This window comes from Culex pipiens, chromosome 2, assembly GCF_016801865.2.
Source record: "Culex pipiens pallens isolate TS chromosome 2, TS_CPP_V2, whole genome shotgun sequence".
In the NCBI taxonomy this organism is placed as follows: Eukaryota; Metazoa; Arthropoda; class Insecta; order Diptera; family Culicidae; genus Culex; species Culex pipiens.
The window spans coordinates 69635238-69686892 of NC_068938.1; the positions used below are offsets into that span (position 1 = coordinate 69635238).

General features: G+C 37.4%; 1 pseudogene; it reads left to right on the top strand.

The window, feature by feature from the left end:
• The first annotated feature begins 27346 nt into the window (after positions 1–27346).
• Positions 27347–48012, top strand: LOC120416103 (elongation factor 1-alpha-like; annotated as a pseudogene).
• Positions 48013–51655: the final 3643 nt, after the last annotated feature.

Consider the following 51655-nt stretch of genomic DNA (forward strand, 5'->3'; position numbering starts at 1 on the left):
GCCCGACTATTGTGAACATTTATTACAATTTATTTTAATTTATTACATTTATTTTAATTTATAACACTGGAATCCGGCAACCAAAATTCAAGACAATGCACATAACGGTCAGTCAAACAAAACGCGTTTGTTATTATTTACATTGCGTGCTCCTGTTTTTGTCAATTCAATTTTTGTCTTAATTATTAAAAATTGAAACGTAATTTTTTGGGAACATCACAAGGCGACGTTCGACAAGCTAGCACGAGCAGGTCTTATTGTGTGTACCATCATCGGGGGCAAATCGGGACTACAGTCATAATAGGGACAGTAGGTTTTGGAGCACCTAAAAGCTTGAAATTTGGAAATCGATGCACTATTTTTTTAAATCTGTGTCTGTTCTATCCGAAACCAATCAAAAATATCCAAATATTGTGCAGTAAGAAGGCTAAAATAGCTGTCCCAATTCGCCCCATGTGTCCCGTTTCGGCCCAGATGTCGGTAGAGCATTTCACAACCCAACACATTTTTCAAGCTCTACACAAAAAAAAATAATGGAACATTTTTCTCATGAGAGGAGGGGGGAGAATCTGGAATTTTCCAAAAAAAAGCTACGTTGATTTTCATAATTTTATTTTTCACTAAATTTGAGTTCAATAGGGGGATGGCGTCGCTATTTTTAGACCACGTTTTCCACTTTTGCTCATCGAAACCGACTACTTTATCGACTTAATTTTGCTGGGCGAGATAGGACGCCGTCTATTTTTAGACGATGACTCAGCACTTTTCCACTTTTGCACCTCAAAAAACCAGGTGGCAGCACGATGTAACGCCACGTCCCTATGCGCTCAGTTCTCTAATAATTGGCACTTGGCTTCATCTTTTCTTGCATTAATTACTTTGGTATGATTTCAGTTGTCTATGTTATTAAGAAATTGTGAAATGCGTATCATATTTCAGTTTTTAAAATAATTGAATGTATGATGAAATTTAATTTAAATGTTTTTCATGTATTTCATACATATCAAAAATAATGTTTCAGCGAATACAAAAAAAAACATAATAACAGGAATCAACAACACTATAATATGATATTCAGCCAAACTTAAATTTTAAGTGAACTATTAAAATCTTAAAAATTTAACAATTTTTCGCTTCATTTTCTCATGCGCAAAAACAGTTTCCTCCCCAATTTATCCAATCCCGTCGGCATTTTCCGTTTCAAACAGCAACGCCACCAAATCCACCAACTGGAACGAATGCGCTGCGATGCGATTTTTTTCTTACTTCTTTCAAACACAAGACGGAGCATGTCGGATAGAGCCCGTCGTCCTCGTCTTAGTCTTCGCCCGTCAACGCCACTCGGCTGCTGAGCAGCGAATCGAATCTCTCTCGCAATGCCAACTCGGCAGAACGTCGGAACTAGTAGGGAAAATTCGCTACTGCGCACAATCTCAACAGAACCCTCTCGCGAGTTTCCCCTTCGTGACTTTTTTGGAAAGGAAAAACCTGTAGCAGGACTTTTTGGACTCTCCTAGAGAAATTTGCACAAATACAGTGAGACTTTTTGAGAGAAAATTATGTTTTAGTGAGATTTTGCGTGTTCGATTAGGGCGCACACTCACAACGCACAAATCCTTGCAGACTTTGGCAAAGTGTTGGTGTACGACACTCTCCCAACGTCCCTCAATCGGTGTATGTACTTGAGTATGTGTGGAAAAAGGGGATTTTCGCCAGCAGGGTATTTGTGGAACGCGAATATTTTCACTCCATTCTGCATTACACGCTTCATTCCTCTGCACACAAAAGCCGGCGTTACTGTAGCCACACACCTTGCTTGCTTGCTTGCCAGCTTGGTGATAGTGTACAAGTCCTGATCTAAAAGGCTGCTGGTTGACTGGTTCAAGTCCTGCCATCGACGCCGCCGCTGCGACGCAGCACACAAAATGTCGTGTGCAAAACGGCACCAAGTGGGGGGAAGGTGGGAAGGTGGAAAATCGAAGCGACGACGCAAGGTGGAATATTTTCGGAGGGTGGAGGGAGTGGGTGGAAAATGGCGGAAAAGGTGAAAATTAAACTTCGCTCTCGGTGAAGGATGGCACGATGATGGGGAGGGCTGGTGGAACAGGACGAACCTTCGCTGATTGAATGTGGGCCCGCGCGTACACGTCCGTCGCCGGTTTTGCCTCCGCCAGGATTCTCCGGTGTGACCTTCCGCGTAGTGTTGAGTGCACAGCAATAAAATCTATTTAAAACATTAGATTAACATTTTCTCCTTCATATCGAATATTGAGTTGCAAATATTTTTCAAAGTTTTTTTCATTATCAATCAACCGTATGGGTGTATTATGCATATTCCAAAAAAAAAGATTCATTGAAGGGTTAAAATTGTGGCTTGCAATTTATGTTGATTTTTTTGCCACCCCTCGACCTCGCCCACAGTCAAGGGACAAAAACTGTTCTGAATTTTTGTATCGGCCTCGCATCTGGTCGAGATCGAAGGTCAAAATTTGATACAAAAAGTATCTTAAAAGCTTTACACATTATTGCAGTTGTGCTACTGTAGAACAAATTCAAAATATCAATAAATTCATGAAAATATTTTTTTCCCTATTGTGTAACCGCCTTTTTCGATCTGTTATCATTAAATCCAAAATTTGTGGAAAGATTAAAATAGCTCCTCAACAAAATATTTTTCGCGGAAAACAAAAAATTATAGAATAAAATTAGCATTTGCCTGCATTTACTTTTTTGCAATGTTATGAAAATACGCACTTTGCTATAGTGACGAAACGCCTTTTATTTTATCAACTGTGACTTTCAACTTTTCAACACTTGTGGTGAAAACTAAAACTTTTTAACACTGTTTTGGTTTATGAGTTGACCGTAAAAATGAAACTTTTGCGAAATCCTTTCAATAAGAATATTTCTTTTTGCAATTTCGCGGTGAAATTGTCAACTTTTCCTGTCTTCCTAGAGAAGCGAAACGGCCTACTTTTCCCTTCCAAATAAAACAGAATGAAAATAAATAGTTCTCAATACCAGTGCTGAAAAATAGAACTTTTCTGCTCTGAATGGGTGCTGAAAAGTTGAACTTTTCATCACATGTATCGAAAAACTACTGTAGAACAAATTCAAAATATCAATAAATTCATGAAATTTTTTTCCTATGGAGTAACAACCTTTTTCGATCTGTTATCACAAAATCCAAAATTTGTGGAAAGATTAAAATAGCCCCTCAAAAAAATATTTTTTGGGGAAATTTGAAAGTGATGAAAACAAAAATTTATAAAATAAAATTTGTATTTGCCTGCAATAACTTTTTTGCAATGTTATGAAAATAAGTACTTTGCTATGAGCAATTCTCTGAGATTTCGGTCATTCGATTTTTTCTGTATTTTTTAATCCGGCTGAAACTTTTTTGGTGCCTTCGGTATGCCCAAAGAAGCCATTTTGCATCATTAGTTTGTCCATATAATTTTCCATACAAATTTGGCAGCTGTCCATACAAAAATGATGTATGAAAATTCAAAAATCTGTATCTTTTGAAGGAATTTATTGATCGATTTGGTGTCTTGGGCAAAGTTGTAGGTATGAATATTGACTACACAGACAAAAAATGATACACGGTCAAAAATTTATGGTGATTTTTAATTTCACTTTTTGTCGCCAAAACATGATTTGCAAAAAACACTATTTTTAATTTTTTTTTATATTTTTTATATATTTTAGAGGACATAAAATGCCAACTTTTCAGAAATTTCAGGATGGGCAAAACATCTTTGACCAAGTTATAAATTTTCGAATCAATACATTTTTTTTCAAAAAATCGAAATATTGGTCGCAAAAATTTTTCAATTTCATTTTTCGATGTAAAATTGAATTTGCAATCAAAAAGCACTTTATTGAAATTTTGGTAAAGTCATTTTTATGTAACTTTTTTTCAAAATAGTCGCAGTTATTGATTTTTTAAAAATAGTGCCCATGTTTGCCCACTTTTGAAAAAATATTTTTGAAAAGCTGAGAAGATTCCCTACATTTTGCTTTTCGGACTTTTAAGATACGACCCTTAGTTGCTGAGATATTGCCATGCAAAGGTTTAAAAACAAGAAAATAGATATTTTCTAAGTCTCACCTAAACAATCCACAATTTTCTAATGTCGATATCTTAGCAACTAATGGTCCGATTCACAATGTTAAAATATGAAACATTCGTGAAATTTTCCGATCTTTTCAAAAAAAATATTTTCAAAAATTTGAAATCACGACAAACATATCAAAAGGGCGTAATATTAAATGTTTGGTCTTTGCAAAACTTGATTTTTTCAACATTCGTCGTCAGTAAACCTCGTTGGATAAATGTATGACTCGTGCTGAAAAATCGTCTTTTTGCAACTTGTTGCATAAACTACTAATTTTCATTGAAAAGATCAAAAAAATCGCAAAGGATTATTGTTAACTATTGAAAATCGGACCAATAGATTCTGATATCTATCCTTTTCTGTTATGAAATTAGGAAAATATATATTTGTAAACTTTTTCAAATGTAAAGCTTGATTTTAACATTTTGAATAATTTTGAAAATTTTGCAAAAAATAAATTCTTTAACATTGAAAACCGGAACAAGATATTCCGAATTATAATCAATTGAAAATTTCAGGCTAATATTAGGCGATGCTTCTAAAAATTCATTTTCATCGATTCGATTTTTTTGTGAGTGTAAATTTTCGAGTTCTTTTCGCACACCCAATAGTAGTTTATGCAACAAGTTTTTCAGCACGAGTCGTACATTTATCCTACGAGGTTCACCGAGTTGGATAAATACGAAGAGTGCTGAAAAAATCAAGTTTTGCAACGAGTTCCATACAACATTTTTTGCAATTCCAAAAAAACACACACTGAGTGAAATTTATGTCAAATTTTCATGTATTTTGTCAATAAATCGTTTAAATCAAAAAAATGTTGAAAAGTGTTACTTTTCGAAACAAGTGCTCAAAAGTTCAACTTTTCAGCACCCATTTGAGTGCTGAAAAGTAGAACTTTTCAGCATTTATTTTGAAAAGTGTTGCTATTCGATTCTGTTATTTTTGGTACAGAAAAGTAGGCTATTTCGTCGTTTAAGAATGACAGGAAAAGTAAATAGTTTCAAGACGGAATTGCAAAAAAAAATCTTTAAAGAACTAAAAATAAATTTCTGGATCTAGGAACACTTTGGGATTTTCGATCTCGAAAATGACAAGAATTCACGTGGGACAACTATGCACCTGCAGGTGCTGGTCTACTTTGATCTAGTGAAAATGCAAATCAATGCTAGAGGTTATGATGGTTCTTGAGACCTATTGCAAACTTGTTAGAGCTTTGCTTAGATTTTTTAAAGTTTTTGTTATAACAAGGAAGCTTGAATGTTATTTAAAAAAGAGTAATTTTAGCTTTAAATTCAATTCGAATAAAAATCCAATTTAACTTTTAAACTTTGGTCAAAACTTCTTTAAAAGACTTCGGTTGGAAAACAGTTGAAAGTAAAACCATACAAATTCATGTTGGTTTTTTGTAACAAATAACCATTTCAACATTTTTTACATGGTAATATTATTGCCACCCAACGGATGCTGTCACATCATCGCCGCCACGAATCCCATCCCCACAGCGGCGTGGGTGGTTGGCGTTGATGATTGAATGGAGACGGCAGGTGAGTGATTGGAAATGTCACGTCGGAAAATTGTGATTTTTTGTGGAGCACCAGCAAAATCGGTAGAGGAGGAGAGTGAAGTGGGAGGTAAAATGGCACATGACCTGGTGAGTCCAAGGTGTTTATGAACTTGATGGACTTGGCAGATGAACGAATTTCAGAAACAAGGACAGCAATTTCGTAACACGTGAATGGCATGTGAAATTTTGGGCGGTTGAAAGTGACGTGATGTTATTGGAGTGAAAATTGTGCGATATTTTGCATGTAACTTTGGAGAGTGGATCGACCTACATTCTGAAATAAACATAATCTGAAATCTGTCTCATTTGATCAGAATTCATCAAAATGCTTAAAATAGAGTATCATGTTGTTTAAATCGCTGATGAGAAATCGTCCAGCTGGCTTTCAGCCCACTCAAAAATACCCGCACAACACCCGGAACCCTCCCAGGAACTGTCAGCAATCCCGGCCACAATTATTTCAAGATTGCATGACAAACCGAATCCGCACCGCTTACACAGGCAATAATTTTGAACCGCTTTTTTATGTACATTACTCGTGTAAAAAAAAGCAAAGACATGATTTCCCTGCTTGCCCAGGACTGCTGGCGTTCTGTGTCTCCCTCATCAAATCATTAATAACCGTTCACGAGTGGGCCATTTGATGCGGTCCTCCAGGAGAAATCCTCCTCGATGTGGAACTTCCGCAGGCCACAACATCGTGTACAGCACACCCCTCTAGGAGAGTTGTTGCGAATGTTGGGTGGTTTGTTTGGCGTGAACAGTAAAAACTATAGTAGTTAAAACATAATTTTCATGCACATTGTTATTTTTATTTGACGTGCAATTTAATTGTTTTTCAAAATTGAAAAGAAAACATTGTTTGACAAATATTTTTAATAGTGCCAAAGAAAATGAGGAAACCTCTCAACTGCAGTTTTTCCTGTGTACAATGTTTCTATCTCGTAAATATAAATGATATGCCCCTCGAATTCGGAGTAAAAAATGATTTTCCAATGCCGAAGTAGAGAGCTAGGAAAAACACGCCTGGCCTCATTGAAAAATATAAAAGTGACATTGCACAAATTTTTTTGTAACTTGTAGTTTCTTTTGGAGATGGTGATCCTTTTCATAGATGTTATTTACATTATAAAAATAAAAAAATCCATGTCTAAGAACTGTTCACTCTGTTGTTTTCTGTTATGCAATACAATTACTTCGCTAAATTCTGGTATGAACAAAAAATAACAGAATGTTACTTAATTATTCGAAAATAATGTTTATTATCTATTTAAAAAAAACGTATAAAAATAAGCTCCCCATAAGTATGTTCGAATTGTTGTTTCTAACTTAATTTTTGAATGTTGGTAAAAATATAAGAAAATTAAAATTACTAAAACCGGGTACAGTGTACCCTCACCCCTCAACTCTAGTCCAAGCCCCCTTGAGGGCCTAATCAGAATCCAGAAAGAAAGCCAAAAATCAAGTGAAACCCTGGGTGCAGAATAGTGGTTCGCAAAGCGGCCTCAATTTTGAACTGTCAAAGTGGAACCAATTTACTGTTCGCAAAATGATACCATGAAGTGGGAAGTATTGTAATCGATCTATAATTTATTTTGATTTTATAATTAATTTATATTTGAGATATTCAAAGTCAACAAATCTTAAGAAGAGGGTTGAAATCAAGATTGGCATATTTCGTCGCTAACATTTCAATAATAATTTTAAAATATTAGCGACGAATTTTCAAAAATTATGAATGGCACCTGCCAAATAATATTGAATAATCTTACTCCGATATTATCACTGCGCATTATAGATACATAATCTCGGAACTTTCATTCGGTTTCTCTTCTGATTCACAAAATTTCACCCACTTCTGACGCAATTTTCGTCGCGTGGAAAACAAAAAAGATCTCTCGTGGCCGCCCATCGTTTATTCTACGAACAAAAAAGCGCGAAGCACTTAATGTTTCAGCAAAAACCCAAAAGATCCAAAATGTTTCAAAACAAGTCATTTCAGCAGCAAACAATATGTCACGCTTGAGCTTGAACATAGCTTTCTACTTTGTTTATGTTTACAGCTGTGGTGCAGTTGTAGTAGTGATTAGCAGTAGGGAGCATTCGAAAATTACGTTACGCATTCTGTCTTTTCAGCACCCAGGTGAAACCCTGTGCAGCGTGGCATAGTTTTAATGATTTTTTATTACGCAAATATTTTAGAGCAAGCGCCCCTCCCTTTCCCCTAACCCTACCTCACCGCATCGCACCGCACCCGTTTGTAGTTTAGTTGGAACGATTTGGTTAAGGGTGTCCCCTACGGGGGTTTTTTTTTTCAACTCAGTACCGCGATGTGCGTGTGTGTGATTATGTGCATGTGCCTCGATGACTAGGCCGTAACTATGATTGAGCGTAACGATGATTAAGCAGAGGAAACCGTGCAGCTGCAGAATATTTTGTCACGTGATGGTAATTTTCGGAGCCGTTTTTTATCCCGGTCCCGGCGATAATCAATTATGGATGCTGTGTGTGTGCTCTTCCAGATTTCACTAATGAATCTACCGGAATTGATTGCATCACACACAGTGTGTGGCGTCGGGTAATCAAAATTAGATCACGAGGGTCATTGGCACTGGGGTTGTTCAACGGCAGCTTTATTTAAACTTTGTTCAAGTCCTTGACACATATTATATTATGAAAAAAAATCCTGATAGTATATTGGTAATTTCAATATTATCCTGAAAGTCAATTCATTCAGGTTAATTTATTTTCATTGCAAAAATAACTGGAGCAGTTCTGAAAAATGTTATTTTTTTTAAGTCAATAATCAAATTGGTTAAAGTTTGTCACAATAGTTTTTTTTTAATTTTTTGTGATAAAAAGTTTATTAGGAGCGAGTCCACGAACAGGGCAAATCCTTTTGTTAAGGACGTCGTTTGGACCTCAACAAATTACCTGGCATTTTCAGGGGTTGTTTGAACATATGTAACTAGCATCTGGACTCAATATGAGCACTCTAGCTCAATGGGATGTGAGATAATCGGGACACAATGTTTAAATGTCCAAAATCCTTAAAGATCTTAACTAAGGCAAATTTGAACTAAATTTTAATTTTCAAATTTTTTCAAAAATTTTTTTTTGAAAAATTTATGATTTTAACCATTTTTGATTAGTTTTTCGAATTTTTTTATCCCAAAAACTCGATCGTGTGTTTTTGAAAGTATTTTTTTTCGGAAAGTTCAGCTAATTTTGCATAGGAATCACCTCTTGGACGCCATCAAATCGGCCGTCTAATTTGACACAAAAGTCCCTTTGACACCAAATTTCTATCTCTTCACGGTTGCGAGCTACAAATCACTGAACAACGTGTCTTAGTAAAAAACCAGAAAAATGAAAGGGGTCGTACCGCCCCACCGATACGAAATATCGAAAAATGGACCTCGGATCCGTGATCAGGAATCAAAATAACCCCTTAGAGCAAAGTTTTACGCAAATCGAAGAGGGGTCGGGCAACTGCTGTGTGAGTTGGAGGAGAATGACCCCTATGACAAACTAGCACTTTTTCGCGTTTTTTTTTCATTTTAGTTAAAAATAATTGTTGTATTAAAGATTATTCAATTGCATGATAAATTAAATTGACACGTTCAGTTGGTCGATTTCGAAATAATTCGTGCTGTGTATCTCCACTACGCTCAAGTTCTGCCAAAAAGTTGACCAAAGTTTTGCCTCTCCTCACTCCAATCTCCAACCAGTGACTGACTGACTCGTGCTGTGGCTCGATTTTTCCCATTTAATCCACCATTATTGAAATTCAGCAATCTTTCATCGCATCTCACAAGTTGTGACATCGCCGCGCTACTGTTCTTGATAGCATTCACCGGAGGGAGTCCTAACCAGCACCGGGAGCAGCATAGAAAACACCACCCAATAGGAGCAACAACAACAACCCTGCCTGGACATGCCGCGCGTTATGAAATATGTCAGAAATCTCTCCGTCCCGTCCTTCCCCTCCACGTGGTCGCCACCACGTCATTCCTGCGAAGGATTCCTCCGGTCCTTTCTGCAGCTCTGTGGGTAGGACAACAACGCTCCAAGACCCTCGTCTCACTTCTAGTTTGATTAGTTTTCTCCGGGCCGTGACATTCTTCAAGTTTTTTTTCTTCTCTTCTTCTTGTTCTGTATTTCTAGTTTGCTCTATGGCGAATCTGCGCGTAAATACGAAATCCTGCGGTGAGACAGAGTGGCGGATGAAACATAGCTTCTGCGAGAAGAAGCTTCAAAAATGGTTCAAAATCTAAACCAACCCTAACCAAACTCCTGCCCCAGCGATCAACCACTTTGAAAAGTGATTCCATCTATCAAACCAGCAGCGTTGAAGACGACGCGAGGTATAAACTGCAGAAGCTGATCTCCCGCTGGGTTTCAGATCAAAAACATCATCTAGAACGGTTTTTTCAGAGCAGCGGTTTTTTTTTTCGCCATAAGCCGGTATACAAGTTGAGTACGCAGCTAGACAACTAGAAGGTATCCCGCTAGCAGCGAGTGCAACTGAACCGGGGTACTTTCGATAAGTTGTAGAGGAAAGGGTGACCCTCACCTCGGGTGTGGTGCCCGCGAGCACTGTCTTTGGTGTTGAGCTAGAAAAGTCGTGCAGGAAGCCTGGTGTTACGGGATTGTTCTGTTTGAGGATTTGTGTGGATTTTGACGAACAAATTTATTTCACTTAAAAGTTTTATTTCACATTTCGTATGTAGGTAGATAATTCGAAATGATTTGCATGTAAATACACAGAACAAAAAAGTGTTATGTTCATAAAATATGGGTAATTCACTACCAACTCACACGAAATCGGGAAAAGTTGCCCCGACCCCTCTTCGATTTGCGTGAAACTTTGTCCTAAGGGGTAACTTTTGTCCCTGATCACGAATCCGAGGTCCGTTTTTTGATATCTCGTGACGGAGGGGCGGTACGACCCCTTATATTTTTGAACATGCGAAAAAAGAGGTGTTTTTCTATAATTTGCAGCCTGAAACAGTGATGAGATAGAAATTTGTTGTCAAAGGGACTTTTATGTAAAATCAGAAGCCCGATTTGATGGCATACTCAGAATTCCGAAAAAAACGTATTTTTCATCGAGAAAAACACTAAAAAGGTTTTAAAAACTCTGCCATTTTCCGTTACTCGACTGTAAATTTTTATGGAACATGTCATTTTAAGGGAAATTTAATGTTCTTTTTCGAATCTACATTGACCCAGAAGGGTCATTTTTGTGTTTAGAACAAAAATTTTCATTTTAAAATTTCGTGTTTTTTCTATCTTTGCAGTGTTATTTTTGAGAGTGTAATAATGTTCTACAAAATTCTAGAGCAGACAATAACAAAAAATTTAATATATAAACATAAGGGGTTGCTTGTAAACATCACGAGTTATCGTGATATTACGAAAAAAAAGTTTTGAAAAAGTTGGTCGTCGTCGATCATGGCCGTTCATCGTCACCCGCGACAGACACGGACGACAAAACAAAGAGAAACGCAAAAAGTAACTTTTTCAAAACTTTTTTTCCGTAAAATCGCGATAACTCGTGATATTTATAAGCAAGCCCCTTATGTATATAAATCAAAATTTTTGTAATTGTCTGTTCTAGAACTTTGTTGAACATTATTACACTCTAAAAAATAACCATGCAAAGTTAGAAAAAACACGAAATTTTAAAATGAAAAATTTTGTTCTAAATGAAAAAATGACCCTGCCGGGTCAATGTACACCCAAAGTTTAAGAACGAGGGGATAGTCCTCACGAAAAGAAACGTGAGGAAAGTGCTATTTTGCGAGAGTAGGGGAAAGTGGGGCAAGTGTAACAAGCTAAGGAAATACTCGTTATAACCCATTAAAAACGTTAAGAAATATGTCGGGTTTTTTATATAGTCATCTTATTCCAGATCTTGACTGAGACTTGGATAGAACAAGTTTTTAAAAAATCCTGTTTTTCAATTAAAAAATTTGAATTTAAAATTTTTAATTTTCCGTACGTTCTACTCAACTAGTGGGGCAAGACGAACAACCCGTTGGGGCAAGAGGAACAATGCATGAAACAACATGTTAATTTGCTAACAATTGAACTGTTATCACTTAGATACATCTGATTAGAATGTATTTGAAACGTTACTTTCATTATTAGATTAAAAAAATAATGTTTTACTTAAAATTTGATCGTTTTTACGAAAAAAAATATGACTTGGATGATAAATAGTAAATTTTCATGAAATCGCTATGTTTATGTATTTATTTCACAATAAAATATGTTGTTGCAGCAATTCGTATTTTTTCCATACTAAAAATCCATATGGTACACTTGCCCCAACTGGACAAGATTTTTAAAAAGCTGTCAACATAAATAACCAAAAGTTAAATCATACTTTATAATAGCTGCAAGTCATTGGTAGGAACACTACTAATTTAGGAAAAATAGCATTTTGATAAAATGAGCCTTAAAACGAACCCTAAACCTTATTTTGTACTTTCCAAATATTAAAAGAAAACAAAGGTTTTGAAAAAAACTTCATTCAATCTTATGCCCAGTGGCGTTTACGTCGTTTTGGCGGTTATGTGGTAGTAGAATCAGCTAATTGCTTTGCTAGCAACAATTCCTCATACTAAAAATAATCAAAATTGTAAAAATTACTGCCGTACGAGCGATTGTTCCTCTTGCCCCATATGGTCGTCTTGCCCCACCTTCCCCTATAGTCCTCTCGCGTGTTCATTCGTTCATTGGAACAGTTCATCCTATTGAGTGGCTTGTATGGACAAATGACCGCACCTTAGTCACCGAACCATGGTGGCCCATACGGCAAAGGCACGGTTCAATATGCCGAAAGTCTTGGGTTCGAGTCTCGGTACCGGTACTTTTTTATGATAGATGAACTTTTTTTGAAGATGAACCCATGAGTAAAGTACTCTCGGTAGTTTCGGGATGTATCCTCTCAGTCCGCACACAGTACCATTTTACTACCGAATCGTGCTCTTTATCCTCTCGTATGCCGATGTCCAGTTCTGGGTGAAGATTCGAAAAGTACATTAAATTTCCCTCAAAATAACATGTTGCAACAATTTTTACAGTCGAGTAACGGAAAATGGCAGAGTTTATAAAAAAAAATAGTGTCTTTTTCGATGAAAAATACGTTTTTTCGGAATTCAGAGTACGCCATCAAATCGGGCGTCTAATTTTACATAAAAGTCCCTTTGACACCAAATTTCTATCTCATCTGCAAATTATTGAAAAACACCAATTTTTTCGCATGCTAAAAAATGAAAGGGGTCGTACCGCCCCTACGTCACAAGATATCCAAAAAATGGACCTCAGATTCGTGATCAGGGACAAAAGTTACCCCTTAGGACAAAGTTTCACGCAAATCGAAGGGGGGTTGGGGCAACTGCTGTGTGAGTTGGCGGAGAATTACCCATATGTTTTTTTGCAGCGGAAATATTTAGGGTTCTGTCATTTTATAGCGACAAAATATCCGATATATCATCCTAGAAAACAGTGCTAAAAAGTTTAACACGTCAGCATTTGTTTTGATAAGTAATACTTTATGCAAATTGTTGTAGAAATCTTTCATGTCTGATTAATTCCATTTTGAAAAAATCTGGTTAAAAAAGACTACGATCTGCTGAAAATATTTATTTTGGTAAAAAGTAATAATAAAAATTACTTTTGTGAATAATGAAACTGATTAAGAAGTTAAATTTCGAAGCATTACTTTTTTCAGAAATACTGATTAACTGCTAACATTTCGACGCTTGTGTGCTGTCTTGTGACACGCTTTTTCATGGATTACACAAATCTCGCAAATTATTGCAGAATAGTGCAAATCACACTTTTAAATCGATTTTTCAAAAAGTAAAAAAATATTTTTTCCAAGGGTGAAAACCTCTTCGCTAAACCCTCGCACGATAGCAATCGTGCCCAAGGAGATTGATTTTTCTAACTGTTTCCACCCTCCTCTAGCTCTCTTGAATTTCCCGCCCAAAATCCACCCATCGAGTTCGGTTGGAAATATATGGGCGCACGTTTATGATTCCTCTTATAAATATCATTTACACTGATTATCCTCTGCTAAGGCTTCTAAAAAACAGTGCCCCAGAGCGAACACGAGTGGTACTTGTGTGGGCACATCCTCCCTCCTCGCATGTGTTTCAGGCCAGGTCCAGCCGGACGTGATGGAGAGCAACCGCGTTGATTTTTCCTCCCCGATAACAAGGATTTTCCACCCCCTCTAACCGGCGTCTCGTCACGAATCGTGATGATTGGGGGAAGAAATCCTGAAATCTCTTGCTCGTTTGAGGAATTTGCATGGATTTCGAGTGGGACGCAGAGCCCTTAGAGTCCTCAGAGCGTAGTCCTCCGGTGCCAGGGGTGCACCTGCCCGGCTTCGTCGCTGGTTGAGAGGGGCCCGCTCCGGAACTTCAACCATGGCCTCTTTCGTTGGCATGATGCGAACAAGTACACCTCTTGTGGCCAAGCGTGAACCACAATTGCGGTTCCGACTCAAGAGATCATCAACGCTCGAGTGATTCCAGGGTCTCGCTTTTTTTTACGTATTTAGTTCACTTCATAGCCCTGTAGGAGCAAACCGCACAAGTAGGACGTGATGTGTACACGAGACGAGGAGGAAGGTGAATTTGGTCGCTGGATTAGTTTTACCCCAGAATATACGCCTGGGCTTAATAAGAGACCGAATCCTGGCGGCTTAGCGACAATCTGTGCCGATCATCAAAGAGTCGGGATTCCCCGAGGGGACGGTTTTTTATTGATTACAAACGATACAATTTATTGCGGTGGCCCAGGGATTGACGTAATGAATCATTACGGATTATTGAAATTACTTTCAGAGATATTCTAGCTATAGGATGGGCATGTGCGCGTGTATCTTCAATTGATTGGATGCTATCAAAGAGATATTTATCATCCAACGGTGAACTCATTTGTGAAAGATATTTAATTTACGAAAATCAAATCCATCTGGCATCAATTGAGGAAACTGCTATATCCGAATAGTTTGCAAAATATCACTAAATTAATATTTAGCACAGCTGTTTCAACAATCCTCGAAATCACAATACAAGTTTATACCGATACCAGTCATAGGAACTGTAGTGCAAATGATATGTTGTTCAAAATGCTCCCACATATTCGGAACACCCACAAATTCGGAACACTTTTGGGATAATTTGTCAATAGCATGCCAAATGAATCTTTTCTGGCGATCCTTCTATTTGTTTGGACATTCTCTTGCTATTTCACTAGCAAAAGGAGTTCTTTTTGAATAAAAACTGCATTTTGAGACTATTTTGTTCAGAGCTGCAAAACACTGCCTCCAAATTGCCTGTTCCATAATTGTGGGATGTTATTGTGCCTTCCACAATTGTGGAACACCTGAATTTAACAGATATTTTCACACAAAAAAGTTATCAGACCTTTTATAAAACATTGTTAAGCTATAGTTTCATTGTTTCCAGTGTGTGAAGTCATTATTTTGTAGAAAATATGTACTGCTGGAGAGAATCAAAGTTTGTTTACATCCGTAAGAAAAAAGTGTTCCGAATGTGTGGATTTCAAGGGTCAAAGATTTTCTTCAAAAACTTGATATAAGAGTTAAAATTTGCCGTTGTTCGATACAGCATTCGAAAGATCGCAAGAAAAGCTTTCAAATGAAGGTAAAAGCGAATCATTAAGTTCAATTATCGATTTTTTATGATTTTTGGAACATTGGCCGATATGTAAACTGTTCCGAATATGAGGGATGGTTGTACGTTTGTTATAGAAAAATCGTAAAACTATAAGAAAAACTGCGATTGGCCAAAAAGTCAATTCCGTAGGCTTATAGTTAGTCCATGAAAATCCCTAACTTTTGACCTCTAGGAGTATGGGTGTTGGGGGCTATTGCAAAAAGATATTATAGGGGAAATATACCCATTTTAATCACACTAAGCCGTTCGACCAATTCTCATCACTTTTGCCGTTTCCGCTATTAAATGAACATTTTAAGATGTGTCAAAAATGAAAAGTTGCTTGCTCACTTTTATTTGAGCTATTGATTCCTTTGGAACAGTCAAAAACACTTTATTTAAGCTGTAATTCATGATCAAAGTGCTGATAGGCCGATAATAGAAATAGGCTGAGAAAGGGTAGAGTTCCCCTAGTTAAAAAAAACAAATTCGAACAGTAATTTGCAAAAGCTTTGAGAAAAAGTCAAACCAATCCAGAATTTCAATGGCACATTTTGAAGTACTACAAAAGACCTTTAGAATGCACTTAATAAATTACAAATGATCAAGTTTTGCGGAAATGCGACCAATTTTAAGATTTTTCATGATTTTTTTTTTACTTCAAACTTTAATGCCCGTTTTACCCCACTTCCCTTTGTCGGAGAGGAATCATATTTGGCATGAATTCATCTCATTTTTGGTTTTTGGTTTTTGGTTTCAGTATTTGGGCTTCCATACCACGGTCCATACCACCTATCACCTGGTCTTCCTTTATCTAGATTATACTTTGAAATTTCCAAAAAAAAAACATTGTTCAACGTGCTTTTTAATTAAAAAATGGAAGAGGTCATAGTCGTGTTCAATGATTGCCATTTAAAATTTAAAAACTTAATTTGCTTCCATACTCAATTCCATCACTACCATCATTAACTTCCCATTATCACTGCAGTTACACCACTCAACCTCCTCTGGTCCCACTTTCCTCTCTCTTTCTCTTCCACGTGGCCAAATCAATCGAACACCCGTCATCCGGAAAATCAACGCCGAAGCATGCGGTCGCCGGCCGTTCGCCGAACCCAATCCGCTCCGGGTGTACCTACAAAATTTAATTATAATAATCCGCATATAAGATTATCTGTTAATTGAATTTCCATTTACCGGATTCTGGCGCAGCCTGCTTCCACTACTGTGGCCGCAGCAGCAACACCGGAAGGCCAGGACAGGAACCGGGACCTCATCTCACCGGGACACACGACCAAAGCCGGGTGGCCAAGAACCGTGTCGTGTAATGTCAATCAAAATGTGTCACAACAGATTTAAAACGAGCCACCGTCATTGGCGCAAAAATGCTTTCTGCAGAAAAGTCCTCCTCCTCCTCACTCACTCGCACTTTTCCATCTTCTTCATTTGGTTAAATAAATTAAAGTCACGTGGCACACCGTGTGCCACCACCACCGACGTCCCTGGTCCTCGAAACGACGGCACACTTTTCTATCACTTAATGCCTCCCTCTGAAATCCGCTGAAGAGAGATGAAGTTGATTGACTGTCTGTGGGTCGATATTTTCGCTAGTTTTCCCGCCAGTAGGGAAAATAGTCCACCCCTCAGCCATCGTCATCGTCGTCGAAATTAACTCGCTGGGCGTCTGATTAACTGCGGATGATTATCGAATTCATTAGCTGGTGAAAATTGGGAAATCCTAAAATATGAAGCTCATTATTTGAGGGGGTGAGACGACGCCATCGAATGACCATCATTTTTTTCCTTTGATTTTCGCAAGTTTAAAAAAAATGTGGGAACTGTTTCTGCTGATAAAACACAAAATAAAGATAACGCAAAACGAGCTGAAGAGGACTAGAACAACAAACACACAGAAAAGTTTTTATTTCAGCAATATGGAATGGTGTAAGCTTTCACCCACTTTCGGAAAATCCCTTGGCTCTTGGCGAATTTCCTTCCGGAGGAAAACAAACTCCTGCCCCCTACTCCACTCACCACTTTAACTTTAAAGTATTGAATAACACACAGCCAGCGCTGGTTGCTTCGGCGAAAACCCGATGAAAATACAAAATTGATTTATTCTTTCCATTTACTCCTTCCCATATCTTTCTTCCATCGAGTTGGAATTTCCCAGCCGGTAGATCCATGTTGATAATGCGGGTGAGATGTTACTTTGGGTAGTGAAAATTTGAAATTATGCTTCGTATCTTTAGTGAGTTCTTTTTCTAAACAAATCATCAAAACATTACAAACGTTATTGATATTTTCGATTTCCAAATTTGAGTTTTGCTTTCAGAAAGTGACATTTTTCGAGATTTAGAAACTAGTAGGGAATCAAAATTGTTGATTTCATTATTTTCCACTGGAAAATCATAAATCATTGTAAAGGTATAATCTGTGGAAACTAGCGCGTCCAATTTCCCGTCCAAGGAGAAAATTTCCCGGGATTTCCAGGAAAAAAATATTTCCCGTTTCCCGGGAAATTTGTAAATTTACCGGGATTTCCCGAAATGCATGCTAGAGTATACATTTTTTAACTTTTTGGCACATTTATTTAAATAAAAAAAAAGTGAAAGAACTCAACACACTGATGAGGTCAACAAGAACAGTAAATTGAATTGAAATATTTACTGATTTTATTGAACTTATCAGTTCGTCCAAAAGTTTCAAGTCAAGTTTTATTTCAGATGATATTATTTCTAAAGCCTTCACAACTGGGAATAATCTTTTTATTTGTATGACGATATTTTGGAATTAAAATAAACTGCTTAAATGTTGGTATGTTTTTTAAAACGAAAATTGGTGTTATACCATTTGAAAATAAAGTACCCCTTCCGCCAAGATTAAAAACTTAGTTTTTATTCTATGTTTTGTTAACCATGACAAAATTAAATTGGTATAACAAATGTCTCAAAGAAGGTTGTACTAGAAAAATTAGATTAATTTGTTTAAAAGTGTTCGAGAAATTTCAGTTTAAAGTTGAAATTTTATAGAGCACTAGAGCTACCAATGCCTAAAACGGTTTGAATATGAAACTACTAAACTTTTTATTTGCTATGAAAATTCTTCTAACCGAAGTCATTTATTAGGCTGAATCATAGAAAAACTACTTCGTATTATATAAATTATTGATCAAAACACCGCTTCAAATTGATCCAAATTGAAAACTTTGAGTTGTAATTGCATAAATATGGTTTTTCAAGTGAAAAATACATTTTAAAGGCAAATTTTATATTTTTTTAACTTAACTATCTACATTATAAATAAATTTTCGATAAATTTCAAATTTCCTGGGAATTCTCGGCATTTCCCTGGAAATTAGTTGAAAATTTCCCGTTTCCCGGGAATAAGTTTTTTTCGTTGAATTCTTCTCATTTATAAGTTTATCAGCAATTGATGACATCATGATTTGATTGGTAAAATATTAAGAATTTATTCCGCACTTAATTTTTGATAAAAATTTGCCGAATTTTGTTGAGACAAGTAAGTCGTATTACTTGATTCAATTCTCCCTACATCATCGATGATCGGAAGGCATGCCGACGAAAAATTTCAAGAGAATCGTGATCGAACATATCGTAAACGTAAATCTTTAAATAGCATCATTGAAACCAAATCCCAAATATGAGCTTGACGTATAGGCTAGATTCTTGCGCAAGTATAATATATAATATTGAAGATGTGAGCAATCTGGAGCTTTGTACACAACAAAAAATCCGATGGTAAAATCGCATGCAAAAGCATGCGCATCACCTTTGTGATAAAAAGCATGTTATATTGTATGAGAAAACGTGTACACAAAAAACATGTACCGAAGAAAAAAATCAGGCCTGCTCACCCCAAAAATAACATCAATCTGGCGAGAGTCATATTCAGATTACCAAGTCCGCGCCCCAACCCACTCGGCTATTTCACCGCTTTGAAAATTGTTTGATCTTCACCCATGTACCTGTAGGTTCCCCATACATCGTATGCAGTTAACACAGTATACGACGTACGGAAAACCTACTGTTAGATTGGCATTGATCCGCCTATTTCCATAGTGGCGAAATAGCCGAGTGGGTTGGGGCGCGGACTTGGTAATCTGAATATGACTCTCGCCGGATTGATGTTATTTTTGTGGTGATCAGACTGATTTTTTTTTCTTCGGTACATGCTTTTGCATGCGATTTTACACAGATTTTTTTTGCTGTGTAGAAGCCTTGAAATGTTGATGTTTGATCGGAAATTCAAGCAACAAAAATTTCAACCTTTCCCTTCAAAATTATTTTTAAGTTCAGATAAAACAAGAAGCAAATAAATAAAATGTTAAAAAACTTGATACTGTCCAGTCTCGATTATTCGAAGCATCAATTATCCAAAGTACTGATCAAGGTTGAAAAAAAATCACTTCGAGCGAATAACGATTGCCTGAAGAAAGGCCCTCTGAGTATGCTTTGATCACTTCTTTTCCGACTAGCACTTGATTGCTGTAACGCCCGTGTGGATCAATCGGACCGCGCACTGGACTCACAATCCAGAGGTCGCCGGTTCGAATCCCGCGGCGGGCGCTCTAAAATTCTTTGTGTAAATATGGGTATTCGGCGCCGTCGCTCCGTGCCATACTCTCATACACTTAGGAGCCCAGGGCGGCGAAGTCCTTGAAGATAAAAGGAAGACACTAGTGGTTGGTACTAGCAATGGTGGCCGACAGCTATAAAGTCAACTTCGTTTTTACTTGATCGCTGGCTGTGGCAGAGACGAACGGTTTAGTCGTCAACTTGCTGTGATCTGATTATAATTTTCCCCATTTAACACCAGCAGTCATGGGTTGTTATAATCAGCGGTGCTACACTCGACGAATGACAGTTAGTCGTGGTAATTGGAGAATAAAGATTATTCTCAGCAGTCTTATTCGTGAGGTGTTACAGGCAGCGATTAATCGCAAAATTAATCATAGTCGTCAGATTTTCAACACTGGTACTGATTATCCGAAGTTTGATTATCCGCAGATTTGTGTGAGACTTCGGATAATCGAGTCATGAATAAAAAAAATTGCATTTTTTTATTTTCTTACTTTTAATTTCTAATTCAAGTTCTGCTACCACATTTTAGTCAAATTTGAATAGTTGATTGCCAATTAAATTGCGATTATTTTTTCAATATGTCTGGAGTTTTTTTGAAAAGGTCCTACACCCATTGGGTTTGAAACGACGGTCGCATGATTGTGATGCATGGCGGCATGAAAGTATATCAGAATCTGCATGAAAACTGTCCTCATGCATTTTTTGCCATATAGGGGTATGAGATTTTTGCCCGTTACCGACAATTATCGACATTACCGACGGCTTTTTTGTTTGTATTTCACAAAAAAAAACACTTATCAGAATGAGGATTGAACCACAATCTTCTTGATTATTGATGCGACACGCTACCACCACGCCATGGACGCTTGTTGAAAGGTGAGTGAAAGAGCACCAACGTATTCTACTCTTTGGAGTGTTGCTCGGGGACGGGCCAGCATTATATGTGTTGGTGAGAACTGCAGACATTTTCTGCAGCAAATCCACTGTTGCAGATTTTGAGATATATATTTCCTTTGGGTGTATAAACAAAATGTTATTTTTTTGCTTTTTGGGTGTTTTTGAATACCCCTGACTCAACGCGGTTCTAAAAACACCCAAAAAGCAGAAATTTAAAATTTTGTTTAAAGGACCTTTTAAAAAAAACTCTAGATGTAATCATCGCCATTTTGGCCGCCATCTTGGATTTAAAAATTCTGAAACACTTTAAAGTAGTTTAGGGGTCGTTCTTTAGATCGACAATCAAACATAAGACAACGGAAAAAAAATATTGTTTTGTGATTCGATTATCCGAAGTGAAATTTTTCCTAGGCCTCCGGATAATCGAGTCTGGACTGTAATTTCATCTGATCAAAACTGGAGCCTTCTGTCATATAAATTGTTTTTTAAACTTAAGCGATTGCGCAGAACCTTGATTTGCATGAGGGGATTAGGAATCTCGATATAGATCAAGAATCATTCTGGTACATGCTCTATGTTTATGAGGGGCCTAACAATGCTCATGTGACCTCGGAATTTGGCCGCCAGGTTCTCTGTCCATCCATTCTGCCAACGGATCATTTTAAGCAGCGCTCACGAACACCACCTTATGCACGGGAATGAGACAAGCTTTATCAGGCTTTATTTGTAACCTGATACAAATCATACTTTCCCATAACATCACTGCCGGTCAGCAGCACTCACATACATGAAAAAAATGGATCTGGTTGGTTAGTGTTGACAGATTCATTCTGAGAAAATAATCTGACAATTCCAAACCAACACCACTTCACAGTTTTAAACCCGTCTTCTTTTCTGAGTAAATTGTAACACACTGTAGCATCTCAGCTGCCAAGTAGCCGTTGGTTCCCCTATATCCTACCCCGAGAAGACGAAGGTTATGGCTTTAAAATATTTTCAGATTCGATTTCTGTGCAAATATTGATGCTGTGGACATAAATCCCGTCAATGCTGCTGCTATGCTACTCTGTTCCGCAAATTGCGATAAAGTGGTTTCCACTGATGGCTACACTGGTGCGGTTGTCCTCCGCCTAGGACAACTCACTTCCACTAATAGTATTTCTGTGTAGTTTGAGAAATTGTACAAAGTAAAGTGCACTTACTGATTGGCGAGTTATGAGTGTTTTCGTTTGAAAGTAACACTCAGCTTGAATCGTTTTTGAGTGGCTTACCTAAAATTTCTAAATTCTCTTATACTTATCAATTTACCTAACATTCAATACTTTAGTAAAAGCTAACTGTTGTATTTTTCATTTCAACTTCACGCATACGTAATCCCAAATCATTTACTCACCTTGTATATGCGTTTAGAGCGGGCAACCTCCAACCTCTCCCGTGATTGATTAGCCATAATCACCCCCGGTAAAGCGGTAACGACTCTCATAATTTCTCATAATTTATTCATGCATCCTTGCACATACGATAAGCCGACTTTGTAACGCAACAAAAATGTAAGTACCGCCGAAGAGGAAGGAAATTTTCCCTATCCCACACCCAGAAAATAATCCCTCTCACCCAACTCAACCGCGTCCGGGATTCGATTCCGACTTCCCGCTGATGTAGGCTGAACCACCACCGCCACCACCACCACCATGGATGATGATGATGTGCCAAAGCCAATCGATTCCCGGGAGGTGACAGAGCATTCCCGCCGTTCGAATTCCCTGGGCTTCGGAGCAACAGCTTCTTCCTTCTCCGGGATGTAGGCAACCGAAGGTTGAATCCCGGAGGGAATCGCGCCAGCAACTTTTTATTACCCCCGCCACCCCTGCGGAACGCTGCTAGAACCAATCTTTATTAGATTTTATTACATTATTATGTTGTTCTCAGCTATGTTCGCAGCATATGCTTGGTTGGCACCTCCGATGGGTTCGGGATTCGGGGTGTTGTCAGTTAGCAGAGTGTGGCCTTGGAGGTGTTCACGTGGGTAGGGTTACCATACTTAACGGTGCACATCAACAAGAGTCTAATATACGAGATCTTTGTAGCAAGCATTTTACTTTCTTGAAAAGTCCTTTAAAGTTTTTAACAGACCTTAAAAAAACTGTTCTTTATTTTATTTGGTTCCGTCAATGCAAAAACAATGGTAAAATAAAATAACAACTTCCCAGTTTCACAATCCAACACAGCAAAAAATCCTTAATTAATTCGCATGCCAAAGCATGCACATTACTTTCGTCAAAAAAAAACACTTAATATTTTACACACTGCATGTACAATTTCTTTAAACACAACAAAAATAGATGCAACCGACGGGATTCAAACCCAGCACCAACAGTAAGTACTGGCGCCACAGCCCGCTCGGCCATCAGACCTATGAAGAATGGAAAGGATAAACGCATATATTACTTTGACATTTCGGTCAAGTAGGTTTCCCATATTGATGGGCTACATACTTTTTATTTGCTATTCAGCGGACAGAATTCTCAATAAGTATTTCTATTCATTGAAATGTGATTTCACTGAAGATTGTGTTGCAATCTATTCAACAGTTTTTCTTCATTCAAAAGGTTCAGCTATGTACAGGAAACCATTTTGCTTACATTTGGCTCAAAATGTTCACAACATATTTTTTTAAATTTTTACATTGTTGCCAGATTGTCACAATAATGACTAATTCAAATATATAACTAACAGTTGTATAAAAGTGGTTTAGAAATTAATAACAAACAAAACAAACTAACCAATAAACCTGATTTATTTGTAATTGTGTTGAAAATTCCTAATTGCCTTATAATGCAGAATCGCAGAATCTTGAAATTAAAAAGCTATGGTCGAAATAAAGCAAACCAAACAGGGAAAACCAGAAAAATTAAATCTAATCTAATCTAATCCCAGAAAACCAGAAAAAATAAAAAAATAAATCTCTGAAATTTGGTGTTAAATTTAGAAATGAAAAAATATATTTAAAATAAACTATTTCAAAATTAAGAACTTTCAAGAAAAGTATATTATAAATATATGGGATTACAAATATACAGAACGAAATAAAATTAAAATACATAAAAATTGCAAATTCTAATCTTTAAAAATTAAAATAAAAAAAACTCAAAACTAAAAAATAATTAATAAATTTAAAAATAAAAAATAGCATTTCAAAGTTGAAAAACTTAAAAGTTCAGAACATCAAAAAAAATTACAATATCGTAATAAATAATGTTACAAATATAATTCACAATTAATAAAATTATGATTTTAAACAATGCGAAGAAATTAAGAATCTAATATTTAACCAACTCAAAAATTCAAAAATCGGATCAAATCAGTTTGTACTGTATTGTCCGGAGTCCTCGTCAAAATTTCTTTAATTCAAGAATTTATTTTTTAGGAATTCAAGGTTTTTCGTATTTATACAAATATTTAAGAATTTCAGAATTAAAGGACTTTAAAATTAAAAAATATAAGACTTTTTTTTATTTTGAAATCCAATATTCCAAAAATTTAAAGTATTAAATGTTTTGTTTTTCGGATTTTGTATTTTTGGGGAGGGGGGGAGGTTTCACGAAAAGAATGCCCAACTTTTTTGATAGCATTTCTGTCGATCTCCGTATCTAGCTTAAGAACTCAAAACTCAGAACACTGGAAATGTTTTTTTAAAATCTTTAATAAGGTTATTCAAAAATATTTAATTCAATTCGTTTTTATTAATTGTTAATTGTTAACCCTCTACAACCCAACCCCGCCTCTAGACGGGCTTCGATTTAAAAAATCGCCAAAAATCCATTCTTCAACCAATTTTTGATCTTCAAAAAGCATTGGAAAGAAGAACTTTTAAAGTTTTGGAATATTTTAGGGTTGGAAGTTTGACTTGTTTTATGTGACTTTGCCAATGTTTTTAAAAATGTTTTTTTTTTAGGGGTCAACTTTGGCTGTGTTTTTTACTAACATTTTCTATATTTTAAGTAAAAAGAAGTATGCAGTAATTTTTCTAGTGCCCCAGACTATGCCTCTACGCATTTATTTACAATTTAAATGATAATGGTTCCCTTTTATAGCAAAAAATGTGAAAAATATGCAAAAATTGAAAAAGTTACTGTAAAAACATGAAAAAAATAGATAGGCAAAATGTAATAATAGGAGGTGGTAGAGAAGGCCAAATACTACCAAAAACAAACATAAACTAAACAAGATAAATGCAAATTAAAATATTAAAAATGAAACAAGAAAAACATAAAACAAGAGAAGTTAAGTTTTTCGTAGAACAAAAGTTGCTCAAAATGACCTCCTGAACACGGGAAAAATAAAAATTTTCGAAACAAAAATTTGGGCAGTAGAGGGTTAATTGTTACAATTAGTTCATTCGCAGTACATAACATAGTTTTTAAGTTCCTTTCAGCTGTGTGTTAAATTTCAATCTATTTTGGAACGATTATTACGAAAACATTTAGAAAAATCTTACTGAAATTGCAAAATTCTTCAAAAATATAAATTGATATTTTTTCGGAAAGTTTAAACATTAAAATTAAAAAAAATAGAACCATTAAAAAAATATTTCGAAATTAATAATTTGGGAGATTTTAGTGAAAAAATAAATTACCGTTTTGGGTTTTATTCCTACACAGTAAAAAAAAATTTAAATTTGGAAGGTGTTATTTTTGAAGGTTGAATATTAGGGACCATCCATAAACCACGTGGACACTTTAGGGGGGGGGGGGGGGGTATGGCGATTGTCCACGCTCCATACAAAAAAGTTTTTTTTTGTATGGACAATTGTCCAAGAGGGGGGAGGGGGGGGGGGGTTGAGATTTCCTAAAAAGTGTCCACGTGGTTTGTGGATGGTGCCTTACCTCTTTTGTGATGTAATATTACCTCAATTGAGACTAAAAAGTGTCAATACACCGTAAAAGTGGTAAAATTACCCTTTCGAACCAGATTCGAACTCAACATGTAATACAAAACGTGTTAGCTTAAATAATGTCTTTCTACAAGTCCTTTTCATAGATTACTATTTAATATACCGTGGGTCTCGTGGCGCAGGGGTAGCGGCTTCGGCTGCCGATCCCGATGATGCTATGAGACGCGGGTTCGATTCCCGCCTTATCCACTGAGCTTCTATCGGATGGTGAAGTAAAACGTCGGTCCCGGTTTCTCCTGTCTCGTCAGAGGCGCTGGAGCAGAAATCCCACGTTAGAGGAAGGCCATGCCCCGGGGGGCGTAGTGCCAATAGTTTCGTTTCGTATTTAATATACACATTTAAACGAGAATACCAGCATTTTGGTAACACTAATCAAATCACCGATCCCCCCAAATATGGCACCGCCAGGATTATGGCCGGAACGGCTTAACCATATTAGGAAGCACACTCACACGCACACGCACATATTGCCTGACAGAAGGCAATACCGATGTAATACTCTGACAGGACACCGAGAGAGCGCTCGCGGAAAAGAAGATTAGACACAAGCTCATCATCACGCATTGCCGCATCCGCATGACGCGCGCGGAACATCGCCCAAGCCAACCCAGGTTGATATCTCCCGGGTGCAGAACATCTCCGTAAACGGATTGGCTCTGGCCCACGTGGTGGGATGGTGTCGTGAACGGCTTATGGGAATTATGATGCCGGGTTGGTTGCCACTGCCATATTGGTTGGGTTGGCTTATGATGATGATGAGTTTTGGATGAGAGAAGTGAACGTATCTATAGACGGGCAGGATTTTTGGGGAAACCATTTTGCTGGAAATGGTGGAGGAGTGTTGCGAGCAAATCGGTAGTAATTAGGAAGCAATAATCACTATAAGTTGGCTGTAAAAGTTTCCGGAGTAGCATAGTGAAGAAAGGAAGGCAGGATCTTCCAGGAATAACATTCTCGTTAGGGAAATGAGGCCATAATTATGTACTTTCGTTGTACATCTAAACGTTTTGAAATTGTAATTCTTTGCGAAGATAAATTTATTTCCAATTTTATAAGTGACCACGTGGTTTGTGGATGGTCCCTAAGCTACAATCGTTCAAAATGTCTAATATTGATAACTTGCTTCAAGTTTTGATGAAACTGATAACTTCAACCTAATCCATTAACAATCACTCATATCTCAAATAAAATACCTCTAATTAATTAGAAACCACATTTCCCGTTACTAAATGTACCGTAACGAATCGGTAAATGATCCCATCCACGTGTGCAATACGCGCCCAGACGTCATTCTTCAGCTCGTCAGCAGCGTCAGCTAATCACGGACAACCACTAGAGCGATTAAATACCTTGGTTTCGTTGCGCCCAGAATAAGAACAAACATGACCTGGGAAGGGAGTCTGTTACCAACTCTTCAAGAGTTCCGTCCCACCTTTCCCTCGACTCGCAATGCGGTGGCGTGTCGTGAAAATTTTTACACTCCCGCGCTTGGCCACAACATGGCCACGTGGCTAGCCGGCGGCCAGGAACGCCCCACCGGTTACATCGCCCGTGTGCACGACCGTGAGCATCAACCGCTATCGTAAAAACGGATCGAAATTCATTATCCGTAGATTCATCAGTCGGTGCCCTCGTCGTCAGCTGCTGAATGTCACGTCCGTATAGGGACGCACGCGTGGGAGATACACAATCCGGATGGAAGGGTGCCCGACGAATGGCCTTCGGCACGCCGGAAGACGGCGTCGTCGTCGTCAACGTCTATAATCGGAATCATCGCGTCATCATCGCCAATCAAAATCCGGCCGCCGGCAGGAGTTTAGCTTCGTAATTATCGACGTCACGCAACTTTTGACAGATAAGAAAACGGCAAGCGAACATGTGTTTGATGGGGCGATAATGGGTGTAACGCTCGATGTTGTACGTTCGTACCTATCCCCGACGATCTATGATGGATTGGCTAGACAGGATGAGAGGGCGGTTTGAAGGGTGAAAAAATAAAAATAGATTAAAATGTTATGCCATGGCGATATAACTTTAAAGCAAAAATGTTACACGAATCATGATAACAGTGTTGTTGTTTTTAGTTCACTACAATTTTATTTTCTTGCAAATTTAGTAGATTTTTTATGCTGCCTTTTTTAAGCATAAACTTTAAAAATATTCAACGCTTCAATTGCATGCTCTCTAAATTTATTGAGTCTTTATCTTTCTTAGATAGTTTTTTGACAAGTCACAAAAACATTATATTTTTAATATGTCATTTAAGCGATTCCGCTAATAGCAGAATGAGGGTTTTCATTTGCTAAAAAAAACTCATTTTTTATGTAAAGATTTTTGATTCCGTAGAAAATGTAATTCTTATAAGTATTTTTTTTTCTCATAAATGCAAAATTTTATTTCTTTATTACATTTAATGTAGTGTTATGGAAATGCTTTCATCCATTAGGGATTTATAAATGAATCAAATGTTTTCTTTTATTTTTATTTTTTGTTATTTGATTTCCGTTATTTTCATTTTCTTGCCATATTGCCGTATTGTCCTATATTGTTCCCGGGAAAATATACAGGGTCTTCAAAACTAGTCTAGGTTGCAGTAATCACGGTTAAGACTAGCTTTTGAAAGCTGTATCTTTTGCCAGGAGCGAATGTATGACAACAGGTCCAATGCGCAGGTGCCTAAAGGTGTACGAGCAGTAAAAGTAAAGTAAGTAAGCCTAAATGCATAAATATTGAAAATGAAAAGGTGTTTTGAATGGTTATCACTTCAATTTTTAATAACACTTCATTTTTAATAATTTTTTATTTATTTTTTCAAATAAATTTGCCTCTTTTTGGGTTTTTGGAGCCATAAACTTTAAAAAAAACATTTTTAAAGAATTATTACAACCATCAAGAATAGATAGAACTAAGGATAGAAAGTTTGCAAAAACATTTAAGAAGTCTAATTTTTTCCCTTTTTTCAAACTTATGTTTGAAAGAATTTATAAAAACTCACAATAAGATTTCGACAATCAAGCATAGATTATTTATAAAAATAGAAATGGGTAATTCTCCGCCAACTCAAACAGCAGTTGCCCCAACCCCTCTTCGATTTGCATGAAACATCGCCCTAAGGGGTAACTTTTGTCCGTTTTTTGATATCTCGTGACGGAGGGGCGGTACGACTCCTTACACTTTTTGACATGCGAAAAAAAGAGGTGTTTTCAATAATTTGTAGCCTGAAACGGTGATGACATAGAAATTTGGTGTCATTATTTCATCGAAAAAAAAACTATTTTTTTAAACTCGGCCTTTTTCCGTTACTCAACTGTATTTTTTTTTTTGGAACATGTCATTATAAGGGAAATTTAATGTACTTTTCGAATCTACATTAACCCAGAAGGGTCATTTTTTCATCCTGAACAAAAATTTTCATTTTAAAATTTCGTGTTTTTTTCCTAACTTTGCAGGGTTATTTTTTAGAGTGCAAGACTGTTCTACAAAGTTGTAAAGGAGACAATTACAAAAAAAAAAACATTATATACAGTCCAGACTTGATTATCCGAAGGCCTTGGAAAAATTTCACTTCGGATAATCGAATCACGAAAAAAAATGATCGTTGTCTTACCACAAACTACTCTTGTGTGATTTAGATTTTTTAAATCCAAAATGGCGGCCATCGCCATTTTGATGACGAAATATTCAAAAAATCCATTTTTTAATTTTACATGCAATCAAACAAATTTGACTAAAATGGGGTCGAAGAACTCGAATACGATACGATTTTTTTTATAGTGATTCGATTATCCGAAGCCCCATACAAACCTTCGGATAATCGAAACTTCGGACAAAGGAGTTTGCTTATAAACATGTCGAGTTATCGCGATTTTACGGAAAAAAATGAAAAAAAGTTTGTTTAGAGCGTCAAAAATCAATTCATTGCGTTTTTTTTTTCTTTTAAATTCATAAGATGAAATTATTTAGATGATTTTTTGCCTTCCTCACTGAGGTAAGGCTATAATCCTGCTCTAAACATGAACTTTTTATTAAAAGCTCGAAAACCCACCTTCATGTATACATATCGACTCAAAATCGAAAACTGAACAAATGTCTGTGTGTATGTGTGTGTGTATGTGTGTGTATGTGTGTGTATGTGTGTGTGTATGTCTTAGGGTGGGTACGTTTTTCAAAAAGTTCTCGGATCAAGTTTTAGTATGGTTCCCCTTGTAGGGCATGCCCATAGGGACTTTCATGCCAAATATCAGCTCATTTGGTTGCAAACTGGCTGCGCGCATCAGGGTTAAAGTTTACATGGGAATTACTATGGGAAATTTGAACTTTTTGTTCAAACGCTCCTACAGGTCTGGGAAAATCACGCGCCAACTTCTGGTATGGTCAGGCCTATGGGGAATGGTCTGGAGAACACTTTTCCCGAAGAGAGCATATGGATTCGTTGTCCCTAGACCTGGCGCATCGGCAAACAATCCGATGTCTCCGGAATCAACGGTTTTCCCTCAAAAAGCATCAAATTTTCCTTAGCATGCTATGAAAGCTTGATGAACACCGCGACGCCATACGTCAGGCAGCTACCACGTGGTTGAAATATTTGCAAAAAAAATACAAATTTGCTATGCAAAGATTCTGAATTCGACTAAATAATATCAGGATTACTCGAAATGATCATTTTCTAGTTAAAAGAAGGTTTGCAATTAAATATTCCAGCCGTTTCTCACCCACGTGGTAGCTGCCTGACGTATGGCGTCGCGATGTTCATCGAGCTTTCATAGCATGCTAAGGAAAATTTGATGCTTTTTGAGGGAAAACCGTTGATTCCGGAGACATCGGATTGTTTGCCGATGCGCCAGGTCTAGGGACAACGAATCCATATGCTCTCTTCGGGAAAAGTGTTCTCCAGACCATTCCCCATAGGCCTGACCATACCAGAAGTTGGCGCGTGATTTTCCCAGACCTGTAGGAGCGTTTGAACAAAAAGTTCAAATTTCCCATAGTAATTCCCATGTAAACTTTAACCCTGATGCGCGCAGCCAGTTTACAACCAAATGAGCTGATATTTGGCATGAAAGTCCCTATGGGCATGCCCTACAAGGGGAACCATACTAAAACTTGATCCGAGAACTTTTTGAAAAACGTACCCACCCTAGTATGTATGTATGTGACCAAAATTCTCACTGAGTTTTCTCAGCACTGGCTGAACCGATTTTGACCAAACCAGTTGCATTCGACTTGGTTTAGGGTCCCATACATCGCTATTGAATTGTTTGAAGTTTCGATAACTAGTTCAAAAGTTATGTATAAAAATGTGTTTTCACATATATCCGGATCTCATTTATATGCATGTAAACGATGTCCGGATCCATCATCCGACCCATCGTTGGTTAGGCAATTGAAAGACCTTTCCAACGAGTCCACAACATTGAAGATCTGGCAACCCTGTCTCGAGTTATGACCACTTAAGTGATATATTTGTACTTTTTTGATGCCGGATCTCACTTAAATGTATGTAAACGATGTCCGGATCCATCATCCCACCAATCGTTAGTTGGGTAATTGAAAGACCTTTCCATCGAGTCCACAACGTTGAAGATCTGGCAACCCTGTCTCGATCTCACTTAAATGTATGTAAACGATGTCCGGATCCATCATCTAACCAATCGTTAGTTAGGTAATTGAAAGACCTTTCCAACGAGTCCACAACGTTGAAGATCTGGCAACCCTGTCTCGAGTTATGACCACTTAAGTGATATATTTGTACTTTTTTGATGCCGGATCTCACTTAAATGTATGTAAACGATGTCCGGATCCATCATCCGACCCATCGTTGGTTATGTAATCAAAAGATCTTTCCAACGAGTCCAAAACATTGAAGAACTGGCAACCCTGTATCGAGTTATTACCACTTAAGTTATATCTATGTACTTATTTTTCTGGATCTAAAAAAATAGTTGAAGTATGTGTCCAAACCGCTCATATTACCCATTGTTGGTAAAAAGTGAGGAAGGCACCAACCACATAGGTGGATTAAGTTAGTTTTTAAAGATAAAACTGATGTCGAAGTCAAACGCAAGCACCATACCTTTCTGTAAAAATGCAACAAAATGATGTTTAGATGGTAAAAAATAATAAAATTTAATGAAAGTTATTGGCATTTAAGAGGAAAAATAGTGTAATTTCAATACTCAACCAAATATTGTTGTTTTGAACAACTTCAACACTTAAACTCAAATGATTACACCAAACACTTTCATACATCGACAGCCTAGTTTAAAGATGCGTTTGATCACCCTCCCTTGCAACTCCGGAGAGCAGATAAGAAAAGTTCTTGTCATTCCTAATGACGATAGGAATTATCCATCGTCATATCACTCAACATTTTCTCGTCATCGTCGTCAGCCTTCTCGTCCTGCAACAAATCAACCGTCTTCCACCCTCAAATAACCCCCTCGCTCTCTCGAGCCGACCTCATTTTTAGTCACCCAGAATTTCACCCAGCAAAATGTGAAAATGGGAAAGATTTGCCATATTATATTCATCATCCATCCAGCTCGGCCAGACAGTCGACTGATGAGTCCCCGGATTGCGGAGATATGACCGGTGCTCATCGTCGGTTCGGCTCGGCCCCCGCCGTAGCTGATGATGTGCAAAATGTGTAATGAGACGGAACAGGACGATAGTGACGAGACTGGCCACCTCCTCCCGCACAGGACGGTTGGAAGGCACTTCGAAGAAACCACTTCCGGGCGATGACGCACCTGGGTGGAAAATCCTCCGGCGTTCGTAACATTCCAAGCACACTTGAGCGGCCATTCCGAAGGGGGCCTGTATAATTACGTGAACAGTCCGCAGTTCCACGAGCTGGAACATCATTTCGTTAGAGTGGACCATGTTTCAACAAGGACCTGAGCCCTCGTCCTTTTGCCCAATTTTTTCGAGCAGAGATTCACCAAAAGAAGCGTCCACTCGATTCAGCTGCATTACACGGTTGTTGAGAGTGAAAAAGACGCTCGAACCTCGGCTCCCTTTTTTTCAACAACTCATTTATAACGCAAGGTAAAGTCCAAGTGGTCATTACATAATTGAGTTTAAATTTTCAAGTGGCCGTCCGGTTTCAACAGGGTTCATCATCAAAAAACGGAAAGGTTTCTGGCAGGTTGAGCTTCAGGTTGGGCAATTGAACTAAATTATGACGGTAAATTTCTTTAAAGATTTCTGCTTAAAGTTTTTTGAATCATTAAATTACAAATCATATCATTAACATTTTTGCAACACATTCAAAAAATCCTCGTGCAATTTCACTCAAATATGCGAATTGAAATTCCCTGAACATCTCACCCAGACCAAGTGGAAGCAACGACTCCCACATTTAACGTAATTTAATTCACAATTTTCAGTTCATGTAGAGAAAGCACATCCATTCGCAAAAAAAAATCCCAATCTAATTCTCCAGAGCAGCAATTTTCGGAGCACTTTGAGGCTATTTGGCTGTTTGTTTTGAAAATTATATCGCTACCCCTAATTTACCAGCAACAACAGCCAGCCAACCGTAACTCCCTTGCCTCCTTGAAAAGCTGGTTGGCTATAGGAAGGGACCGGATGGTTAATGCATTCTAAATGTGTGCCTTCAGGATCGTCTCGACGGTGGAAACCTTTCTCCAATCCCAGCACATAGTTGGCTCCGGGCATTTTCCGAGTTTTCTGACGGGGAAAGAAGGAAACCCCAACATTACTATTTCGAGGGTGTTTGTGAATATTTTTCAACACATGCTGGATTTGAAATTCAGCCATCGTGTCAGTTAGATTGAAATTGAAGCATCTAACATTATTTTTCAAACGAACACTTTAACAAAATACAGTTCCAATTTTCGCAATATATCTAACATGTGGGTAATTCTCCGCCAACTCACACAGCAGTTGCCCCGACCCCTCTTCGATTTGCGTGAAACTTTGTCCTAAGGGGTAACTTTTGTCCCTGATCACGAATCCGAGGTCCGTTTTTTGATATCTCGTGACGGAGGGGCGGTACGACCCCTTCCATTTTTGAACATGCGAAAAAAGAGGTGTTTTTCAATAATTTGCAGCCTGAAACGGTGATGCGATAGAAATTTGGTGTCAAAGGGACTTTTATGTAAAATTAGACGCCCGATTTGATGGCGTACTCAGAATTCCGAAAAAAACTATTTTTCATCGAAAAAAACACTAAAAAAGTTTTAAAAATTCTCCCATTTTCCGTTACTCGACTGTAAAAATTTTTGGAACATGTCATTTTACGGGAAATTTAATGTACTTTTCGAATCTACATTGACCCAGAAGGGTCATTTTTTCATTTAGAACAAAATTTTTCATTTTAAAATTTCGTGTTTTTTCTAACTTTGCAGGGTTATATTTTAGAGTGTAACAATGTTTTACAAAGTTGTAGAGCAGACAATTACAAAAATTTTGATATGTAAACATAAGAAGTTTGCATATAAACAATCACGAGTTATCGCGATTTTACGAAAAAAAAGATTTGAAAAAGTTACTTTTTGCGTTTCTCTTTGTTTCGTCGTCCGTGTCTGTCGCGGGTGACCATGAACGGCCATGATCGACGACGACCAACTTTTTTTTCATCAGCATGTTTTAATGAGCTTTTTGTTGAATTTTCTTTCTTTTAATGTGTTCTAACATTGACCAAAATATTAGATCGATCTGACGTCTACACAGCCAGAGTTATTCAGCTGTCTCATTGTAGACGCACTTGGCAGGAATAATGAGACAGCTGGGGAACAATGAGACTCTCTACACAAATCAATACTTTTCTAGTAAAACATCATGTTTTTATATTGTTCCATTGCAGGTAACTTGCTTTGAATATTTTCAAGCAATTTTGTCAACATGAAACTTCAATTAACAAAAGTTATACTGCCCACCATTGAAAAAACGGCTAATATCCACTTTTGGCAAAAACAAGATATTAGCACCAGGTGGTAGAGGATGTTCCAACGCATCTCCTGGAACTTGAATTTCACTGAAATAGTGTTTAGACTTGGCTGCCGATGTGAAAAACCAAACGGCTAATATGCCACTCTTATGGGAAATTGCCTTGACGGAGATTTTGTGACAAACACTAAAACGCGTTTTTCTCGGAATACTTGATTTGGCATAATAGCCAAATTTTCAATTATGGGCAATATACTAAAAATTATTAAAATTTTGTAAAATCCATATATTTTACCAAATAACTTTATTTTTTTGATTAAATGGAGTTCAAACTCAATAAATATGCCAAAAATCACTTCCAATTCATGTTTTGAAAGATTTCCATAGATATTGAAAAGTTTAATGAAGAAAAATCAAAGTGTCTCATTGTTACCGATGGGCCGAAAAAAGTGGGGAACAATGTGACAATCCTGGATTCTAGGTATATTCCAAATTTTGGTCAAACCTAATAAAAGGACATTGTAGTCCAACTTATACCCTGTAAAATGACGAAAGAAATTTGAAGACATATTAGTTTTAGTGTTAATTTTTGTCCATAATTTTCTTTTACAACCCAGAAACAAACATTTATGAATAACTTTGCAAGGGAGCGTCCTTCGAATATGGCAGAATGGTATCTTAGACATACCTTTTCCCCAAATATGAGCCTGATTGGTTTAAACTACGTCTTGTGAGAGCCATTTTTTCATTGTTCCCCGTGTCTCATTGATGACTACTCTACCCTACATTATAATTCAACTTTCACTACATTGTGGGCTTTTGAACTTCCGCTCCAAATGGTTATCCCAAAAAAGCAGCTAGTTCTATTGAGCCCTGCACCAATTATCGTACATCTCATTATTGCATAAAGGTGTGCAATTATTCTTGGAATTCATCCCAAAGCAAAATAATTTGTTTTGCACCCGGAGAATTCCTTTGATCGCACACGTCAAATAATAATTAGACGCGCTCATGGCCTCTTGATGATCTCCGCATGAATGTATGTATGTGCTCGATTGTATGTGTGCCCGGCTCACGAGTCAACACCATCAGAAAAAGCACGCCACGCCGCGGAAAACAAAAGATGAAAGGACCTCATTTCCCACTTAGTTCATTATGATGTGGTGCCAACCAAGACTCCTCTCACGCAGAATTCCACCACCCCTTATACCCCGCAGGTGGGACCTCCAACCACGTGGTGGTGCTCCAAGGCGTCACGCTGTGGTTGAGGCTTATAAAACAAAGACCCGTGGTGTTGAGGCTGAATACCTGTGGAAAACTGTTTAATTGAGTTCAATTTTCCTTCTTTTCTTCCCATTCTTGGACGGCATACAGCCGCTCGTCACAGTTTTTCCTCGAGATTTCTGTTTTAATTATACATAAGTGGAGCACCCTTTTCTAACATGGTGGCTGGTGGCGTTGACTTTCATCTTTGGCTGACTGCCGGTGAATGTCTTGCAAAGCAACTCTTTTTTTTTCCTTCCAAACAAACTTCCAGAGAGTTGGCGCACTAAGGAAAATTGCACATAATTAATGTTATACTTTACGGTTATTTAGTAGCATCGCGCGAATTTGCGACCACACCCAAGAGGACCCTCAACGCGAAGGTTTCCCAGCCCAGCCGGATGAACCTCCCCGGCCACAAGAACTCGAGTGCCCAATTAGTGGCGGCTTGGCTGGCACGTTATCCTTTTGCTCTGGGTTTAGAGGTGTGACACCAGAACTAATTAGAACCTCTTGAGCTGCTGTTCGGCGCTGTTTGGTTCGGTTGGTGACAGATCGTCAGCAGACTCGAACAACTTCAAAGTTGCTTTTGTAGAGCTGGAAAGGCTCTTTTCGGTCGGAGGTCGGTCTGCGACGAGTGGATGCGCTGTTTTGACCCGCGGCTTCAAATTTAAGAGGATGCGTTATTGACTGTGCGATACGATTTTCCGTCCTAATGAGATAATTAGGATGATGAATACTAATTACTGGCAACTTGATACAATGTTTCACAGTGTGGATGCTTGCCCCTCCCCCGCACTGCAAAGGGTTGATTGATTCGCATCAGTGACAAGATGAAAGGGTGTGTTTGCGTTATTTAACGGCGCAGTAACGAATTGAGAGCACACTCAACTCATGTGTGAGCTAATTAGGGACAGGAAATGGATTTGTGGTTGATTCGCTCATAAATTTTGATTATTCAAAATATAATATTCTAAATTTTTAAAATTACAAGTAACCGAATCAAAGTTTAACAACACTGATTTATTTCAATAACGAAGAATCAAAAGCCATCTGAATTAAAAATTTAGTAATGATATATAAAAAAGTAGAAGAGCAATTCTCTCAAAAGTAGGTAAATTTCATGCATTAGGGCTAGTGATTTTTCACGGCAGAAAAATCGAAATTACGCGGCATGTTAGTTTCTGAAAACATGGATTTCACGGTAATTTCACGGCACTCTAAAATCTGCTCAAAATAAACATAAAAATTTTCTGTTTCAGCATAATTATGAGCAGAAAAGTGTCTGAAAAAGTAAGCAGTAGTTCAAGATACAAATAAAAATATATTTACTTTGAAAAAAAAATATTGGTTTAATTTTTTGAAACTATGCTAAATTTTTGTCAGCTAAGTTATTATTCAGCTATTTAAATTTTACTGAGATTTTAGAAATTGATTTTGCTAAAATATCTCTAAAACGAAGCGAATCGTAAAAGTAAATTCCGCAAAATTAATTTTATACAAATTTTGTTTATTTTCCTAAATTTCAGCAAAAGATAATTCTTGAATTTAAACGAACTGTAGGCTAAATTCATTTGAAATATTTTTTTACATTTATTAAATAATTCTAGAAAATTATGATACCATACAAAATGCAAAGTAAATTTTATTTCAACATGTGAAACCAATTGACGAAAAAACTTTAATCATAATCATAATATAAAAATTCTTTTTCCCATTTATCGCACCATATAGATAAATATTGCTGGAAATTTGCAATGAATTATCTGTACATCGAAGAATATTGTAATGAACAATATATTTAAAAAAAATCTGTTTTCAATTTGCCTTGCATTTTTTAAATATTTGGTAACTTGAAAAGTGTACGATGAAAAAATCAATGTTCTGGAAAGTAATTTTTCTAATAATTATTTAAAATTTCGCAGCAATTCACGGTATTTACTAAATATAACGGCCAGGGGCAAATTTCACTGATTACGCGGCTTCTGAGAAATCGCGAAAAATCACGAGCCTTATCATGATATTTAAATTAATTCTCAATTCAGAAATAAAAACAAAAAGCTGAGATTCTCTTGTTTCTCTTCAATAAAAATATTTTCATTATTTCAAAATTAATCTAGAAATGGCTAGATAAACAAAATCTATCTACACTGAAATAAAAAAAAAAAGAACAAGATTCCTATGTTCTAGGAATATTGCCTTCTTTCTTTATTTTGTAATAAGAAAACACCAATTTCAGTGTAGCAAATGATCTGATAACAACAAGGGCAATATCGTGACTTTTACACAGAAAAAATCAATTCTCGTAATCGTGAATTAAGTTCACGAATGTGAGAACCACGAAGGAATTTATTCATGAGTATGGTGCATTTGCACTATAAACGTATGTTCCTTCGTTGTTTTCGCATTCGTGAATTTAATTCACGATTTCGAGAATTGATTTTTTTCCGGGTATGTATAGTTTTCGGTAAATCGATTCCAGAGCCAGATTTTCTAAAAAAAATATTTTAATTTTTTTTTACCAAGTCAACTTTCCTTTAAAAACTCTTTACCGTAAGACAGTCTGGACCTCATCCTAATACTTCCATTTTAAACACCCACCATTTGGCGAAAAAGTCTAAACAGCAACATTTCACCACCAGAATGCCTCCAGAACACTGCGGATGCCAAACTGACTCCGTCGTTTCTAAGTGGTGTTTGTTTTTGAAATGTCGCTTGTTTTCTCTCTAAATACACAAACATAAATAAATAAATAAATTTGTTATATTATTTTCTTCCTGCCGTTCCTAATGGCAGTTAGCATCAACAGCAGCAACCCACCACAAATAGAGTGCTTATAAGCATTATATCGTATAGAACCTCTTCACCCGTTTTATTTTGGGGTGGAGGGCAGTTTTCGGCACTGTCCACGCAAAGTTTGTGCCTGAAAAGGGGTTAAATTTGTCACAAAACGGCCGAATGGCGGCGGCGTCGACTTCTGTTTCTGATGTTTATACGCGACGCGCCAACCGCCGACGCTGCTGGCCTCCATGATAATGACTCCGCCTGCGGGACGCCTTATGAGGCCACCCCTTAAAGTGGCAATTTCCATAATTAAAACCAGCCTGTCTGGTGCACACTGGCGAAACAGTTAATTGATTCTGGATTGCTGCTGGGGAGTTTTTGGGAGCAGACTTTTGAATTTAAATCATAGAAAATTTAAAAATTAAAGTTTTCTCTGAACAAAACACAAAAAGTGAAAGTTTCCAGTCAATTGTCATACAAAATGCTCAACGAGGAACTTCCTTTGGTCATTATCTTGCCTATATATACTCCTACTAGTCTTACCTGGTACATTTACTAAAGGTAGCTTAGTAGCCCCAGTCGGTAAATCACCTCCTCCCCCCCGGAACCCACCTCCAATGATGTCGTATCATCATTATCATCAACACCCGTTCACTTCAAGTTCGCGCGCCAGTCATCATTATCTGTTATTTCCTTTTTTCCGCCGACGTCCCCCCACAGACGACACACAAACACACCGACACCGGTAACAATTGTCGACACTTTGAATTTCCCCATTATCTAGGATTTCTTTAAGTCTGATTTTCCTTTTCCTTCACGGCTGTAGGACGGCGGCCAGGAAAAAAACCCTTTATCACCCAACCAAATCGATCTCCCTCAAGACACTAAGCGGCGGTGAGGGATTAGTTGGGTTCAATATTAAAAATGTTACTTAATCTACCTCTTTTCAAGTTTGTGTGTCTTTTCAATTTTCAATTTATTTTTGAAATATTTTCCAACTGGTAAGGTTTTTCTCAAAACTATTATTTTTAAAACATGTAGTGGGGTGGGCCACACAAGGTCCATGCACTATTTTGCCTTCCTCACCTCACTGAGGCAAGGCTATAAAATCACTCAAAAATTGAACTTTTTAAATAAGCCTCCCAGATATACCTTTACGTATACATATCGACTCAGAATCAAATTCTGAGCAAATGTCTGTGCGTGTGGATGGACGTAGAATTTTTTTTCTCACTCACTTTTCTCGGAACTGGCTCGACCGATTTTGTCCGGATCTATGTTTTTGAATTTGCCTTCAGGTTCTTTAAGTCTTTTTTAAATTTCATCCGGCTTGGTGCAGTACTTTAAAAGATATGTTCGAAAAACTGTTTTGGTTGATACTAAAAAGGGTCATTATTTACATGATTTGAAAGCTCCGGCGGATAGCTGTCGGAACTTTACGCTCAGTGCACGCACACAAACACTGCAGTGCTTTCAAATGGTTCATTAAATTTATCATACCTAGATGGCAGCACTCAGATGTATAGTGTCTTTACTAAGTAAGCGTTAGCCAAAGCTTTCGTAGTGTGTGGTTGCAAGGCTTTTAGGAGGAAGGCAGCAACCACCTTCCGGTGGATTAAGTAACGTTTTTTTTAAGTGTTTTCAATAGTGTTTAAAACAATAGTTGCATTGATAATTCTTATTTTAAATTCCGGGGTGACTTTGATAGTCATAGATTCTCTTGTTGAAACCAGATTGAAGGTGTTCACATTTTATGTTTAAGTCAAATGTACCATCAATAAAGTTGCTGATATAGTTGTTGAGAAAAAAAAATCTATCTATATTTAGTGTACTAATTTTATAAGCTTTATAACAAAATACATATAAATTTTAGGTAAAATTGTGAACAAGTCAGAATTTTGCCTGAGATGTGTTTAAACTATTGATGTATATAAATTTATCGATTCATATTGCATTTTAAAATAATTTCGAAGCACGTATCAAAAGTTTTCACATTTTTTATGAAATTTGTGCTACAGTCATCCCACAAATTCGGAACACTTTTGTGATAATTTATCAATAGCATGCCAAATGGATCTTTTCTGTCGACCCTACTATTTTTAGGACCTTTATTTGGACATTCTCATGCTATTTCACTGGTAAAAGTAGTACTTTTTGAACAAAAACTCAATTTCAAGACTATTTTACCCTGAGCAGCAAAACACTGCATCCAAATTGCCTGTTCTATAATTGTGGGATGTTATTGTGCCCCCCACAATTGTGGAACACCTGAATTTAACTGATATTTTCACGAAAAAATTTATCAGACCATTCATAAAACACAACTAAGCTTGAATTGCATCGGTTTCAGTGCGTGAAGCAAGGCGTGAAGTCATTATTTTGTAAAAAGTATGTACTCATGGAGAGAACCCAAGTTTGTATACATCCGAAGAAAAAAGTGTTCCGAATTTGTGGATTTCAAGGGTCAAAGTTTTTCTTCAAAAACTTGATATAAAAGTTAAAATTTTCAGTTGTTTGATACAGCATTCGAAAGATCGCAAGAAAAGCTTTCAAATGAAGGTAAAGGTAATAATCATTAAGTTCAATTATCGATTTGCTATGATTTTTTGAACATTGGCCGATCTGTAAACTGTTCCGAATATGAGGGATGACTGTACAGAAAATGCCTTTAAAATTGGATTTTTTTTAAATTATGATTCAAAATATTTTATATTTACAAACATATTTTACCTTCTCTTTGTGGAAAATTGTACAAAGAATCCGGAAATGCATTCAGTTTTTAGATTTGAAATCATGTTCATTGAGAAGTGTAAAGGAGTGTAAACTTCGAACACTTCTATACCACGGTCAGTATGATTCCATACCATTCCGTACGTATTTAATTTGTACTCTTAATTTTGCGTAAAAATATCAAACCTATCAAAGTCACCCCAGCTATCAAAGTCACCCCGTTTTACGGTATTTAGATTTAAATAGAAGCGCAATCAACTATTTTTTTTACATGTTTGGACTTATCATTGAATTTTTTATTTACAGTACATACCGCATTAATTTTTGTTGTATTACAACTTTATTTGTGTGAAATGCGAAACGAAGTTGACTTTATAGCTGTCGGCCACCATTGCTAGTACCAACCACTAGTGTCTTCCTTTTTATCTACAAGGACTTCGCCGCCCTGGGCTCCTAAGTGTATGAAAGTATGGCACGGAGCGACGGCGCCGAATACCCATATTTACACAAAGAATTTTAGAGCGCCCGCCGCGGGATTCGAACCGGCGACCTCTGGATTGTGAGTCCAGTGCGCGGTCCAATTGATCCACACGGGCGGGACATGTGAAATGCATTTTGTTGTATAATGCCTTTTAGAAACATTTTTTGTAATGATTTGTTGAAACCGTGACTTGTAGCTTAATTTTTTATGTTTATTTACTGAAATTAGAGTTGAGGGACATAAACATTTGAAAATTTTTGTCAACAGACATATTTAGTTTAATTTAGAAAAAAAAATCATTTTACCATGTTTGTTCGACCGTCTATTAAAAAACGTTACTTAATCCACCTTTCGGTGGTTGGTGCCTTCCTCGCATTCATAAAGTGATTACACCACACAGCCTCAAAAAAGTATATACATAACACTTATTTTTATCAAAATATCTGAGATTCATGATAGATCTGGACAACTTTTTCATCAAAATATTTGAGATCCGGCCTCAAAAAAGTGTATAAATAACACTTAAGTGCTCATAACTTTTGATGGGGTTGTCAGATCTTCAATCTTTTGGAAAGCTCTTTCAAATATCTTTCAAACAATATATAGCATGACGGGGTTTCTTACAAAAATCACCCTTTTTACAATCTTCCGAAGTTTAGCTTATCGTTTTTTGAGCATAACTTTTGAAGTACTTATCTAAACTTCATAATATTAACTAGGGTCTTGTGGAAACCCAAGACGGATCGAATGAGACCAAAACGGTCCAAATCGATTCAGCCAGTCCGGAGATAATCGTGTGCATATTTTTCGGTGCACGGACTTACATACATACACACGCACAGACATTTGTTCAAAATTTGATTCTGAGTCGATAGGTATACGTGAAGGTGGGTCTACGAGGTCGAATAAAGAAGTTCATTTTTCGAGTGATTTTATAGCCTTGCTTCAGTAAGTTGAGGAAGGCAAAAATATCTTGTCCTAGTGATTGTAATTTGCATCAATTAGGGGAAATATACCCATTTTAATCACACTAAGCCGTTTGACCAATTCTCATCACTTTTGCCGTTTTCCGCTATTAAATCAACATTTTCAGATGTATCAACAATGGAGAGTTGCTTGCTCACTTTTATTTGAGCTATTTATTACTTTGGAACAGTCAAAAACACTTTATGAAAGCTTTAATTCATGATCAAAGTGCTGATAGGCCGATAATAGAAATAGGCTGAGAAAGGGTATAGTTCCCCTACGTGTTATTATTGAATAAAGGGAATTAAACACGATTTTTGTTGAGGCAAAATTAAATAAAGCTGACTCAGGCAGGTTGCCTGCTTTGTTTGTTTGCCCGCATTTGTTTGCAGAAACGTAAGCCTGCATACATTTGGCTTTGTTTGCGAGTTTGGCAAACTGTCAAACACAAAAAAGTGCCTATTCGTTTGTTTGTTTGTTTGCCATAGTCTAATCGCTTCTTGGCCCCTTAACTACCCTAAAGTGATATAGATTTTTTTTAAATCAAAGATAGGGGCCAAGATGGTGGTGATGATAAATAATATACCTAAAATTTGATCTAAAAATTAAGAAAATTAAAACTTGTTTTACTTTTTGTTACTAATGTTTACATGTTTGACACTGAGATTGGGTCGTACAAAAATGCTGAAATTTCGATGACCCAATCTCAACCGAAGAAGCAATATCACCCCTGATGACGAGGGCTAGTGATTTTTCACGGCGAAAAAAATTAAATTACGCGGCCTGCCAATTTCAAAACATTGGTATTTCACGGCAATTTCGCGGAACTCAACAATCTGCCTAAAATTAACGCAAAATTGTGTTATTTAAGAGTAGTTGTGTACAGGAAAGTTGCTGAAAAAGTAAGCAGTTGTTTAAGATACAAATATTATCCCCTGACACAAAGTATTTAAGACAGTAAAAAAGTTGTGAGCTCACTTTCGTGAAATTTTGCAAACTTTTTACAACAGGAATTTTCGATTCAACCATCCCAATTTTACTGATATTTTTCAAATTTGATTTGCTAAAATATCTTTAAAACGAATTACATCCTTCAATATAAATAAAAAATAATCACAACTATTTGATAAATCCACCAATAATAGAATAAGTAGGATAAGAGATATTACATTTTATTTGCAAATGGTTTTGAGGAATAATGAAATTTGAGTATTTAGCCAAAATTTCATTTAGAACAGTTTTGTTTACCATTTCGTCGCTTGTGTGCTATATTGTGCGCGTCTGCTGTAAAAAGATAGGACATGCCACAAGATAGCACACAAGTGACGATTTGTTATTGATAAGTCCAGAAAATTTGAAAATGTTTCAAAGTGCCTAAAACAATTTTTAAAAACATAAACAACTTTATTTTTGTACAAAATTTCCTTTTTACAGAGATTAAAAAATAAATAGCAAAACTGCTCTGCAGTTTCTTTCTTTGTAGTTTTAAAAATCGTCCTTTCACACTTTTCAGACTTTTTGTCAAGATTATACAGACACGGCCTTTGAGGAAAATGGCATCCCTCTACACGGCTTTTTCGTGGCGATCAGGCCCGACCAGTTGAGGTTATGTGAATTCAGACCATTTTTTAAACTGCTTGTAATTTAAGATATGTAAATCAGATCTTGAAAATTCTTACTCCACCTAAAAAGTCTTCTTATATGCTTTCTAAAAATATATAACATGTGAGGGTTTCATGAAAAATCACCCCTCTAATTAAAAAGTTCATTTTCCGAGTGATTTTATAGCCTTTCCTAAGTAAGGTGAGGAAGGCAAAACATGCTTTGACCGTCAAATTGTATTATCCAAGGCATGTTACAACCAGAGCTAATTTCGCTGGAACTTTTCGTAAAACATTGTAATCAAATTGTAATAAATAATATTTTCGAAAATGAGTTTCAAAATGCCCGTTAAAATGCTTGAATAAAAAAAACTCGATGTTCAAATACACTTAGGGACAATTGGTTAATTTATTAATAAGAATTTCGTGGCATTTCACGGTATTTACGAAATCTCACGGTCAGGGTCAGGGTAAGGGAGCGTTCTTTTATAACGTAACGCAAAAATTTTGAACCTTTGAAAAGGGATTCTGAATATATAATTGAATAAATAAATTAAACAAATCTAATGAAATCCAAAATAAATAAATTTAAATATAAACATCCTCCAATTTCCACACCGCACTCGCGACCGAAGAAAAGAAGAGCTTCACCGGAAAAGCAACACCTTTGTCAGGCCACATGTACTGCCATTTTGTTGTGTAATGCTATTTCGGAAAAGCCTCGACAAAGGCGTCGTTTACGAGGCCAACCTGACTGTGCAGCAGCGACTTGCGGGTGTGAATTACAATACATCACAACTACAGCAATCCATAGAAAGGAAAAGTGTTTTGTGGTAAAAGAAGAACTCGGTAATAGACACCACGTGTGGCATCATAAATCATATCTTTGACACATATGGTGGATTTCGCGGCTCCGGCGGAAAACACACATTTGGGAGCTTCCTTTTGAAGGTATTATTTGGGGTAAATATTTGCATAGATGTAGCAATTATTTCGGTAATGCGATCAGAGCTTTTCTAGAAATCTGTCCAAGCCTATTTTTTTCTATTTGATGTTAAACTTTAAAAACATAACTTGTTAATAACAAAAATCGCTTGTAAGCTATTATACGCTGAAGAAGGCACTAACCGTTGCCGATATGACGGGTAAAAGCAATCTCGCTACGTGGACATTTTGCTTTATTACTAATTAAATAAGATCAGTTTAAAAAACGCGTAAAAAACACCATATTGTAAAAGCAATCAACACCAAATGGCGCATTTCTAAAGAGACATTCCATGAATCTCTTAAAGACCCCCTTTCTAAAGAAATAAATCGCAGAAATAAAACAAGTTTTCATCACAACACAAGCAGCAAACAAAAACAAAACCCAGGTACATTTTTATGCAATGTGGCACTCATAAATATTTCACTCTAATTAAACCTAACCAACCAACCAACCTTCCAGCCAGTATATGGGAAGAAGCACACAGAACACAGCCTTCGTGATGAGCGCAAAATGCTCGACGCAAATTAAAAATTACTCCCGCCAAAGAATGTCCCCTCGGAGTCCCCATCTGGGGGAAAAGGAGACCTCAAGCCAAGGACCTGGCCTGGAAAATGTGAATCCTCTACGGTCGTCGGGTCCTTCAGCGAAAAAAAAAATAGTCCTGCCTGAAAAACTCGCCGCACAACTCCCAGATGGTAATAAAGGCAAGTGTTTTATTATTTCACATTTTCCACTTTTCTGGCTGAGATACTTTGCAACATTTGTGCACGCTCTCGCGGCATAGAAATCTCACCTGCCAACCCCAGGAAGGCCTATGTGGGTGGAATTGGGGGTGTCTTATGTGGCGAAGAGGTGGTGCATGAAAAAAATACCATGCGCTCCACCTGATGGTTATGTTATTGAAGAGGCTTCTCTCATCACTTGTTATTATGACGTCGTATATGGTTCGTCTTGAGCGGAGAGGTGCAGCAGACCTTATGTGAGGTGCCATCCTTCACACACACACAGCATCGCGAATGTGAGGGTGGTTGGACGAAGTGGCTGAGTAGGGTGTTCTTGTCAAAATTTCAGAATTTTAAACAATTCAACATTCACCAATTTTGAATTCGATACCTCAAAAAAACAGCTCCGACTAAACAACAATTTATCATGTTTATAATGTGGTTTATTTTTGATAACAAAACAAGTTTTGCAGCTCAGTAAGTAACTGATTGTAGTTGTAGTTGAAATTTTCTTAGTCAAAAAAGCCATTTTACTTCATTAGTTTTTTCATACAATGATCGACATAATTTTTCGGACTTGTCATACAAAATGGGTATATTTGAATAATTGTAACTTTTTTGTTGTCGTCAGGGATGCCACTTGTTTTGTAAATGTCTGTAAAAAAGTCTGTGTACAAGGGGTAGGACACAGAGTAACTGAGTGACTCAATTTTACAAAATTACTCAATGTGGCTCAAAGTTACTCAATCTTCCTCATGATTTTTTTTTCACCGAGTTGCGGAATCTGTGAAATAACCAGCTTTTGACAGAAGAGCGTGTTTACAAATAAATTAGAAATATTTTCACCATTTTCACGCCACGATGCTGCTAAAGTTCAGTCAGTCAACGAATCCCGGAACAAACTATTCTGCCTGTTACGGATTGTGCCGTGTTGATCGTCGCCACCGGTACCGGTGAATTTGAGACTCTCGAGAGAATGCCTTGTCGCCTTCACGCTCGGTGTTAAACATCTGATCGTCGATGTCAACAAGATGGACTCGACCGAGCCCCCGTACAACGAGGCCCGTTTCGGGGAATCAAGAAGGAAGTCCTACATCAAGAAGATCGTCTACAACCCAGCCGCCGTCGCTATCGTGCCCATCTCCGGATGGCACGGAGATAACATGCTGGAACCGACCACTTGTTTCAAGCATGGGCCATCAAGCGCAAGAGGGCAAGGCTGACGGCAAGTGCCCACCGACAAGCCCCTGCATCTGCCCCCGGGAACGGGAACCGGTGTGAACAAGCCCGGTATCGCCATCGTCTTCGTCCCGGCCAACCTGACCGCTGAAGTCAAGTCCGTCGAAATGCACGAAGAAGCCCTGCCGGAGGCCGTGCCCAGAGACAACGTCAAGAACGTGTCCGTCAAGTAACTACGTCGTGGAACTGCGAACTCACCGCCCAGGTCATCGTGCTGAACCACCCCGGTCAGATCTCCAACGGATACACCCCAGTGCTGGATTGCCACACCGCTCACAATACTTGCGAGTTCAGCGAGATCAAGGAGAAGGAGGGGGACATCTGAAGCAGTCGCTCCGATCTTTTATTATTTTTACCAGAGACTAAGCGAATGATGCGTTTTTTTATTGTGTGCTCGATTGTGTGTTTGTTTGTTTACTTATTTATTTTGCTCCAAAATCATACCTAGACCCTCGGCAGAGTGACGACACGAATCTTAGCGGTACCCTTCTGCACCTTGACCTCGATGGCCTTCTTCTCACCCACGGTGGCGGCGACCTTCTTTGCGGCAGCCTAAGTTGCTCCGGCAGTTCCCTTCTTCTTGTGGACAGCAGCTCCAGTGTCACCGGCGGCTTCTTTTTCAGCACCTTGCTGACCTTGCGCGCTTTCACTTCACGCCGATTCTGCGGGCCTGCTTTTCGTTGGTCAGCTTCTCCTAGAAATCTCTGACCGACGACGTCGAAACTTGGCGAAGTTGGCAGCATTCACCAGCTCTCTGGTTGAAACGGCATCCGGTCCGGGAAAGCCCGTTCGCGGAGTTTGGATCGTTTTTCACGTGGGCAATGTTCCTCATCCGGGCGATTTCGTTCATGGCTTACCCGCATTCTGGGGCACATCTACCACCCAATCCTTCTCCTTTTCGGCCTTAAACCGCTGGTAGCCGTAAGTGGGAACCGATTTGTCCAACACCTCGTCGTACCTTTTTGACACGGGCGCGCTACTTGATACCCTTTGCTTTACCGATTTTTTTTCCATTTTTTTGTGAGCGGCCAATTTTATCCAATTCAGTTCTTTGAAGGTTGCCCTTCTCCCAAAACACCCTACCTCATGGCACGGAATCGACGCCGAGGACCAGGAGTTTATTCCGTCGAATTTGTGTGTCGTGGAAAAAATTACGCTCCCGCCAAGGCTCCCGCTGTTTTTGTGTTTTTCAAGTTGTCAGCAAGGTTGTCAGTGTCAGCGTTGAAATGTCAATGTCAAAGTTGTTACGTCGTTTGTGAAAATCAAGGTGAAGATTGAGACATTCTGAAAAACGTGCGTGGCTCAATGTTACTCAATTCTATTCAAATTTTCTCAAAATCACTCACTGTCCTACCCCTTGTCTGTGTATATCTGTGTATTTGTCTAAAATTCAGATATATCAAATTACAGTTATGGAAATCCATCAGAAATTGGATTTTTAAGCATTTGAGGACTAACGAAATAAGTTTCGGTTAATATTTATACAAAATATTAATTTATTGAAGTTTTTTAAAAGTCTGTGAACCTCAAAAAATGTCTGGCACAAGCTCAAATGTCTGTGAAACCCAGACAAATCTGTGCAGACATCCTTGGTTATCGTGCTAACTTGTCTCACGTGCATTTTGGGCCAAATTGAGTTAAGAACGCTATTTTGTGCAACTCACAATGCCTCCCCAAGTAACCGCGAGGCACTAAATAGCGGCATTAAATCAGCATTATATTGGCATTTAATACCAGCAAATAATGCTTCAAAACATTAAATCAGCACTTTTCCCTTGAGAAATATTTCAAGTGGCGCACAGTGATGCCGATTTAATGCCTCACCGAAAGCTCGAACAAAAAAAACTGCTTTATCGACGTCAAGGCTGGGGAAAAAAAAGGACAGCTAGCTGCTCCACACACTAGGTGGTGGGCCTCCTTTGTTTTTTTTCTCCTGTTGCGTTTCATGTGTGAGTGTGACACTTTGATGTTATTCTTGCATTTTTCTCGTCGATCTCCAGGATGCGCGCCAGCCAACTGATGTATTCCGAAATGAGTGTTTGTTTTGAAAGTTTCAATTGATGTGGTTGATGCATCGAACATTAAGGAAGACTTTCTTTCTGCTGTTTCGAGTTTCTGGTTCATGAGAAAAACCCGTTGTCATTTTGTTGGACGAAAATTATTGACGAGTCACTCAGCAAATTGCGGCCATCCAGTCAAGTACAGTACAATCAATAACGGAAGGCTTGGGGTTAATAGGGACAAGTAATGGCTAACGGCTAACCTAAACTGTTTTTCCGAGGAGTGCTTGGTCCACGGTTGGCAAAATTTCACAAAGTGTATCAGACTTCCGGAAAGCAGCTTTTTGCTTGCGAGAAAAGTCATTCAATTTACCAGAGAACTTTTGATAATGTCCTTTGTGCTATGGGCATGTGTTTTGAAAAATTTGGCTTAATTACAGGCTGCAGTTTTCCACAAAAAAAAAAAACAAAAAAAAACGCTTCAGTCAGCGGGAATTGAACCCAGTTCACGCAAAAATAAAACTGTTCTACACTGGGGGAAATGCGCCTTAGCCCGCACGCTTATTGGAACAGTATAACGGGAGAAGGATAAAAGTCAATAAGAGCGTGAATGGCTGAAATGTTTCCCGTATGGATAGGTTACTTTGTTGATAAACATCAAATGCTTTGAAGCACATTTTCAAGGTCGTTAATGGTGATTTAATGCCAGTTGTAATGCTGCAAAGTTTTGGTACTTTGAGGCATTCGCAAAGCTTATTTACTACTTCAAAGCATTCGAGTGCTGATTTAGTTCTGAATAAATACTTCAATTTAGTGCTTGTGGTTACTTGGGTCATCCTCACCTTCAAAGCTCCCCAAAATTTGATTTCAATTCAAACCGAAAAAAACTACTTGAATTGTTGTCACTCTTTATATGAAGGAAGTTTCAATCGACACAATCAGTGTCGATTTGAGAAACAATTTTCTGATCGGTTTGGTATCCTCGGTAAATTTGTAGATTATAATTAGGACTTTTTGCAAAAAAAAGGTACACTGAAAAAAATATCGTTTTTTATTTGACTTTTTAACACTGTGGTGCATAAAAGCTTGTCTTAATCCCCTGAAACATGCAAAAAAAATCGAAAAATATTTCATAGTTCATAGTATTTCAGTAAACCAACTTTTAATTTTTTAAATAGTTGAATATGAATCTAAAATACCGTCATCAGGGGTGACATTGGGTCTGGGGGGTGAAATTGGGTCATACAAAAATGCTGAAATTTGTATGACCCAATCTCACCTCCCAGACCCAATGTCACCCCTGATGACGGTACCTTTTTTTCAAAATTACGTCATTTTTATAGATTGGAAACTTAAGCTATTTGACCAAACCAAAAAAAAAATCAAATATAATTTTCATATTTTGTTTACGGTTTAAATTTTGAGGTCAAAGTCAGAGTGTTTCCATAGAGTTACTACTAACTAATTAGTCTATGGTGTTTCTTTGTTTCAAATATATCTACGGTAAAGATTATGTAAATTGGTCATGATTTTTTTCTAGGATGTATATGTTTTTGTTGAATTTTTGATTAATATTTCTAGAATGACTCCTTACACCTTTATGGTTTTTTCATATAAAAAAAATATTTTTTTTAACTAACATCTGTTTAAAAAAAATTACAGAACTGAACATACTTGAATTTAATATTTTTTAATTTAATAAATTAATTCAGTATTTAAGAAAATACCATCAAGTAATTTTTGTATATCTCTAATACAGGGGTGTCCACTTCTGCAAAACCACCGGCCCATGAAGTCATTTTATCTGGCTCACGATGGCTTTTGCAAATAGTTCAATTACTAGCCCATAAAGCCGTTCATGAAATAATGATTAAATATGCGTATAAAATAAAAAAAAATCCATAAAATCGAATTTTCACAAAAAAAAACATAAGACATTTTTCAGAAAAAAATATTTGATCGCGAAATTACATCAGAAGGCAAAATAATTCGTATAAATGAGAAACGAATAAAAAAGTTTAAAAAATTAAGGAACAAAAAAAATATTTAATACATTGCAGTGAATTGAATAACTATTCAGAGTATACTTTCCAGCATTAAGCAATTTAGTCCTAAAGCACT